The following is a 71,585-nucleotide window of genomic DNA, read 5'->3' on the forward strand; positions in this document are numbered from 1 at the left end:
AAAATACATAATATGAATAGGAACAAGGTAAGAAGGAACACATTGGCATGCTGTGGCCAATGCTGACCTGAGCCGTGGATGTAACTTGGGAAGGACCTGCACGTCCAAAAGAGGAACACATTTGAAGGCCAGCTGTATGGTGAGGCCAAGTAGCTTCTTCTCTGGCCTGCAGGCAGGATTATGAACGAAGAGTATAGTGTGGATAAACAAAAGTGAAAGTAAGAAGCAACCCGTGTTTCTCGACCTTGGCAACTTTTAAGATGTGTGGACTTCACCTCCCAGAAGTTGGGAGGTGAAGTCCACACATCTTAAAAGTTGCCAAGGTTGAGAAACACTGGAAGCAACTGTGACATTAGCACTAAGAACTGGCCTACAACAATAAATAAAAATCCAGTTCAGGTCAGTAATATTCCTGAAAATGAAAGATCACTGAGAGGTATGCTGACTATGGTTTGGTCCTGGCAATCATGAATAACTTGTAAGTGCTTTCAGGAAGGTGATGTGCTTTTACAATGCACGTGGAATCAGCCCGACTACTTTTCATGGAGTTTATTCTAAAGCAGCCTTTCTTAACTCAGGGCCCTCATGCATGCTGGAACTACAACTCCCAGAATTCCTAGCCATCACAGCCACAGGGCATCAAATGCAGACCTCAGACTGTAAGACTAGGAACCTTTTTCTCCATGCCAAGGTGCCCATGAGTGCATAGTGTGACAAAGCTAATTATGACTGCCACATTAAGCAAATACACCAGGTTCAGCCCCATCCTCCCCACACCAGGAAGCTGCCATGAGAGGTTCAAAGCAAATGTGCATCTTATATATGAAATATAATTAACCAATAGAATAGCTTAAAATCTGTTTTTAAAAAGTACCAAATATCCAGATGCACGATTTGCTGGGTATTCTAATCTTCATCAAGAAAGGTTTCAAGATAATAAACAACTCAATAATATAAGAAATATTTGGGAGCCTTACCCCTGGCCTGGACACCAATTTGGCTTTTACAAACACAGAAAGCATTTTTTCCCAACCTGGGGTCATCCTACTTTGCTTAGGCTCAACACATTTGGAGGGCATCAAATTAGCATCAAATTAGCAAAAAATGGACCTCCTGGAACAAGCCTGCACTGGTACTTTGGCACATTTTAGTAACAATTAAAAATGAGTGGAATACTTTTCTATAAGCATTGTGACAAACTCGGTGGTCTGCACTTTTGAAGAAGCTATGAAAGAGAAGGAAAAGTTTGCAAGGGGGAAAAAAAGACACACTGTGACTTGAAAAAATATTTACATAATTTTTCAGACAGTAAATAACTGGTTCTTAAATTTATTATTAAACTTGTACGCCACCCGACTCCCAATGACTGCGGGTGGCTCACAACATGATGACCATCTTGCATAATTTGCCACAGACTGGCTAAATTCTATAGCTAGTCCTTGCATTTCTTAACATTGAAGTAATAGCTGATGTGGCCCTTCCTAAGCATATTGTGGTAACGGTAATTTAATCCCTTGCCCTCAATGAGATTGTAGTCTGAATAGTTCCTGCCTGCCCTGCCATGTGTGTGCGACTTGCAAGGGGAGAAAAACTGCCATTGGCACCAATTACGGCTTTCTCCCTATGGCCCAAAGCAGATAGGTGGGCAAGTGTTCAAGGGGCAACTTGGATCAGGAATTAAGGGTTTCCTCACCCATGCTAAAGGGCTGATGCAGCTTACCTTGCTTCTGGCCCCCCCTGCTGGCTATTGCAAAAGAAAAATCTTCTGTGTAGGAGGAACATGTCAAAAGCTGAGTCTAGATTTTCCAAAATTCTGTAAAGAGCCCAGCTGAAAAGACCGGTCTCCATTGTCCGGAATCCTGCTACCAATAATGGACAGTAACGGCTTCCCCGTTCACTTCTTTCCAAAGGGGGAACAGTCAGAGGTGGCTGGGAAGCACTGGGGGTCTTGCCGAGGTTCCCAGAATTCCAGCAAGCACTCTCTAGAGCAGTGTTTCTCAACCTTAGCAACTTTGAGATACGTGGAATGCAACTCCCAGAATTCCCCAGCCAGTCATGTTGAAGTCCACATATCTTAAAGTTGCTAAGGCTGAGAAACGCTGCTCTAGGCGATCAGCAACACCTTCACAGAAGGAGCTGCGGAAAATGGCACGTTCAGCGCAGGGGAAGGGGGGGGCTCTTGAGAAACAGAACCGTGCGCCGGTTACTACAAAAGGTGGGGGGGCTGCCTTGCAGAATCACAACACGCCCCAAACCCTTTTCTCCAAGGCACAGCAGGTTACTGCGGCGATTCTGCGCCCTGATGTTTCCAGTGAAGCAGTTCTGATGCCAGGTTAAATCAGATGACATGATCAAAAAACGAACAGCTCATGGTGGCAGTAGAGTGAGGGATTAATTGACTCCGTAGGAACGTCCTACCTTCGAGTTCTTGGCGAAGGAAGTAAAAACAAGGTCCAGTCGGTAAGAGCTGTTTCCAAGGGGCCTTAGCATGAAAAGTGGCCTGTTTCTCCAAGGGGTTCTCAGGGCTCCCTGGAGTCTCTCTTGGTTGCCCCCCGACTCAGTCTTGCTTCTCTTCCTTATGCTTCCAAGGGTAAATGAGCTCTCCAATGAACAACTTCTTGCACAGAGAAGCCCAGGAGTCCTTGGGGTAGCAGCTGTATGTTGGCAGCCTGTACATCTGCACCACCCGGCTGTAAGTGAGCGGGTTGATCTGGTAGGTTGAGAAGATGGAGGAAAGACATTCACAGTGAGTAAATCTGGACTCAGGCAAATGATGTCCTGCAAAATCACAACTGCAGCTCCTGCACGTTGATCTGGAGGTGTGGCTGTGTCTTCCCACCTAAAGACGTTCTGCTTTTGGAATCTGACCCCAAACCAGCCTTGAAATTAATCTATTTCTTAACAGTTTGATGATTCAGCTTTCCACTCTTAGAAAAAGAAGCACGAATTACATAATAAAACCAAAACACACGAACCGAAATAGTAACCCAAGTAAATCTCTTATTATAACTCCACAAGGAAGGAAGTGCGGCAGAGACAGGAGCAAGTTTTTTACAGAAGGAGTCCACTGAAAACAGCCCAAAGCGTTTTCCTTCGAGGACATGGCACTCAGCAGGTTAATATTTCTACACAACAGAAGTCAGTTGACTCTGTTAGCAGCGCTATCCCCACACGATATGGTATGTCTTCTGGCCCTGATCCAGCAAGCCACTTCCATATAAGCTTAGCTCAGCATTTGAGAACTGAGCTGCATTCAAATTGAACCCAGTCTAAAATAATGCAGCCAAACCTGTTTTTTTCTTGCCTCCCCTAGCACATGGAGCCTAATAATTAATCCAAAGAAGTGGCTTTCAACTGGCACTTTGGTCAAATTGCACAGAAATCTGGAAGTGACTTCTGTGCGGCTTCACAGGATGCCAGATGAAAGCTTGATCCAATAAGGAGTGTCTCCTCTTTGTCTCTGCATTCATCTGGCGGTTGCCCTTGAAAAAGCAGTGGGACATTTGCACACACATACAGTTCCTTTTAAAGACATCAGGTCTGAAAGCCGAGGCCCGTTTTTCACACCTTCTAGACACTTGCAGATCAGAAAAACTGGTGGAAAGCTTTTAAAGGGAACATCTGTAAAACTTGATGGGCCTACCTACTGCGCACACATCCTTGGTGCCCTCGATGTGTAAGAGGTAAGAGAAGTACCTGCACTGGCGTCAGTAACAGGCACTATGCTGCTTAATCAAATATATTGTATCTTGAGATTAAGGGATTGTTCTAAAGGTTTCACGGATAAGGGAAATGTCAAGAAAGCACGTAAAGCAGTCAGAGGCCGTTCCAGACACAAGTGAGAGCAGCAGTGGGGAAAAGTACTTGACCACAATAGTTTTAGGTGGCACACCTGGATGACTTATTACAGGTAGCCTCTCTGGGAACGATTTAAAATAAATTAACACCTACCAGGAATATGTTGGGGTATAAGAGAGGAGGGGGAAGGGGGAAAAGGCTATGGGCTGTTTTGGAGGTAGGGAAGTTTTATTTTTTTTTTTTGCAAGATTCAGGGTCAGTATGAACCCAGGCAACCAGAAACAGAGAGGGAGGCAATGCTAAGAGATACCGACTTGTGGGCTGGCACCGCTGCCTGGTCCTTGGAGAAGCACCAGTGCCTAACCCTAATTTTAACACTAATGAGTAAGGTTTTTGGAAGGACATCTTTTTGCGGCTTCTCACGAACATGAAGTTGCCTTTGAGAAACGGAATTCCCTCAAAGTATTTTTAGGTCTATGAGAAGGCTATTTTTAATGAACACCTATTTTTGCTGGCTTGCTGCGTCTGCTGGGTCTGGCTACGGCCTCCCGAAGAGGCACTAAGTGAACCGCTACTGGGATCTCTATGGATTCATCGGATCTCCAACAGACACCCTTCTCTGGCTTTGAGCCAAGCACGCACAGTACACTGGGGAGGGTTCCTCTGGTGACATTCACCCAGGCCTCCTCCCTGTGTAGCTTTTATTCCTAGGCAACTGAAGATGCTACTGACATTCGTATTTGTTAGGAGGTCCAAACTCTGCAGTGACTCAGTGACTGACTCAGTGATAAAGCTGTATTAATCCTGGCTGCTCGAATCCAGATGGCCACTAGATGGCCCTAGAGAGAGACAGCCTAGGTCAATTCTTACAGTCCTCCAATTGTGATAGCCCCACTCAGTGGAAACAACACAGCAGCCCCTCCATTCAATCCCAGAAGGACACCAGGAAATAGCAAATGAAGCATGTGTTTATTCTGTGTGTAGATGGGTCGGAGGAGTTGCAAGGTATTCTGAATATGAGGACGCTCCCCCAAAGAGACCTCAAAAAGGTACGCAGATTTACCTGCATTAGAAGGCGAAGAGGCTTGCCAGCTTCCTGCTCCAGAACTCTGAACTTGACCCCAGCTGAAAACACACAAAACGAAAGCAGGTGTGGGAAGGGAACAGTGAGTTTATTGACTGGTCGCTGTGGCGAGATGGGGGAATTCTGTAAAAGGGGCCCAAAAGGCCAAACTTGGGTCTTAAAAAGAGAGAACAACAGAGGAACAAAAATCTAGCTTTCCCATTTACTCTACAGGTTTAAATGTATCCATGTTTGTTTATATGAGTTTATACTCCAAAGTTTGGTTATATGCCACCTTACAGTCAGTTAACTCAACTCACTCAGTGCAAGATTTCAGACACATTTAAGCTATGCTTAGGGGCAATACCCAGGGCCGCAACTGGGGGGGGGCAAGTGGGGCATGTGCCCCAGGTGCTGCGCTGGGGGGGCGCCGAAATGAGCACTGGGGGGGCGCCGAAATGGGTGAGGAATGCATGTTTGCCCCGGGTGACAGAGACCCTGGTTGTGGCCCTGCTCACCTCGCTTGCCAAAATCTGCATTTGCAGCAAATCATAGGCTGTCAGGGGTTCTTTTAACCACCATTTGCTGAGCTAGCCATAATGGCCTGGTTCATATTCCCACATTGAAATTATAAAGGAACTGTCACGCTACGGCTTAGCATTATCTGCAAACCGCTGTGTGCCATTTTATTTGAACCCACAAACTATAGCACACAATTGCCCACAAACCAGGACTAGAATTGTCCAAAGCCAAAGGACTAACAAATTATGGCTTCTTCTAGCCAGCACAGGAAGGGGAAAATCACTCCATGTCAGGGGAGAAAAGGAATCCACACTGAGTTGTCTAAGACCATCATTCAGAAGTCTGTTGAGCGAGTTCTGGATTCTTTTACAATCCACATTTTGAATGTTTTTCCTCTTTTTGCTACTCTAGTGAGCTGGAATTTACAGGACTTAACAGCCTACCAGTAGCAAGTTAATTCTGCATCCAGTTAGTGTATTTGTGTGCCATTGATTCCTGATTTTAAGGGCATATGATCAACATGGACAGGACTCTGGGCAAAATTTTCAACCCCGCAATCAACTTCTTACCACAACAACAGAGCTTACAGGCAAGTCTGTAGCCTCGACAGAGCCGAAGAACAACGGAATAAAAGGGCAGTGAGTTGATGAGGTCCACCAGGAGATGGATTATGCCTTGCACAAGTACCACCAGTAGACGGAGCTATAGGGAAAGATTTGCTTCTGTTAGACCTTGGTGATAGCATTCACTGGCCAATGACATCTCAGGTTGAAACTTGGCAAGTTCTACAATCAGGCAACAGTATAAAGTTTCCATCAGTTCTGTACTGCTGAAACTAGTCTAGTAAGTGACTACCATCTGGGTTTTTCTCTTGCACGCCTAAACCTTGCATCCTGTCATGCAAACAGATGCTGTCAGTAAAGCTGAGTGAGTTAGGGATTAGAATCTGTCTGCAGCCTACCCATAACCTCAATGCCCTACCTACTGGGCATATTAGAAGCAAGGGCGTGTATAATAGGACTCTGCAGCAATTTTGAAAACAAAAAAAGTGTTTTTGATTGCACAGTGATAGGCATGAAGGACATGTCTGCGACTCCTTAACTCAAATCCGTCTTTTCCTGGGATGCAGAGGCCAGCCACACAATCCTAGAAAAAGATGCAATTCCTAACAGGAGATGCAGACAAGTGGCAAATGATTGCTCTTGTGTGCCCCAAAGCATCATTTTGGCTTTGAATTCAAAGACTGCATACCTCTCTCAACCATCTGAACTGACTATTTAATTCTGTTGAAGTATCTTGCTTTTAACAACCCTTCCAACTTTTTACATTGGTCCGAATGCAACCATATAGGGAAAAAAAACCCCTTAGTAATACATTAATTCCAGAAAAAGCAGACTCACCAGAGTAAAAACTAAGTAGTACAATGCAGTTGTGGGCAGCAGAAACAACAAGATGGTGAACAGCAAAGTGCCAATGAATAACTGGAGAAGAACAAAAGACATAATGCCAGCTAATATTATCAGAGATTAACAATAAACAGAAATTTTAGAAATGGTGGTAACACAAAGCTGCACATCTCCGTACACCCAAAAATTAACATTTCCTAATTTATCTTAACCTTGACACAGACCATTATGTTTTTATATAATCTAGATTTAATAATATGTTAAAGGGCTGAGCTTCCTTGATATTAGTATTGGTCATTGGAACTAACAGAGCTTCTTCCTTTTTTCTCTTTTTCTTTCTCTGTTCTCAGTTTGTTTTATTATTTGATTGTATATATGTATGTGTTTATCTAAATCTGATGGCTGCCCAACTCCAGTATTATTGTTGTGTTGCGTTTTTAAATGCTGGTCAAAGACCGTAATAAAGATATTTGAATTTGGATTTGTTTTTTTTTAACTGTTAATTATTAATTTTGTTTGGAAAAGGGGAGAAATGATTCTCTATTAGAGGGGATCAACCCAGAGTTTTCACGCAGGGCACAAATGACCAGGCTCAAGTTATCCCAGTTTGCACACATTATGCAAAGATCCAGCTCTCTGGAGAAGGCTCTGATGCTGGGAAAGATGGAAGAAAAGAGAAGAAGAGGACAACCAGCAGCAAGGTGGAGGGACGCAGTTACAGTGGTGATGGGGGCACTGTTGGAAGACCTGAAAGACCAGGTTAGGGACAGATCCTCCTGGAGAAAATCTATCTGTGTGTTTGCTAAAAGTTGACACCGATCTGCTGGAACATAATCAATCAATCAATGAATCAGTGAGATGGGAAGGAGCTGGTCAGGAAGAAAGATGCCACTGGTTACGTGATTTTAAATTGGTAAGGTATTAAATCTATGAATATTGACAATGGCTATACATTTTCTCTCACACCCTCTGAACATCAGGAAAGACAGAATCTAACCCAAGCTAGGAGAAGAGGGCATTGTAGTAATGCTATGGTTTGGAGTAGGTTTTCTGTTGATGTAGCATCATGTTGTGGAGACAAGAAAACACAGGCATCATTCAGGTAGCCTCAGGAAGATCAAAGCAAAAGTTCATCAGCCGGAAACCATGTTTTCTTCTCGGGAAGAACGTAACACTGGTGACACCTCCTTGCCCAGGGGAACGCCTCTCAGAGAAGAGCATCAGAACCACTTGAGAAAGTTTAAACAACCAGGGAGAAAAGCAGGAGGAGAGAAAATGTCATCTGCCCACCTGCTCTTCTAGTGATCTCTGTCTACAGGCTGACCAAAGAACAGGCTCAGAGGTTTCTCAAGACCTACTCCTCACTCCTTTCCTTTCAGGAAACTTAGCGGAGTCGGGAGCCTAGCTGCTGATCATGCGGTTGCCTTGACATTTAACATGGGGTAAAAAAGCAAAAAAAAAAAAAAAGCACAGCGCTTTGTCGCATATAAATAAATAACCCCCACCATCCTGTTGGAAATGTGTGGGCCCGGCTCCCATCAAAAAGCCCATGAAACGCGGGGGGGGGGGCTTTTAATAGAAACACAAATCAGCAGGTAACTATAGCAACACTGTTGGGTATGGCTGTAATTATTTGGTGTCTTTGACTCAAATTGCTTCCCTCCCTACCGCCAACCCATTATCACGCTGGTGCCATGTAAGTGCTTTGACTTACATGGCACCAGGCACCTGCTGCAGGGGTCTCTTAAGACGGAGCCCCCTTCCGCTATAATTGTCTGAAAATGGGCCAGGAGAGAACGGTGACATTCAGGGCTCGGTAATAAACAGGCTGCATCTGGCAATGAGTGTGCCTGGACTTGTGTGTTCCTGACATTCACCAGCATTCACGGTGTTCAAGATGTTTGATGGTTCCCTACCATGCACAGAGAACGTAATTGTGGCTATTTTGTTCCTTCCTGATACATCAGTAACCCTACAGACTCATTGCTGCTGGGAATAAAAAGCAAATCAAACCCTTTCCAAATGCACCTGGAAGTGTGTTGGTGAACACACCACCGCTGTGCACCGCTATCGCCACCAGCGCTCCGCTCGGGTCCCCAGAGAGCCTCTACCTGGTCTAAGTCATAGGAGCAGGAATCCACCCGTTGCCTCAAGACATTCCACTTCTTGCCACGGAACAGGCGCCACAGAGATGACAAGCCATAAATCTTGAAGCAATACAGCCTAAGTCCAGAGGAGGAAAAAAAGAATCAGGACTGCTCTGAAATAACGCCCCCCCCCCCGACCTCTATCTACAGGCCTTGTTCTAGTGGGGTCCATTCAAATAACAGGGGCTAAGAGCTTCTCCTTTCTACGTGAGGCTGCCCTTGAAGGTGGTCTGGAAACTTCAGTTAGTGCAAGATCCTGCAACAAGCTTAGAAATGAACCTGGGTTTTAAGAGCATCTTATGCCAGTCTGATACCCTGGTGGTTTTGTGCCCAGATTTTGGCTGCACAATTTAGGTTATGTGCTGGGTCAGTGTTTCTCAACCTTGGCAAGTTTAAGATGTGTGGACTTCACCTCCCAGAATTCCCTAGCCAGCCATGCTGGCTGGGTAATTCTGGGAGGTGAAGTCCACACACCTTAAAGGTTGAGAAACACTGCTCTGGGTCCTGCCAAATGGGTGATCAGGGTTAGGACTGCCCACTCCTGAAATAGGCACTTGGGTGGGACAGTGCTTGTAAGAGGAATCTTTAGGAATCTTTAGCCACGAGACACAGCTGCAGTTGGCATAGGATTTATCTATGTATTAAATTTATTTATTTATTAAATTTATTTATTTATTACATTTATACGCCACCCATCTCACTGTATAAGTGACTCTAGGCAGCCTACAATTGAAAAAGAGAGTTAAAAAGTCTTAGAAAAATATACAAAGTTAAAAAGATGGAGAGACCATACTCAACCCACCAACCACCCCCAGGGCTGCATACAACTATTGGATCCCCAAGCTAGTTGGCAGAGCCAGGTCTTGATGCTCTCGTGGAAGGCTAAAAGAGTGCGGGCTAACCTCACCCCAGGAGGCAAGACGTCCCACAGGACAGGGGCAGCAGCAGAAAAGGCTCTCCTCCTGGACCCCGCCAGCTGGAATTCTTTAACTGACAGCAATCGTAACATGCCTCTCCTGCCGGGCTGGGTGGGCCAGGGTGATGTAATTGGGATGAGGATAGCAATAACTTTTCCTACATATGTATCTACTGAAAATGGAAAGTTGTGTGGATTGGCTGCTGGGCTTAGCAAGGGTAATATGAGATCTTTGGGTCAGGGCAATGGGGAGAAAACAGTCTGAGAACTAAATGACATATGGGAAAATTCTCACATGTGTAAAGTGGCCTAACAATGCGATTCCCAGGACTTCCTATGCTTTCCCAAAGAGTGGGTTTGTGTTTTAGTTTGTTTTTGCTACTTAAAAAAAAACTTCTCAAGTGGAAATCAGTCCATAAAGCAGGTTCACTAATGAAAGGATGGGGAATTGGATTCACCAGCAACTATTAGCTTGTTTCTTTGCTGCTGAGGCTAATATTGGCTTTTTCGTATTTTGGCGAGCATAAGCTTGTTGGACAGATGCAAAGGTGACACGGCAGTCTATGTTTGGGACGTTTCAGGTTCTGCTAGAAGATACCTAGGAAATATATTGTCTGGATCTGGATCTGGATCTGGTGATGCTTGTATGTTTGCTTTTGATTTATCAGTAAGTTGAGAATGATATTTTTAATCTGTCTTGTTTTTGTCCACAACCACATAAAACAATTTTGTCCACAACCACATAAAACAATCTCCCATTTTATAGAAGGTGAGCAGACAGAGAAAAGAAAGCCTTTGCCCAGTAGCAGTGAGCCAAGCATACTCACCTGGCTCCATAGACATAAAAACAGTAGATGTGGAATGTCAGGAGGGCAATGATGTCGGAGAGGATGGAAAGGGCCACAGTCAGGCCAAGGCAAGCGGACAAGCCAACATACCACAGGATTTTCTCAATGAATGGAGACATCAGATGGATATAGCCTGAACAGTGGGAGAAAGGAAACAGCAACGCTTAAAAAGAGCACCTTCCCTCTTTAATGAGAGTTGCTACAAATCATCCCAAAAGATTAATTTTCCATCCCCCACCAGGACAAAGATCCAATCTCTCACAAACTGAGAATGGAAATGGCCCCCATAAGGTTATAGCTTGTTGGAAACAAATGAAAGCCGCTACCTGAATACAACTTACTATGCCTGTCTGAGAGTACCTTGGACAGCAAGAAGAACAAATAATTCAGACGATGTAACACCAGGCTGCTTACCGGAAGCACTAACAGTGAAGCTAAAACTTTGAAAGGCAACAGAAAAAGAGACTGAAAGGAGAAGAGTTGGCTAGATACTATCCTTGATGACCCAACTCTGAGCCTATAAGGATGTAAAGAAACAGGCAATCCTGGTGAAATAATGTCCATCAGCTCATCAAAAGTTTGGGATCACTGAACAATGACAACAATAAATAAAACATAGCCTCAAAAGACAAACCTTTTATATCTCAATCAATCAATCTCAATCAACTACATATCTCGCCAACAGTACAAAGAACAAACAAGTGTGAACCCCGTAAGAGAATAGCATGTGCTTGTTGGATATCAAAGACAATTGCAAAGCAACATAGACAAGACTGGGACACACAGCCCATAGGCGTCACGTCCTAGCCTCAGATATTAGGCTCCTAGTTCCAGAGCAGAGCTTCTAGAATCTCTACAAGAGGCTCATCATTCGCAGACACATTCACATGTGCTCAATTCTTGCTTTCTCCAGCCTGGTGCCTGCCAGCCAACCAAGTCAATGGATCAAGGATAATAGGGTTATTTTGTAGTATAAAATATCAGATGGCATCAGCTGGTCCTTCTTCCCTGGCACAAAGGGTTTGGTTACACATCACAGACAAAGCAACAAAAGGGCACTTACTAATCCAGAGGTGGATGTGGTAAAGAAAAAAGCGGCCCAGCACTTGATCCAAAGCTCTGTTCATTTTTAAACCAGCTGGCACACCCATCAGCCACTGAAGGAGGTTCTGGAGCTGCTGGGCAATATGCTGCCAAAAGGGAAGAGGTCATCAGCCACAGTTAGTGCGAAACCGTTTGATCGTGCGTGTAAAGCGTGACCTTCAGAAAAGCTAAAATATCCTGAAAGGTTTTGTTCCCTTTTCCTTCATGGAAGGAAAATGCATTGGAAGCATCACATATGTTTAAATCACCCAGTGATCTTTGCCAGTGAGATTTTGCCTTCCGCATTCATGTATACCGGGCTAGCCACAGTTCAACTGTGAAAGCAGGTTAGGATACTGTTTCTCGGAGTCTGGTTCAACCGAAGCCTCCCTGAGTTTACTCTCACCTGCTGGCTTACAATTTAATACACTGAGTGAACCCAGGTCCTGCTAATTGTGCCTCAAGGATTGGATTATATTTTTCTTAAGCATTCGGTTTTTAATTAATTTCTGTATCAGGTATATAGACCACGCAGAGTCAGCAATGACTAGAGCAGCCTTCAAACCCAGTAATTAAATAAGCGAGCGAGCGAGTAAATATATCAAATCACATCACATTAAGTATTCTGTGTACCCCAAGCCATAAGAAGACCAAAGCACTATTATTACATCCTTGCCACCCTTACTTATCCTTTCCAGACAGGAGTGGTGATGCTTTGGGCAAGCAAGGTAAATAAAGCTCAAATTCCTTCCCACCTACCCTGTGCAACAATCTCAGCTCTTTGAGGTAGCCCAGACAGGAAACCAAAACATGAGTACTAACACTACCTTTACTGTAAGGTTATGGTAAAAGAATCTTGCAAGCCTGAAAGCATTTTCCCCCTCCCTTGCCTTTATCCTTTATCCTCCTCCTCTTCCTCCTCCAACTAGGGAGGGTCCCTTCTGAGATGCTTTCTCCACCTCCATTCTTGCTGAGGGCTGAGATATCTCTTATCTGACCCTTGTCTAGGCTGCAGCTCTTCCTCCTCTCTCCCAGAGATATTCTCACTGCCCATGACAAATGCTGCACCATCAGTATCTACCACACCAACAGTGTAAATTTTAACCCTGAGAAAATCCATGCAGCCACTGGTGAGTGAAAAACGGGCAGGCAGAGAATTCCAACCTGCTTGGATTCATATAGCTAAAGTAAAAACAAACATGACAATCAGCCCTTTTCATGTGGCAATTCTATTTGCACTTTATTTGGAAGTGGGTGTAGATGCTGATGGGTAGCACAGTTACTGTGAAAGCAGCAGATGGTCAGCTGGACTGAGGGAAGAGTGACTTATTTGGTGCCCAGTGACTGGAGGGGCTAAGGAGCATTGATGGGAACGGAAGCAAGAGAGGCAGGGGGGAGGAGAGCCAAGGAATGCAATTTTACACAAGGGACGTAATTTTTTATCCCAGTTTAAAATAAACCAATTCAGTATTTGGCTACAGATCATACACTCTTGTGATTTATGGCCTGAAAGGTCATGTGTATTTTTGCCACACGGCTTTTAGGAGTCAAAAGCCACAAGAATTCATCATAGTAATAGTAATAATATTTTCGGGGGAGATGGGCGGTGATGGAAATTTGAAATATAAATAAATAAATAGCAATTATAATTCCTCTTTCTGATGCCTGGCTGGGATCTAAAACAATTCAGCATCATGGCTGACTTCCATCAGAGATTTTACTTAAGAGATTTTCCTTAAGATAAGTAATAAAGAAACTGTGATGCTTTTATAAAACAGTGAATGACATAAAGCTCTTCGACTGAGGTATTTTTTTTGGCATGAACACTGAAATTCCTGATGGCTGTTGCTCTGCATGTCAATCCACAGTGATATAGAGGTCACACAGCCTTTGGATGCAATCCAGGAGAATTACTTGAGCCTGGATCAGAGGGGAAGAAATCTGAAGTAGTCCAAGCCTTTAGCTACAATTATTAAGTGTATCTGATGTCAAGAGAAGAGGCTCGAGATGGAAAGCCAATGGAGGTTTCCTGTGCACTAGCTAACATGGGGCACAAGTCATTAGAAAGTTCTCCTGCCCATGCTCCACTGAAGCAAAGGGGGTGGGAAGGTGCCTATATCTTTGAACCAGCATCCAAATAATGATTGCTTACTAGATGAGAAAGCTGGTCTGCTCTCTATTGCACTGCAGCTCTTCCACTCAGCATGGTAAGAAGGAAGCTTGAATGACTCATCACCATACCCATGTGGGGTGGACACTGATTATATGCACACATAATGTTAAGCCAGGGGAGAATTTAAACCAAGATTTGCTAAACAAGCTGTAGTGGCCTAGTTCATAGCCACAATGGGTGTCACATTATAACCAAGCCACACAATGGCTCAGCTGGGTGGGTGAACCAGGCCACTGTTTCAGTTTTAAGAGACTTCTCCAAGTATAACGCCACCAGGTTGGGAAAGACAGAGTTAGCATATGATGCACTGAGAAAACTTACATCAGCCACTGGGACAAGGGCACCGGCAAGATAACCAATCCAGTTCTTCTGATACAACCAGGACATGAGAAGGATACCCAGAGCCACATCAGTGAGGAGAGAGACAAAGATATTGGCTTTTCTGCACATATGAGAACATTGTTTGCCATGTCAGGTACAGTTAAATGTCACTCAAAATACAGACACATCCAAACTTTTTTTTAGGATGAGAACCAAGTTTACACACTGCACACACCATTATTTCTTGAATAAGGCACCATCGGCTAGGTTTTCCCGCTACACCATAAACCAGTGTTTCTCAACCCTGGCAACTTGAAGATGTGTGGACTTCAACTCCCAGAATTCCCCAGCCAACTTGGGGAAATCCACACATCTTCAAGCTGTCAAGGTTGAGAAACACTGCTCTAAATATGCAAGTGACATAAAGGGAAAGGCAGAATCCAGGAGTTCTCAAAAGGCATTAGAGATTTCTGCAACCATGCGGAGGGCAAGGGCAGGTGCTGTACAGATATTCCCCACAGCTGTGCCAGTGTTGGCTTGCCAGCCTTGTTTCCTGGGCAACTCCCTCTTGCTAGATAGAAATGGAAGTTGTGTGGGCAGTGATACGGGGGCAGCAGCGGAAAAAAAAAATTCTAGCCCAATGTGACTTTCTCAGGTGTGGCAGCATAAAACATAAACACAATGGAACAGCATGTTTCCAGAAACAATGAGAGCATACCCACACGCACAACTATATTTTGGGAAACAGAATGTTCCATCTCACTTATAAAAAACCTTCTTTCTTCACACATATACAAAGTCAATACCACAGTATCACGATAGTACTTTTTTCTCCCCAGGGAGTTCTTTGCACATAAAGCAATTGGGAAATCGAAGTCCCCACTACATGATCATGTCTTAGGCTTATATACTCCACTCTCTCTCTTGCGCAACCCTAAAGGGGAGGCTGACATTTTTCACATCTACTTTTACACAAACCACAGCCGGAAACAAAGGGCTGCAATTTCTTAAAATGAGCCAGGAGCAAATTTTACTTTTAGATCCCAATTTGCTCTAACCAATTACAGTTTGCTGCATATGGATGCCATTGGGAATTGTGGCTGGTCTAAAGGCGGAAGCAAACATTGTTCACCTCTCTGCAGATGAGCAAATAGAAGGAATGGGATAGGGGGACCTCAAGCCCAAGATTCATGCAATCAAACTAACATAACAGGAAACTATGGTTTCTCATTCAACCTGGATTGGCCTAAAGGTTATCTGGTGAGGAATCCCTGCAAGTTAAGAGTCTTTCAGAGAACACACTCAAGTTATATTGGGTGTTAGGCAAACCAAACACTTCCTTAGAATTGCTCAGTGCAGGGGAAGGTTCCGTATTTCAAGAACAGCTTCCTCAAACACATTTCCTTTGGATATATACATTTTACCTGCAAGATATTGCTTAGTCAGGAAAGAAGGATGAATCAGTACTGGAAGGATGAATCAGTACTGATGGGGAAGAGGACTCTGTATTGCTCTGCAGTTACATTGGATAATTATAAGCTAAAGCTGAAATTATGGGGGTTTGGGCAATTTTCCCCAACCTGGCACCTGCTAGGTATAGTAAATGGATTGTTTTATTTGTATAGCATTTACGCCATAAGAAATTAAAAATTACAGAAACATTGGTCAAGCTGTCTAGGAATTTGAGGAGTCGTAATGAAACACATCTGGAGAGAAGCCAGTTTTGAAACATCTAGAGAGAAGCAAGTTAGAGAAGTCTGGTTTAAGGATTAGGGAGAAATGCATGTTCTTCACTAAGGAAACAAACCAACCTGGGCCACAATATTGTGCAAAGAAAAAATGAAATTTTCAGTTTGTATCAATGAAGCACAATTGGCCTGCTCTGCATATTTTCTTATACAGTTGCAGGGAGGGGAAGGAAGTATAATGGATTAGACCCCTTGATCCAGATCTGTGGCTGCTGTGATCTGTCTCCAGGTTTGCAAATGACTTAAAGGCTACGAGAGCCAGATTTTCTTAAGCTGAAATTGTATTCAACTGTGTGCATCACGAGTCTCCCATCTATCAGTTTACATAAGCCAATGGCGGGTGGGGGAGAAGAAGAGCTCATGTACCTTTTGGGCATTTTTAGAGTAGCTTTTTGGATCTCAGCCAACCCTAATAATAGCAAGTGGGATAAACAATGCATACTGATGCAAATGTAATATCTTTTGATATCTGTCACGCAGGCTACCAGGACACAGAACTTTTATTTATGCAGCAGAATGTTTACCTCATCAGCTGGGTCTGGTCTGGAGCTGCCTTCTTGCTGCTGATGATTTGGAGGTGGTGGAACCGATGCCTCAACTGCTCACAGGTTGAAAGTTTGCTCCAGATGAAAGACAGGGGCCAAAATGTCAGTGCCCTGGGGAAAAGACAAACAAACATGTTCCCCAATGAAACCAACACTGCTCACGAAGGATAACCCTACCTCTCAGAACTTCCTTCTCAGAAAGCAACATATTATTACTTTTGGTGCTAGGCAAAAGCATGTTTATTTCTCCAGGCCAGTGTTTCTCAACCTTGGCCAACTTTAAGATGTGTGGACGTCAACTCCCAGACACTTGGACAATGAACTGGCATAGTTCTAGTAGTTCTGTACTATAATGACATTTCAAAACTAATGCTGCAATTTTAGATGCATCACTGTGGCATCTCCTGAAGGCCAATTTTGAGGGGTTATTTCCCCCCAATGCCATTCAATAAATTATGTCTACAAGTGTGATAGAGCAACTCCTGGAGCTAAAATCAGTGCTTGGAAGTAACAAGTGCTGTGTTTTCATTAACACAGTTTAAAGGACCTAGTATTTAATATCAGGATAGCAGAACAGATATGCTGGATAAAATACTGCGGTCTGTAAAATCAGATTACACAAGTGATATAGAAAGCAATTAGAAGATGGTACTTGCCCCCGAGAATTGAATTGATTGCTGTGGGATATACGCTGCAATAGATAAATTCTATAAGCTTTACATGCAAAGGTATAACCATCCTTTGTTCAAGCCATCCTCCATACAGTATTCTTCAATCCGATTTCAAAGGACAAGAATCCCAACAGTTCATCTGAGTCCAGATATTCCCACTAGGATTTTAGATCTCCTTCCTCTGTCATTATCCATCATTTAGACTACAAAGCCAGGAGCCAGTAGAGTGCCAGGAGTGCTAGCGTCCTTGCCAGTCACACTTTCTACTTGTCACCTGGTCAATGCCACATCTATCATTCAAAGGCATAGGGAATAACTGTGCAGCTGGTGAAAACCAAGGAGACATGGGGGGGGGGCAGCCCCCTGGGACTTTCGAGCTACGTTTCACAAAAGGTTTGCCAGGCTAAAACCCAATTCCTCACAACCCATCTCTTCCTGCCTATCCAAGAAACAAGGGGCATCCTTGTCAAATGCAATGGAGTGACATTTTTTCTCAGCTCAGCTTGCCTGAGTAATACCAGGGGGTGCTGCCAACCTCCCGTGAGCAAAATGAACACTCTGCTCTGGAATTCATTGGCCTGCTGGTGATAACATCCGAGGTGACAGAGGAAAGCACGTGGTGGTGCCCGGCTGAAGCCTTAAGAGGCTCATCTGAGCCAGCAGCAGGAGAGGTGAACTGGGAGACGCACAGAGCCACCGTTTCCTTTCTTCCCTTATTTCGGAATTACAAACGATGGGGCCTTGTAGGAGGAGAGCTGAGTTAGTCTACGGCGGCAAGAAATCAGAAGGAATCCCACAGCACCTTTGCCAACCAACACATTTTATTAAAAGGCATCGGCTTTTGTGAGCTGCAGCAAAACTCCTCCTGACTGTAAATAATGGGACTATACCTCATTACAATAAAACTTCAAAGTATATAGTAGCATGCCTGCGTTCTATTTCGCCAGCGGCTAGAAACGTATGGAAATTTTTTCTTTTTTTTTTAATTGCAGGAGGGTTGCTATCTTTAAACCATCACATCTATTCAAGTCTTTTTTTGATAGAATGGCATCCTGATTGACAAGGAAACATTTATTAAAGAAATGTTCCATCTCTCAGTTGACAAACATACTGAAGAATGTGTCAGGGTTTTTCAAACAAGAGATTGAAGCATGATTTGGAATGGCCACCCAAATTGTTGTTGCCCTGTCCTATATAAACTCAGTAATGGGGTGAAACAGGCCATACTTACTGTAAGAGGCATGAGATGACAGTGTTGGACTGACCTGGGGAGACCCAATTCCAGTCCATTCTCAGCCACCGAAGCTCCCTGGGTGACTTTGGGCCAGGCACTCTCTCTTAGCCTGACCTACCCCACAAGGTTTTTTCTTGGGGAAAAAAACAGGCAGAGAGAATGGTATGTATGCGCTCCCAGATGAAAGGTGGGATGTAAATGTTCTGAATTGGTTGCCATTTTCTTCTAAACCAGTTTGGGGTACGGGTGAAGGTGCTGGCCTAGAAACCAGGAGACTCTGAGTTCTGGGCTTTCCTTAGGCACGAAAGCTGGCTGGGTGACTGTGGGCCAGTCCCCCACTCTCAGCCCAACCCACCTCACAGTGTGTGTGTGTGTACAGGATATAACAACAACAACAACTTCCTTACTTGTTTGATGAATGAGCTTTGAACATTCCTAAATACAGTAACGCATTTGCACGTTCTAATGTGATATCTCCTATACATTGTCTATTGGCCTACAGGGCCTAACTTTTGATGCACCCTGTGTACACACACACACACACACACACACTAAAGTCTATTTCATGCCATCTAGAAGATACATGCTGTAATAACGAAACAGTAGAAAGGAGACAGGTAAAAAGAAAAAGCTAATGGGCGTTAGTAAACAAACAGCATTTTTCAAACATGGGGTTATCTAGCCTCTGAGTACAGCCTCCCCAGATACAATCCCTAGGAAATCGGTAGGAAAAAAAGAAGTTTATTTTGAGGAATGGTTGCTTATACACAATGCATGGCCTCGAGTTCATGTGGCTTGCGTTCCTCTTCTCTCTTCAGCTTGAAGAGATTTCATTTCCTCTTATTTTTCTATTTATGGGTTCAACAGGAGCATTCCACATGCAAAGGCAGTATATAAATCAAGCTGGCGTTAAAATGGTTCCATATTCCATTTAACTCGACATGTGCTGCTTACATAAAATATGGCTGCTGGAGATTATAGCCCTAGTGACTAATTTTTCTGTTCAGTTTGTCAGGATCAGACTAGAACAATTTAGCTTTTAATCTCCCTGTCCCGAGCCTTGGCACTGGGAAGGAGCAGTTAAGGAATGCAATGGATCAGATAATATTTTCAGGTTTTCTTTTTAATGCCTCCATCCTATGAATCAGCAAAAAGTAAACAGTCTTATGCCTAAACTAATTTTTTAAAAACTAGCATTTTTTGGAACCGCTTGGTTCTCTGAATGGCTAATTCCAATTTCCATAGATATCAACACTTTATTTTCATAAAACAATACATCAATCCTATATTAATGGGTGAAGGCTGCAGTCCAAAGTCAGAGAACCATTTATATGGTTTGAATAATGATTTCTGCTTAGACTGTCAGAAAAAATGGCAAGCTTTTCCCTCTAATAAGCCATTACCATGGCTCTCCAAAGCTTGGAAGTGGGTACTTTGTCAACTTTCTACAAAACTGTACGGGGTTTTGTCATTCAGGATTGTGGACTGTGTTTGGCATACACAGCATAGCAGAAGACCAATCCTAACAAGGATCAGAAATACATAAAATATTATTAAAACAGTTAAATAGAAAATTGTTAAAAAATTGCCTTATAGATGTGATCACCCAGTTCATTTAAACAACATACTGTATACCCTAAAATCCTTCCGTATTATTTCTTCTAAAATTAGAAATAACCATTTCACAGCCACCTTATCCAAAAATACTTCACAGTCAGATGCCAGTGTTCATTGCTCATTTTTTAATTCTACATTTAAAATGGACAGAATTCTGAATTAGAGAATGCAGAGCTTTTATATGACTACAGGTAGTCCTTGCTTAATGTCCATTCATTAAGTGACCGTTCAAAGTTACAACAGCACAGAATGAAGGGACTTATGACAGGTCCTCCAAGTTCTGGCCGTCACAGCACCCTCGCAGTCACATGAACGAAATTCCGGCCTGTCCGCATTTACGACTGCCCCCCTGCCGTTGCTGCCCCCCAGCTGACTTTCGTCATCTTTGCCTGCCTCCCCTCCGCTGGGTTCACCATCCTGGCCGCACGCTGAGGAGGCACCATGGAAGCATCCCTCAGGCCGCTACCAATTGGATCCTCCTTTTGCATGCTGGCCTGGGCCTCCTTTCACAAAAGAAGGACCTGGCCAGCGCACAAAAGGAGGCCAGTGCGAAAGAAGGCCCCAGCTGCACCGACGCAAAAGAAGGTGGCATAAAAGAAGGTCCCAGCTGGTAGCGGCACACAGTGCAATGGGTGTGGGCGGTGGGGGCAGCTGGCAGCAGCGGGTAGGCGGGCAGCCAAAAGGGCAAAGATGGGCGGGAAACAGGTAGGATTCACTCCACTGGCAACTGGAATGGCCAGAACCACTGTCACTAAGCAGAACGGTCACATGACATTTCGCTTAACGACCACATCACTTAGCAATGGAGTTGCTGGTACCAATTAGGGTTGTTAAGTGAAGACGACCTGTATGTTCTTAGGAACTCATCATTTCACATTTTTAACTGTTAAATGAATTTGAACAAATTAACCACAATCTCACTCTCCAAATGTAGATCATTCTGTGTCTGAAATGCACAGTCCAGAGGGCTTAGAGAATCTGAAGGCTTTCAGAAAGACACCAAAATTTTTACACAAGTAACCATAAAAGGAGAAATGGACTCAAAAGTGAATTAACAAGAGTACTGATAAAAACAGGAAAGAATGTGAATAGAATGGAGAGTTCTGGAAAACAGAGCAGTATCTCTTCTTAGTTAGCACTTTACGGTAACATCTCGCTGCAGATTCTGTCTATCCAAAAATAGCTCTATCGAGTATGTGATTGCTCATATCCCCTGTACAATTATGTTTATCCTATGTACACATTTTAAGCAATTTCTGATCTGCAAGTTCAACGTAAGGTTAGGAATGTGATGCTATAATGTTTGATGAAGCATACAAAGAACGTTAAAGGACTAATGGTTTAAAACATCACTTTAGAGAAGCCACACTGATTTTTCCTCAGCTTGTTCCAAAGTTTTATATTTGTTTCTAATGAAAAGGACCTATCCAATCATTTTGCAATTCCTCTATCTTGCATATTTCTTGTAAAACTTTCCTGGGTAAAGGCCCCACTGCCTCTGTCCAGCTCCTAAAGATAAAGTTTACAAGCAGTTTCGCACCTTTCACGAATTGTGTTATCTTTTCCTCAGAACGCACCCAAAGAATGAGCAGCGAAGTGATTATCACTTTAACGCACATCCTGATAAACACGTTTGCCACAAAACACGTCTGAGCATGCTCGGCAGGGAAGATCACAGATAAAGTTACTCTTTTAAAAAGAGAAACGTAAAGTAACCCTTCCTAACCAAGAGATGGTGCTAAAGAACAATTGAAGAACATTCTTCTCTCCCTTAAATGCACAATGAAGGTAACTGCCTCCCTCCACATCACTCTTTGAGGCCTGCCTGGTAAAGCTTACAGTACACCTTAAATATAAACTGACATCCTTTTGTAGTGCCCATTATTTTAATTTTACTGGCAAAGCTCAATTACTTCCCACTGAAAAACTGTTGCGGTGGAATGCAGTTTTGACTAAAGAATGAAGATATCATGTATAGAGAGTAGAGAACTGCCTTACTGTTGGTTACAGAATCAGAATCTCCAGCCCAGTGTATCTCAACCTCAGCAACTTTAAGATGTGTGGACTTCAGCTCCCAGAATTCTGGGCATTGAAGTCCACACATCTTAAAGTTGCTGAGGTTGAGAAAAACTCGTTTAGCCCAGTGTGTTGTCCCTGACTTTATCTCAGGAAAAGACCATTAGTTCTCATCATCCATAAGAATCCAATCCAGGATTCCCTATGTGACAGTGAGAATTCTAAGGATGTGAACAGCATTCAGGCCACTTTTTCAGCATTTCAACAATCTAACTTTCAATGAACACTTCACAAATAGCCATTTATGATCTTTGTAGCCATCTGGATTTTTTTAAAAATTTATATTTTATTTTAAACTTTGTTATGATTACTGTTTTTAATGTTTAAAGGCTTAATTTATTGTAAACCGCTCAGAGTCCCTCGTTGGGGGGAGATGGGCTGTAGTACAAATTTGAGGGAGAGGGAGAGGGAGAGGGAGAGGGAGAGGGAGAGGGAGAGGGAGAGGGAGGGAGGGAGGGAGGGAGGGAAAGAAAGAAAGAGAAAGAAAGAAAGAAAGAAAGAAAGAAAGAAAGAAAGAAAGAAAGAAAGAAAGAAAGAAAGAAAGAAAGAAAGAAAGATCAACGGAAAATGCTTTAAACAGGGCTGGTATTAGTCATCTTTATGTATGCAACAAGACTGTAGTTTTTCAAAAGGCCTTCATTCCCTCACATACATTTCAAATACATATGAAAGCTAATGGGCTTTCACTTCAAACAGATAGTAAGAATACCCCTAGCTGTAACCTTTCATGACAGCATTATTCAGTTGGAAACCTGCCTATGGATTCTGTTTTCATAGCCCAAGGGCACACTTGCTAAGGTTTGCTCGTGAATGGTTGAAAAGCTACTCTCCAAATGGAATTAATCAAGCTGCCCTTTGCCAGCTTGGAAACAAAACTTCAATCCCTCTTCCCTTTTGGCAGTACAATGTGATCCCCTTTGACGGCCTACCCAGCTCTAAAGTATAAGCTTACACAAAAAAGCTTTTTAATTTCACATCCGTTCAGAATGACAGGTGGGAGGTTTGCATTTTGCTGCTCTTCCAGGATTTTCCACTCAGAACACTGGGAGAGCTTAGCATTGATGGCAATTCAACAACATTGGGCACTGCAACTGCTAAACTACCACTTCTGAGTCAACAAGCCATTTTACTGCAAAAATCTGTTACGCACGGGGGATTTCTGTGATAGAGGATAGAACATATCAAGCATGACCTGAAGAGCACTGCTTTAAGTCCTCCATAAATATGAAGGCGCCGAGGAATGGCTGGTGAAAAGACTTTTCTTTTCCTTTGAAACTTTTGCTGCCAGAAATGCTGGTGTTTTACCAGCAAGTGAATACGTGCCCACCTCTACTAAGTGTGAACCCTCTGTCACTAGGAAACAGTGCTTTCCATGCTTTGGATTCTATAATTTTCTATCATTTTTCCCATTAATCCCACCTACCTGCTTTTACAGACGCCAGACACAAGTGAAAGGAGAAACGTTATCAGCACACATGCAGGGACAGACGCCTGTTTCAACAGTTCTACGATAATGCTGGCCTCCACGCCTTCAGACTGCCAGTGGGTGAGCTTGATGGGCCCCTCGTCATACCGATCCTTCATGAACAGCAACTGACTTTTTGCAACAGTGTCAAACACAGCAACTAGCTTGGAAGCCTCTGCCATCTTCTGATCAGAAGGAACCACACACTTGTTGAGAGGGTGAAGCTGCGATAGCATCACTTTGCGCTGGTCATAATAAACCACGATGATTTCCTCTACGTCGCTGCCGCTGGATTCCTTCTGGGTGGCAGAGCAGTTCCAAAACTTGCTGCCTTTTCCCCTGCTGAGCTGGATCCAGGGGCCCTGAGAAAAGATCGTCCCCAGGTCTCCAAGGAACCTTTCCAAACTCTGTTTTTCTTTGCTGTTAGTCCAAGAACCCAACACAGACAGTTGGACTTGGGTGGCCTGTTGCATTTTAAAGAGATACTGCTTCACCTGACCAGGAATCAAAGGGAAATGGATTACAGCCAGGATAACAACGGAGTTCTGTTCTGGAATCCATCGTCCAATCAGAAGGCCACTTTCAGCTGAAGCGCAGCAAAGAGGGAAAAAGACTTTAAACACCATGGTATGGAAATCTGAAATTTAGAAGACCTAGAGAAGAAACAGAAAAAAAAAAAAACCAAAAACAAGCTATTTATGGATCCAGGCACTAAATAGGTTAGACAGCCATCTCTCAGATATTGTCCCATTACAGGACAAAGGGAGCTAGATGGTCTCAAATTATTTTTTTCCCAACTATGAAATGTGGGTAGAGCAGGGTTTCTCAACCTGGGCCACTTTAAGATGTGTAGACTGCAATTCCCAGAATTCCCCAGCCCGCCAGGTGAGATAAAGAAACGGATATTTCTTTATATAGCTGGCATGAGAACAATTAAGTTAATTAATCAGACGATTAAACTAACAGTCACATGGACTGCCACGGTGGATTAGATTAATGAATCAGCTCAAAAGCCAGTTTCAAGTTATACTTCAGAATTAGGATTCTCTGAAAGAAGAATTGTGTAATCTATCTAAAAGCAAGCATTTCGTCTGAGATGTTGAATCAAATGCTGATTTTACTCCAAAGACACATAAAGTTGTGATTCTGATGTCACCCTGGAAATAAGAAATACGGGATAATGTGCTTAACGACCCTCATTTTTGCAGTTAAACACAACTAGGTTCTTGATGGTAAGCTTCTAATAGAGATTGCAGCTTGAATTGCCAGCATTTTCTCTTGCTGGGCTCCAATGTCTTTGGTCTGACCTCCCCCCCCCCACAAATAGTAGCTTAAGGTGTTTCATTATCACCAGCTTAATTTCTGCAGTACGGTGCTGGAGAGGAGGCACAGAACAGCAGTCATGAAACTTGTTCTCTAGGCCAGCTTTTGTACCCTCCTGGCTACTGTACCTTTTAGCAGCAATCTAGCACAAGCACACTTCGCAAGTGAAGTTCGTTCCACCACTTACCTCCCTTCTAACAAATGATTTGCTTTTATGTTTCTGCGTCGGGCGAACAATAACAAAGCAAGTAAAAAACTGGTTTTGGCTGTGGCATGCAGGAGATTCTATGAAGGACTGCAGAATTTCCTAGGTGGAAGGCATAAAGGAGGGAAAGTATCACATTATTTGGGTTCCCCATCCCAATGAACCATTCTGTTTTCGCTCTAAAATCCAAAGTGACATCAAAATCTGTGACGTGTGACCTTGGAACGAATAAATTCTTGTCTCTTTAAATAACTTAGAAATAGCAAACATAAACAACATTACAGTAAACAGGAGCTGAGACCAGAGTTTACAACATCCAGCTACCGCTGTCCTTCAGCACCATTCCAAGGTTGTTGTGCAAAACCCTTGGGGCTGTGTCCTCTGTGATAGGCCCAATCAGTGAAATGTAAATGTTGGTTTACAGCAGGTACGCTGGAAAGGAGGTATTCAGGAAAGGAAGCCACTGCTTACTTCCTTTCTGTTAAAATAAAGTACAACTGATCTCTGACATTTTGCCCTGGAAAGGGGGCAATTCATTTGCATTGAAAATGCCTCTATTTACCCAGAAAAAAATCAGCCTGTCAAATGCTGTTGCAGGAGGCAATGTCAGTTTATGGATGAATTCCCAGCCTCTTGAGGCAGAAAAGTGGTGTCTGGTTGATAAATACTCTTTACCGGCATGTGGAGTTTATGAGAAGAGAAGGGCTTCAGTTCCTGGGACGGGCCTAATTCCTCTTCAGCTCTTTCACTTATGTATGTGGGGCAGCTGTCTATGTGGGTAAATGTTGGGGGCAAATTGATCTCCTGGCTTAGGAGGGAGAAACAGCAATAAGGTTCATAGTGTGGTAACCCTCCTGCCAGCAAGCTGTAGGAGTAGCAAGCGTTGAAACACCTTGCACATCCCATTGTTTGGCTGGAGAGATCAACTGGAGCTTCCAGGAAAGCAAGACATTGGGGGGAAAAATAGACATTTGACACATTTGTGCTCTGCAGATTGTTTCCTGCTAAGTCTGCAACAAGGCTATTTTTCTGTAAAACTAATATTGGCAAGTGAGAAGAAGTGCTTAATTCTACCCAAACCTACCCATATCTATTGCAACTGAATTCCCCAGCTTGTTTTTTTTTCCCCCAGCAATAACATATTTGCCAGGGAAACCCTTCCAAGGAGAAAGTGAGCAAGGGAAGAGGTAAAAATTGCATACTGGTTCACTAAGTCTACTGTAGAAATGCCTCTTATTTTACCTTATTAGGAATACAAGGAACTGGGTATCTTACATTTTGCTTGTAATGTATACTTTAAATTTTAAATAAGTAAAAAGCTCAAAGCTCAAGGATGGAGTGCTGACAAAATGCATAGAAAACAAGACAAATCTGGAACAAGAATGCAAACAAATATAAGAGAATAAATAATAGAGCAGAACCCACTAGAAAAACACAGACATGTTTCTTAGCAACCATATACCCCTGGAAAGTTTGAGGAACTGCTTCTCAATGCAGACTTTTCTGGGGTAGCCAGAAATATCTTTTCATAGCCAGGCTAGATTTGATGGTTAGAGATAGAGAGCACTTAAAGTTTAACAACAGCATTCAAACTATAATACATAATGCATTTCCCAAATAATGTGGAGATTATTAATCTGGGAAGTAAATCTCTTCAGGTTGACAGCAACTCAGCTTTAAAGCTCAACAACCGGTTGATTCCTCACACTGATGACCCATATTAAACGTTGCCACTTGCCTATGTTTTCTCGTACATCTCTCCAACAACACGTCATTAAATATTCCACATCACATTGTACCAGACTTAGTGTTCCTTTGTTGTCTTTGAGGTATTGTCCAACAAAATGAAGGGGAGTTTGCATTACCCATCTTCTTGAAATGTTAATTTTTTAAAGTTGTTGAGACAGAAGATATTTGGAAGGCACCAGGTTTGGAAAATGCTGTTAGCCATTCCCTGGCATCTGCTTATATCTCAGAACAACTAACTACAATTCTAGCAGTTATAAATTCCAGTTGCTGGAGTGGAATAATGGAAACAAAACAAGAGCATGGTGCACAACAGCAAAAAGTCATGTGTTTAGCTGTAGATTTTAAAAAATGGTTCCTAATGAAGAATTGTCAACACCTAATCATAATAAAAATTATACCAATAATAAGTGAAGTTTTTAAGAAAGTTAAAGGAAAGCTTTTTAAAAAAGCTATTCTAGAGGATAACGTTTTACCCCTTATTTAGTAGTTGAAGAATGAGCATCTGCAAACAGAGTCCATTTGCACAACCTTCATACATGGAAGGCACTAATAAATAAATAGAGACCTGGCTGTTGATCAGGGTGGCTGAAATGCCCCACCAGATGCTAGATGTCGGTGGGATATGCGGTCTGCTGAATTCACCCCCTTGCTCTTCTTTTCTAGTTTGTTTTTTGTCCTTTTATTCTATTTATTGTAACATGGGCTGCCCAGGGTTGCCAAATTAAAAAAAAAATGCATGGCACATACCTATCCGAAAAAAGCCTTAAAAACAAAAAATTGTCTTGCAGCATAAGCTTTCAAGGACCTCAGTACCTCCCTCTCAGCCTGGGCTCACTACCTTCCTTTTCGGCAAGAGAATAAGCCCTCGACTGGCCGGGTACACGTAACCCCCTGCTCCATCAGCCCTGCTCCCCTCAAAAAACCTCCCCCCAAAGACCCCGCCCCAAATACACTCCCCCAAAGGCCCCACCCGAACATCTTCCCCGAAAGACCCTCCCCCCAAAGACCCCACCCCATTCTGGCTTAGCCCAAAGGGGACCCCAGCCCTTTTGCAACCCGCGAAAGCTTCTGCCCCTTGGAGTCCCTTCCAACGAACAGGCCGCCCTCCTGGCCCAACTGCTGCCTGTCAAGGCGCTTCCAGGACTCAACTCGGGGGCCCTCGGGGGCCCAATTCACACAACCCCCACCCGCGGGTCTGACTCCAGCGTCGGGCGACCCCACCCCCCGGGGGTTTGTACGCCAGGGTGAAAGGCCCAGCATCCTAGAGGGACCCATCCCATCGTGGTTTATTCAGCAAGCTCGGTTTAAACGCGCCGTCGCTTCGCCCGGTGCAGGAACGCAACGCAAAACAAGGGCCACTGAGTCCCCATTTGGCCCCGCTTCAGTGAAGAAACCCCACATCTGTCCTCCAAACTTACCCCCGCTCGCTTTTGCTGCCCCCAGAAACGCGGGAGAGGGAGAAAAGAGCCCGCACCGCTTGACATTCAGCCTACTTCCGGGTGCTACCGGCCGGTTGCTAGGAGACGCGGTCCCCTCCTCAGAGACGTCCGTGCCACCCTCGACTACTAGACTTCCGGCTACCTCCTGCGTTCGCTTAAATTGAGTTCCGCCTCATTGAGCTTCTCGTTTGTTTTTGTTTTTGTTTTTGAATAATTTTATTAAGAATTATATTAAACAGATTAATACAAAAACCTAATACAAAAATACATTAAAGAAAGAAAAAATGACGTACGGTCACTGTAGTGTACATTAAATTCTATCACGGATAAAAAGATTTGACGAAAGTGTCCTTGTTCTTTCTGCATTGTATTGTATTTTGACCTTCTCTTAACATGTGTGTCTAACATACAGTATATGGATAAAAGTCCCCCAATGCCAATTTTTACTGCCATTGACTAACATGATAGTTCTTTCTGAAGCCAAATAGATAATATACCCTAAACCCTCTCCTTGTTTCACAGCTGTGGAATGAAACATTGACTAGATCAGCAGTTCGCAAAGGGTGGTCTGGGGACCTCTGGGGTCCCCAAGACCCTTTCAGGGTCCACAAAGTCAAGTAAATATTTTAAAATGTCTCAGTCTTAATTTCTAATACAGTAAATATTGATAGATATAACCCATATAAACCAAAGCTCTTTGGGGTCCTCAATCATTTTTAAGAATCTAAAGGGCTCCTTAGATCAAAATGTTTGAGAACTGCTGGACTAGATGTTTTCTTACATTCTACCAAATGCAGAACCACTTGAACTGTTGAACATTTTACTATATACATTTCTTACCAGAGCAAACCTAAGGAACAAACTGTGACTTTGTTTTAAAGCAACTTGTTTTTGATTTGGGTGGTCTTTCATTGCTTATTAAATTCATATACATATGAATCACACCCATGCACACAACCATAGAACAGAACTTTTAAAAACTCCATAGAAGTTTACCTATATATATATATAACTTGATGCCAAAGTACAGACACTACAGCCACAAGATTTCACTAACAATCTACATACATATGAAACAAGATTATTTATATCAGGCATGAATTTGGCTTTTGTTTCATACTGACCTGATTAAATGTACAGTAATGTAGAAAGTAGAACATCAGGTAGCACCTTGCAAATTGCCAAATGCTCTCTCTTACTGCAGTAAGAGTACTTCCTCTGAAAAGCAAAATTAACCGTTGCTGTTCACACCCTGGGCGGAACACATATCTTCCTTTCAATGCCATGTCTGCATCTTCCATTTTCCTGATAAGCTTCATGCCATCGCAACTGATCTCTAAGAATTAGTGATGTGTGCCTCCAAAACAGTTTGTGGAAGTTGATTAACTCTACAGAATGGCTCAGCATCTTCCCATTTACAATTCCCTGTGTAATGTCTGTCTTTGGTACAATGACCATATGTCCTTTACTATAAAGGACAGTCCTTTATTCCAGAAAGCTGGCCTTTAGATTTGTTTTTCAAAAACTCACTTTTCTCCTTTATTTTGATCCTGTAATGTTTACTGTACAAATAGTACCACTTAATGCACAGTCTGATTGCAGAAATCCTTTTTAATACTTGCTTCTCATAACTTCATAGCTTCTTATGCTTTTTAGATAGTTTTATTAGAATATGCGTTTTTGTAAAGCTTTTCTTGATTTTGTTCTTGAATTTTCCTTTGTAAAGCAAAGTTATAAACATAAACAATTAAAGTTTTTTATCCTTATGAACCTTTTTCAGATTTGCCCCTTTTTCAGATTTGTCCTTTATTTTTTCCAAGAAAATGTGGTCACCATGCTCTTGGGGAAAAACATGTTAATGCTGTACTTATATCAAAACTTTTCTGGGCATAAGCACTGAAACTTTGGGATAAAGGTTAGGACTCTGGCCGGCTTAGAAGTTGAAAACAGCAAAAAACCAACTGGCATAATAAAATGAAAAACAATTAAAAACGACAATGGAGGGATATTGCTATATCAGATATATTTGGGGAAATGTTATATAATGGCTATTGAATAGTCTGCTCACAAGGCACAATGAACCAACTTAATGCTAAGCCACAACTGGATAGAAGGGCAACCATCACTTTGATGGAAGTGTCTTCAAATCAGCTTTGCATGCAAAGATTTGAGGACTGAGTCTGTCTATTGTTCTGATCACTTTGGGGGAGAGCAGAGAATGCTCTCCTGTGATGCCTTGGCCCCATTTGGGTAACAGGATCTGGACATTTCACTGGGAAAACATGACACAGCCTTGTTGGATGCTGCTTTCTGAGGACAGTCATTCCTATCAGTCATATGGAGATAACCAAAGAACACCTATGGCTTTTCTTACTCTAGATGATAAATTCAAGTTGAAATCTTTTAAGTCAGAAGAGTTATGTTCCTCAAGGATTCTAGTTCTGTTTCAAGATAGGGCCATGCACATTTGGATTTCTTCAGTGGAAGAATATATCTGTAGAAAATCAGAGCTCTGAATAAGCTTCTCCTTGAACGTTGGCACTTCTAGGTTAGATTTTTATTTTCAAATCGCTCTCCCAAAAACACAGAATTTCACATGATGTATTATGTGCTGTATTTATGTATGCTTCTATACTGGCTTAATTCAACAACTCTAAGTGGCTTACAAGACGGCTCTACAATAAATTTTTAAAAATAAAAAAATACAGGTATCATGCAAATCAGTTCCTCGGTAAATATGTATCCATATTAACCTAAATAATAACAGCACCTTCCACTCAGTAGCAGGAAAAACAGCATCATAAGCAACACAGGCCATTCTACCCTGAAAACTCTGCGGATATGCCATGTTTGAACAACTTTCCTGAACATCCTCAGGGAACGGGACATCCCTGCTTCAGGAGAGAAGCAGCTCCAGTAGAAAACAGAGGTACTTGCATCTGAACCCCAACTTGTCTTACCTCCCAAAGGGTGGGGACTGACATCATGTCTCTCTGCTAGAACATAGTGAAGACAGACTTGGAGAGGCTGTCTCAGATACCCAGGTTACAAACCCTACCATGTTTTATAGGGAATGACCAGCACTTTGAACTGCACTTGGAAGCACATCAGCCATCAATGCAGCTTCCACAAGAGAGGTGTTACATGTCTGTGTTGCCAGGTAACATCTGTAATTCATCTAATTTATTTATTCATCAAATTTTGCCACCGCCCATCTCCCCCCAGTTGTCATTCGCTATCAGATGGGTGCTTTGCAGCCATTATAGCTTCCAAATAGTCCTCAGGGGCAGTCTTGTGTAAAGCAAGTTACATGAGTGGCCTTTGATAGGATCTCCAAGGGAAACTGCACCTGGCACACTAGCAGAGGCTGATGGCACCAACAAACCTCATGGTTCCCCAGTAAGAGACCTGTCCACAACAAGGACTAATTGTAATGGTTCCACCCCCCACTACCAGATCTCATCTCATCTACTCTGGAGTAAAGATCAGATCAAGCATGTGGCCTCCTGTGTGTGTTGGGCCCATGATGACCTGGAAAAAGCCCATGGTTGTCATGGCAGCCACAAAATTCCAAGCCATCTCAGACCTCATCCACAGTAAAGGAAGGTTGAAGTGACAACCTGAGTGAGAAGTTGAGGCAGGCACACTGTTCAGCAGCAGAGAAGGCAGTACAGTAACATCACCCCTAGTTTGTCCTTCAAATCCAGCTTTACAAATAAGGCCTCACACATGGAAGAAAGCACCTAATAACTTCCGAGATCTCCTAGAGGATTGCTGCCCTGGTCTTGGAGTCATGGCTGAAGAGCACATCTCAGAGAGGGGAACTCTCCAAACTTGCCCAGCCAGGTTTCATTAATATCTGCAAATTCGTTTTCTTTTGTCCTTAATTTTTCAACCACCCTTCATTCTGTAATCATCTGCCCAGCACCTCCCATCATACCTCCCTTTGCCTATCAGTACCAGAGTACATCTCTCCTTCTTAAAACCCTCTGGCTTCTCTATGCACTACCATCTAGATTCTTCCCAGAGACCAAGTGCCAATACCAACATTTCCCTTCTGCTCCAAGCGCCCCTCAATGAAGCATACTCTACCTCCATTCTTCTCAGGACTGTTATTTGAAACCACTCAGCAGTCCTGGAATCATCACATGTGCTAGCCTGCTATGTTCTTGCATATTCTTCCTCCATCACCTCCCACTGCTGAGTCCCCTCTATTTCTCAACTTCACTTTCACTCAGATATAGGAAGAGGGTCAGAGAGCCCCTCCCCTCATAATCTCACTCCAGGGAGAATGGCTTTCCACTTCCATTCCCTGTCCTTCATTAGCCCAACCGTAACTCCATTCTTCCCAACATCTGCATCCACACACCAAGCACCCCAGAAGCGTACCCAGATTTTCTGACTCACATCCAGTGGCATTATTCCTGTCTGTAAGGAGCTAAACCCCTTTGCCACCCAAACCCTTCAGTCTTGTCTCACATCTGCAACCACCACCAGTCTCCTTACAACTGCTTTCCACCTATCAGCTGGTTGTCTGTCTTGTAATGGCAGAGGTTGTATTCTTCCTCCTCCCTTTCCACCTAGTAACTGGCGTCCCAATGGCAGTGCCCACAAGTACACTCAACCTTGGCAAAGTAGCAGCAATAGACAAAGCATTTGCATCTTTTGCTGTCTCATGATTGCACCCAACAATCTTTCAACGAGGCACAATTCCATAGGCCCTGCCTGCTTTCTCCCCATGCTCTCCAGCTGCCCTGGTGGACCACACTTCTCAGCTAGATTCACTCTTTAACCTTCTCTACCTCCAAAATCATCCTCTTTTCCTTTCCACTCCACACTTCCTAATAACCACCCTTAGAGCCATATCAACTATCACCACAATCTTCCATTCCTGCTAAAAGGTTCTCCTGACCAAAAGTAATCTAAAAGCTAAAAAGTTGGCATACTCTTCCTTCTAGATCAAAATACTCTCTCTCTCATCAGTGCCATGTTAAAAACCCAACGTCCACTTGTAATCCAACCTCATTCTCCCACTGTCTCTTCCGACATTTTTCGTACTACAAAAAAATCCATTAAGAAAGGAAAAATTATAGGAGATTGTCCATTTAGCACCAATTTCAGGGTCTCTCCTTTCAGGGGCCACTTGTTGAGGCTGCTTTCTTTGTTTGGGCTGGGTCTTCTCTATGACAAAGGAATAACTGTAGTTTGATGTACTCTTGGGCAAGTGAATGCAAATTTAATGAGGTAATGTGGTAAAGAAATGGATGCGTTTATAAAAATCATGAAGGACAATGGAGGAGCCTATCCTACCTTCCCATGAGGTGAATAATTTGGACTGTCACCAGGCATACATAGAATGTCAGAACTGTAATGGGGTCTCACGCGATACTTGAAGACTTTGACATCATTGTCCCCACTATCGGTGACAAAAAGTAACCCATCAGTGGAACAGGCAATTCCTGTTGGTCTCAGCAGACTTTTAGAGACCAGGCAGATCGGAGAGCCACTTCTAGGAAATAGGTGCACTTTCTGATGCTGTTCATCTACAACAATGACATTGCCTTCCTTATCAGCACAGATGCCAGCAGGATTGCCAAAACAGTGGCCGTATTTGCTGCTGATGGAAGAGACCAGTTTGTGACTGCTGTCGAAGAGCTTGACTTCGCCACATTCTTCACTCACTGCAAACCCCCCATCAGGTATCATGCACACATAGCGTGGTCCACGTAGGTTGGAGATAGAGTGAGTGCTTTGCATCTTGAAAGCCCGATCCAGGGCAAAGCTATGGACTTTTCCTTCGGTGTAGTCAGCCACCAGTATCCTTCCTGATGCTTCAACTCCAATTCCTCTGGGGGAACAAAACTTCCCAATTCTTAGCCATTCACCCTTGGAGAACTTGGAGCGGTCATTGAAGATGTGGATGGTTCCATTCAGCATGTCTGTGACAGCCACCATCCCAGCTCTGGTGATGGTCACATCCTCAGGTAAAAAAGCCTCCTTCCTCCATTCCACACAGGGGATGGACCGAAACATCTGGCCGGAGCGATTAAGAATGTGGACCCTGGGTGCATTCTCACTAGTAATGTAGACCACCCCATCTGGTGAGCAGTGAATTCCACATACTGCTCCATAATGGCTCCTGTCGGGATTTGGGATCCTCCGAACCAAGTCATCTTGCCGATAATAAAGGAGGTTTTTGATATTGTCAAGGTCATGGCAGATGACCTTGGCTTTCTCTGCCAGTTGGTGAACTTGGTGGTCAGTCACCATGCCCATGCCTGGATGGTTGGTCAGGAGAGGACTAGCTTTCTGAAAAGTGGCATCTGATTTAACTTGTAGGGTATAAACAGTCTTCAGAAGTTTCTCCTTGCGTTGTGCGTCTTCCAAGGTATAATCCATCCTTTCAAAAAAGATCAACACAGTGGTTATCAATCATCATAGTCTGGGAAGGAGGGCTCTGAACTTGCTTCACTGGCAAAGGTTTCAGGGGATATTTCTGAGGACCTCACTGGGAGTGTGTAGGGATCACAGCTTTAGATGCAGAAGATTCCAAGTAAAATACCTCCACTCAGACAGAATATACTTAAAACTAAACCATCTTCCCTCCTCCCCTTCCCAACCTTGGCCTTTCCATGCTTGATAGAATCTGAATCCTAAATTAGCATAGACTTATCCTAAAATCTAAGCGATTCCCACACTGGCAAACAGCCTTTCTTCACCACCCCTTCACCTCCTGCATAACACCCATTGGAGGAAGTAGATAATGATTTTACACAAACATGCTTCACACTAGACAATACAGTTGTGTATGTGATCACCCAGCTGCCCACCTCTTCTTGCAACAGTTTCAAAAACAAAATGGCCCAATTTGAACCAAGCAAGCAAAGGATATTCCCAGTTTCATTTACCTCCGATTCAGGTTGAATAAATAATCTTCTTTTTACTTGAACACAACAGCAGGTTAGAGGGATCTAGAGACAGTCTGTTTCTTGCAATACATTTGTGAAATTAGTCACCTAGGACTTTGTTGTTAGTGATAGGAATTTCCTTTGCTGACCAATACTTGTGTCAATAGGATAGTTTTACCATGTAAACACAAAGACACGTTAAATACAGTACACAACACAAGGCTCCCTTACTGCACTTAGGCAATGTGAGGTGAGAATGGTAAATAGAAACTCCATTAACAGCCTAATATCAGTCTAATATTCTACCCCAGATCTTTAAGGCTCTAACATAGAAACCAGGTTCGCACTCTGTGATTTGTTTTTTAAGTGAGTGTCTTGGGCAAACACAACTGTTGTCGTTCATAAACCAAGGCTTTTGCCTTAGCATGGTAGAAGACCCGTGATTTATTTTTTTAAAAGCCATAGCTAAAAGAAAGGATAGCTGAGTACAAGGTGTGAGGAGCCAGCCTTCTTCTCACAAAACTATTTCTGTCCCCAGAGTTCAGATAGATAAATCTGCAGAAGCTTTACTGGACGGAGAACCAACAAGTATAGTAGTTTGAGTGGGATCCAGGAAACCATGGTTCAAGCTTTTGCCATTATTACCTATTTCAGAAGCTGCCTTGGGCCAGTGAGCATCTTCTCCCCTAACATGATCTTGAGGCAAGGGTCACGTGGTCAGAAGACCACGTTTGTGGTTCAGATGGAAGGATGGGATTTTAAACATTATCAGTGAGTAAGTGATCTAATAAGTGATAATTTGATCCCTGCTGCCTGATAGGTCATAGATCAGGAGCTATCAGGAAGCTAAATTGGGACCTTCTTGTGGACACTAGGAAAGGTATGGGCTTTAGAGGGGCCACGGAGACATTTGGTGGCTTCCAAACAGGCTGTGACAAGTCTTCCTCTCTGGAAAGGTGAATGGGTACCTGAGGCCTCCTTGATATGTTTAGCTCAAAGATTAAAGAAACAATAGCTCCACAAAAGATCAGAGTTGGTTGCTGAGGGAAATTGTTTTCATAAAACAAGGAGGAAACAAAGGAAAAAAAAAATACAGCTCCCCACCTGCTTCTTGCTCTCCAGCTGAGGCAGCTCACTTTACCTGTCAGGTTATTTAATTCCTTTTGCCACAGCAATAAAACTAGGTTTGGAAGGAAGCCCTCAGCTCCACGCCCAGCAGTGAAGTTCCAATTCTGAGTTAGAATTTCACACATCATTTTAAGCCGTAATATGGTTTGGTTGTTTTGGCTTAGTACATAAGCCCACTTTTGCAGTTTGTAAATCCTGGTTGATGGATTAGCAGGTAGGATAAACCAGGCTATTAATGACTTGTGGAACCAGCCATGCTTTGGCACCATGCCACCTTTTAAGTCAGCTTCTTTCAGCTTGGGCTTTCCTGTTGCATTCAGACTGCCTCTCCAATAACCTTACGCTAGTGCAGCTTTTGGCAATGCTGGCTGGGAATTCTTGGTATTGTAGTCCAAAGCACAAGTGGAAGATGCCTTGTTAGAATGTATGGAAGGAGAGTGATTTCCAATTTATAATCAGATGCCTTAGAGGACCTGGTTCAACAAGGCTTCAGGTCATTAACAGTGGTTTACAAACTCTATCTGAACTGTACCTAGGCCAATCTACAAACAAGCAAACCATGTTTTGGGCAGAACAAGCTGTGCAAACTCCCTTAGTGAGTACAATTGGCTGGAGGAAATGGTCTTGTCCCAGATGAAAAGCTCAGTTGAGGAGAGATTAAAGTACCACATGCTATCTATGTTCTTTATCATGGAGTTAGTTGACTTAAAACCAGTAGCTCAAGAAGAGGTATAATCAAGAAACAGTGTTACACCAAGCTGAGCAAGGTACAGTCACAAAAAATGTGAAGACAATATCTATATTCACCATAAGATTCCAGGGATCTGAGCAATACAACTGTTGTTTTCAGGAACGGAACGATCTTCAACAGCGTGTTTTATACTGGAGCCCAGCCCAGTCCACCTGGCATACATTAGCTTAACTCAGGTTGCAGGCTAACTTGGGAACAGCAGCAGCCCCTAAGTACACCATTACTCCCACAGTGCTTTTCCATGTCACCTGATGCCTTTTGAAGTCCACCACTCCTCCCATGGCTTCAGGGATGGTTCAGTGTCTGACGGTTTGGGCCCCTGGCTTGTAAAGATTGCTTCTTCCCCTGCTCTGGGGTCTGGATCTCTGGTTTAGAAGCTCCCAAAACCGCCTCCCCTTATCTTTGTATTTGGAGGATGAGACATCAGAAAGGCCCATGGTCTGACAAAGCCAGCTTTGAGAGTAGTGGGGTAGGCACCACGGATCTGCTAAGAAGCAACCAAAACATGAGGGTTACATGGTTTAAACCTGGCGTGCAAGATTTTTTTTTTAATACCCGTGTGAGTTGGAGTCAACCTGATTGATATTATGATTTGCATGGAGGAGGGTTAACCCTTTATCTCCCAATTATAATTTAGAGGTCCCACACCTCTATTTACAATGGAGTCAGTGGCACCTTTCCTCCTGTTGCAGATGTGGAGCAAGTAGGGAAAGAAATAGAGCATAGGGGATGCAAAGGTTAAGCCTCCCGTCTCTGTTTTTTGTTTTTACCCTTGCATAGTAGAGCTGTCCACAAGATTTGGGGCTTGGCCCCAAATCTGCAGAATGGGACTTCTTGCTCTCCACATGTGTTGGATTATAACTCCATCAGACAGCATAGGCTGTGATGGCATATAAAACCTGAAAATAAATCAGCCAGATGGACTACAAACTTCTAAGCTTTACTGTACATGCAGTTTCTTAATCGAATGAAGGCTTTGTTGCAGTTTCACAGGATGAGCACTAGGTGGGGTTGGCCAGCCAAACAATCAAAGAAGAAATAATTGGCCTAAATATCATTCTCCACTTAGGAGGAGGTTTCCAGAACAAATACCACTTCCTCCTCGTTTGTATTTTAAAATTAGAAAGGTTGCACAAAGCCGAGTGCCGATTAAGCATACCATGCACGAGACACTTTAATTTGGAAACAAGGAGAAAATAGCTCCCTCCCCAGGAAAAGTTGATCAGCAATCCAACAAATGGATTAAGCAGGAGGGTCATTTCCAAACACAGATGCAACCCATAGGTTTTACAAAGGTTTTCTCATACTAGTGCAAAGTCAACACTAATGGGGTTTGCTTGAGGTCAGTCCATATGTTGCCATGTTTAAACCATGGTTGATGCCTTAGCTGTAAATCCAGCCAACTGTACCTTGTTCAAACAAACCTAATTAAAGCCAACTATAGTTTCGCACCATGTCTAGGCCTCTGTAACAAATCATGTTTCCATAGTATTGCAAATCCAGTTTGGAAGGGCTACTGACACCTAGTTTTCTACAGCCTGCTATAGTACATATAGGCTGAGCTAAGGGGACATTGCTTTCATAGCCTTCCTGGATCTCCTGCACTTTCTAAAGAGGTACCTTTCCTCTATCTTCGCTGGTTGCTCCAGGATTTTAGGAGAAAGATGGGTGGTGATTCCATCCCAGGCCCATCCTCCTGGTTTGGGTGGTCTCCTTGCAGGGAGAGCTTTCCTATCAGGACTGCACCATTTCAGTTAACCACTAGGTGGGAGTCAAGAGTTAGAAGTTTCCATATCTCTGAGCTGCCATCTAGCAGCTCTCTGAATTTTTGCAGTTCTTGGCGCAGCAGGACCTGCAGAGTTTTGAATGCAGGTTTGATTCCATTGTTCACTGCAGACTTATGCTTCGCCATGTTGGCTGGGGAGCTTGAGAACTGAGTTTCCATAGAAGCAGAAGGTGGCCACCTAGGCAAAGGCAGAAAGCAAAGGCAGGAGAGGTGACTTTCCTCCCTGCCTCAGGTTGGAGAAAAGCAGGCTCCCATCTTCGCTCACCTGAGACCAACCCAGATGCCTATCACCCCTCCAGAAGGTATAATGGCTGGCTATCAAATGCCTTTAGGTTGACCAAATCACCGTGTAATGGGGCTGGCGCTGGAGAAAGCTGGGTGCCCTCAGGGCCTGATGAGAGCCAGGATAAGGCCTGCAAGTTGTTATACTCCTATCCAATTATTTAAACACAAAGGTAAACGGTTTTGCCTTTTGAACTTGAAGTCCTGTTGGCCTCGCTCACTCCCCTCCACCCCGCAGCCTGTGGCTCTACAGCAACTCTCTCCCCTTTCCCTCATTTTACTCACCTGGCAGCTATATTCTTGCTATTCTCAGTAGCTTTTATTTGTCCCTTTGTTCTAGTTAAGAACTAGCATGCCGGGCCTGGGCAGAACGTTCTTACTGGCTCAGGTGGTTGACCTTGGCCAAGCTGGCTTGAGCTGAAGTCCAGTCTGCATCCCGGAGGACAATGGGGACGGCCAGGGCCGCAACTGGGGGGGGCAAGCAGGGCATGTTCCCCGGGTGCCACGCTGGGGCAGTGCCAAAATGGGCACTGGGGGGCACCAAAATGGGCACGGAATCCATCTTTGTCCCGGGTGACACAGACCCTAGTTGCGGGCCTGGGGACGGTTGCTTCTACAACAACTTCATCTGTCCCCTAAACTAGCAAGTCAACATCCATCAGCCATTTTCCTCTCTCCCAGGGGTGTCCGTGGAGGGGGTGTCAAAAGAGTCAAGAGGGCACCCTCCCTTTAAAAGGACAGGGCTTCGATTGTATGGTGATGACCACCATTGCAAACATGGTGGTGTTTTGACCCACCTACCCCCACGGACACTCCTGCTCTTTCCAGCTCCAGCTTACAGACACCCCTTGCCCCTCTCTGCTATTTTTGGGAGGTCCAGCAGAAAGTTTTAAAGTAATTGAAAAAATGGGGGGTTGAGAGAAAGAGAGAGAGAGAGAGAGAGAGAGAGAGAAAATGACATGAAACTAACACAAGATTGTATTAAAATTTGCAATGACCAGCTCAGAGCAAATGCCCACCTTTTATTGGCAATGAAAAATGAAAGCATGGGTAGCTTCACAGACTTTTTTCATCTGTGGCTTACAGCTTCCTTGCGGTGGCTGGTCACCCCTCCTCATGACCAACCTTGACAGAGTCCTCCAGACAGATGAAGATTCCCTTTGGGACCTGGGACTATATTTATTTCTTATTTATTTGGCAGTAAAAAAACAAGAATTCACACTGCCACATAACATGGAGATTGACTGCTAAGGTTTGCGAAAACATGGTGAGATTCCAAGTTCTCAAAACTAGGGATTGTTCAAGGCTTATACAGGTAGTCCTCGCTTAACAACCACAATTGGGACCAGAATTTTGGCTAAGCAAAGTGGTCATTAAGCGAATCTGACCTGATTTGACCTTTTTTGCAGCAGATGTTAAAGCCGTGGGCATTAAGCAGACCACATGGTCATTAAGCAAATCATGCGGTTCCCCATTGATTTTGCTTGCCAGAAGCTGGGAAGGTCGAAAATGGCGATCACAGGACAATGCAATGGTCATAAATGCAAACCGGTTGCCAAGTGCCCAAATCATGATCATGTGACTGCGGGGACACTGCGATGGTCATAAATGTGAGGACTGGCCATAAGATTTTTTCCAGCACCATCGTAAGTCCGAACTATCATGAAACGAATAGTTATTAAGCAAGGACTACCTGTAGACTGCCTATCTTTGCTCAATGTGTTGTGTGAACTGAGCCTCGGTTGCAAAGAAATTTGTAAGAGTTAGAATCAACACAGTCAGATGTTACCGAAGGGACCACCTGTCTCCCATAACATCTGCAGGGCTGGCGTGCTCTGGGTTTCTTTGATTAAACAATGCCATCTATTGGGACCCCAGAAGCGTGCCTTCCTTCCAGCAGCGCCTGCCCTCTGGAACAAGGTTACCCCTGAGATCCGGATGGACCCCACCTTGCTGGCATTTTGGAGAGCCTTGAAGACCCAGGCCTTGGCGAGGGTGATTGATGCCCTCTTCTGGGCAACATGGTTTGCTTTGGCGGTCATCCAGTTTGTGCTCTCTTTTGTTCATTTTTTAACTGTTGTCTTATTTTATGGTTGTGTTTTTATCTGTGAACTGAGTTGTTGGGAGCTGGGCGGTGTAAAAATGAACAAGTCAATAAATAAACAAGACCCCAATCAATTCTATTCAAACAACATCCATAACCAAGTCAGCTGCAACCTGAGCATGCAATGTATTGAGCTTAGTCAGTTTGCTTGGCTTAGTATGTTCTGTGAATCCAGACCATTTTATTAGCCTGCAGTTCATCAGATTGCACAAACCTGGAAAAAGAGGGTAATTTGGTAATCAGGTTAAGTGTGCTTTGTGAATGTACCCAATTGATGGACTGGAAGATTATATGCTTAGGTGAATTGGGATTGGCCAAGAAGAAGTCAGTAGATTATCTTAACCTTTTATTATAGAGACTCCTTGTTATGTTAGTATTTTATCTAACCCATTTGATTTTACTGTCGTGTTGTATATTTTTAAATTTTGCTGGTCATTGAATGAATAAACATGATTACGTTACTAACCTGGACAGCCTTGCCCTGTGGCCTTTAGCCAGTTAGCTTCGCAGGCAAGGCAGAAGATTCTTAGGACAGGCTTCTGCCCTAATTTACAATCTTCTATTTGAAGGTGCCCTTCCTTTAAATCCTGCTTCAAGAGAATGATCTAAGCACTGCTCTGAGTTTGCAGATCAGCACCAGGGGAGCTGATGGTCATAATGTGGTCCCTATCTTCTTCACTGTGGGGAAGTGTGATCTCCAGAAAACAGTCATCAGGGTCAGATCTGCTTTGTACTTGGATTGAGGGCCATCAGGATAGTATAGGGCTGTAGGTTACACTAAGAAACCAGGAAAAAGACGACAATGGCAACAACTTCTGTATTGTTGCCAATGTGGTCTTGCCTGCGAAGTCACCAAGAATTAGGCCTTACTGGAGGAAGACTTTAATTTAAATGGAAATGCAATGAAAGTAAGGTCATGTATCTGAATGGGAGCCAAAGCACACATGCCCACGGACATATAGGTATAGTTTGTATTGGCATCAGACAGCGTCCTCCTTTCCATTCAACGGTCCTTGAATGTTAGGCAGCTATGAAGCTCACCCAAGCCAAGCTGAGCCTTCGTCAGCACCGCCACCAGAAAAAGAATGAGGCATAAATATAATAAATGCCACTTATCTGAGTACAAAGCAGATCTCTTGGTTGATTGCAAAATCTCTTGCGACAAGCTGCAGGTAATCCAGAGAAAACCATCAGTGGACCAGTCAAGCGCTATTGCTACCCAAAGACCTCCAGGTACTTACAAACACATGAAAAGAGAAAAGGCAGTTGCCACCACCAGCAAGCAAAATTCACCTCTGTTGGTCAATATGGGCTCAATATTATGTGAAGTGGTCTTTTGCACTGATAGATCTTTTCCACCATATTTGATGGGTCAGCTCACCTGGGTTGATTGGCTGAGTGGCTGTCCCAGGAGACGCCAATAGAAATTAAGTTGTAGGGCCTTTGCGGTTTGGAACATCCTTCCCCCAGAGGTGAGACAAGCCCCCTCGCTCCTGGACTTTCGTAAGGAACTAAAAACCTGGTTTTGTCATCAGGCATGGAGCGGGGAGGGGAACAGTCATTCGTGGGGATGGCTAGCGCCCTAGAAGGGCCTTTTACACTCACGGACTGAGATACAACCATCAGGATTTTATTACATATTATATTTTATTGACTGTGTGTGTGTGTGTGTGTGTATATACACATACATACATACACTCATTGTATTTATATGGACATTGAATTGTAAATTTTGTTTTGTTGTAAACCGCCCAGAGTCCATTCTTGTGGGGGGAGATGGGCAGTGATAAAAAAAAAAAAAATTGATAAATAAATAAATAAATAAATCTATACTGCGGCCCTTCCAATATGTGAGGTTTCCAAAGCCTCCAAAAGTCATATCTAGTTTTCTACAAGAATTCTGCAGCTCTCCCTGCCCCCCAAATCCTGCTGTGCTGCCTCGTTGTGGTGGGAGGATGTTCCTGGGAGAAATGGCTAAAGAACACCAGGAGAGTTTGCCAAGTGTATATATTCCCAGTTGGGTCACCCAAGGGGTGAAGGTCATCCCAACTGCCCAGCTAAAGCAAGCAGGCACCAATAATGAGCAACAGCGATATAGGAAGATGCTGGAGGCAGATGATCACTCCAGGGACGATGGGAAAGGCATCAATTCATACTGCATGGGAGAAGGCCATGGTAAACCACTCCTGTATTGTCACCAAGAAAACTACATGGATAGAAAATACAAAATGATGGATGATATAGTGCCAGATATCAAGTTGGATGGCATTCAACATCCTACTGAGGAGAGCTGAGGATTTTTCAGAGTACTAATGCTGTTAATATGGCTAGATTAAAGCCTTCAGGACACAGCACAGTTGGAAGACCTGAAAGATCAGGTTGGGACAGATTGTCATGGAGAAAATCTATCTGGGCGGCCACTAAGAGATGAGACCGACTTGATGGTACACAATCAATCAATCAATCAATCAACAGATGCTCCTCTTTTAGTTCAATTTTCCATCAACAAATGTGCATGGTGTTATGATCTTCTCAGAAACAGAAGGACAGATAGGAAGACCATTCATTCATTCATTCATTCATTCATTCATTCATTCATTCATTCATTCATTCATTCATTCATAGGATTTGTATGGCCGCTTCAATTTAAACCCAAGACATTGATAGGCAACCAGAAACTCACATTCATATCCCCACCTTCAGATGGCAATTTCAATTATCGTGACCAAAAGGGCCAAGGAAAAGCTCAAGTTTTTACTGCCTTTCTGAAGGCAACAGAGTTGGGGCCAACCTTATCTCACCCATTCCAGAGGGCAGGGATCACAATGGAAAAGGCACACTTCCTGGGTCCCGTCAGCTGGCATTGTTTCAGGGAAGGGACCCAAAGCATGCCCACCCTATTGGAGCAGGTGGAACAGGTGGATATCCTTGGGAAGAGGCAGTCCGATAGATAACCCAATCCTGAGCCATGTAGGGCTTTGTAGTTAATAATCACCTTGAATTATACCTGGAAGCCTATAGGAAACCAACGCAGCTCACAAAGCAGTGGTGCCACACCAGCACCTTCTTCCGTTATCTGAAAAATGGAGAGCCAATTGTCCTATTTGTCGAATGGTTATCACTAAGAATATGAACAACAAAAGGAAATATGCCAGCCAGGTAGATGGAAAGGGAGGGGAGGGGAGGAGAAAGAATTAGTGCAAGAAAGAGTGTCCCAACAGAAGAGAATCTCTGTAGCTTAGGGCTGAACTGTGGAGTTCTTGGTGCTCTCTGAGCTCGGTTGCTGGCTTGCAGACGTTTCACCGCTCAACTAGGTAACATCATCAGTGCAAGAGAGTGTGCGGTCTGCTGCCTGTACCTACCCCACACTGAAGAAGAGGCATTCCCGCGAAATGGATGGGGACTTTTGGTAAGAAATGCTCTTTTTCTCTCAACTATCCCGCCCACCCACCGCCTTATTTTCTACCAAGAATATGAAGAAAGCTTTGCCCTAGCAAACTCCGAAATACATTGGGTCCTGAAAGAATTTAGTTGTTGATTTATATGCAATCCAATTCCTTTTCTCCTTGGTTAGAGGACCCTATGTGAGATTCTTGTTTTGGGGTAGACTTAGGCTTAGTCTGGCTAAGTTTAGGTTCTTCCATGGTATCTGGGGAGGGGATCCACAAGAAATTGATGACACCTGGATTCCAGCCATGGTTTTAGTCCTGTGCATCTGATGTACGTTTTAGAAAAAGAATGTTATCCTACCCAATCCAGTCCAATCCGATTCATTCCTTGGGGACTGCAGAGATCATGGTACCCCTCCATAGATCCCATGAAAGAATCTAAGCTTAGCCAGTTTCAAAGGCTCCTGGCTTGATTTTTCCTGCCTTACTTACATATACATGCATTCTCCTTGGAGTAAAACATGTGAAACTGGTAATATCACAACTCTGAAACACATTGCATCTGGCAGGGTGTGGAAGCCACAATTCTGCAAAAGATTTGTTGTAAAAACAGTGAAGGGAAACCTTTTTTAAAGAGAAAACACTGTTAGGGGGCAGGTTTGAGCATGAGTCTTTTGGGGTGGGGTGGATAAAACAAATCTACATTATTATTATTATTAGTAGTAGTAGTAGTAGTAGTAGTAAGGCAGTCATTGCGCTAAAATAAAATACTTGCAAAAACCTACCCTTAAATTATATCAATTGGCTTTAGAGGTACTTGAGTGCCATGGGGAGGACTACAAAATACAGAGAAGAGGAAAGAATAGGAAGTTGAGAGCAAAGATGTTAAGGAAACAGTTGGGGGATTGGAGATAAATGGATAAATGCAAGGCAGTATTTAAATCATAAGAGAATATGCACTGGAGATTACATTATGTGGATGGATCTGTGCAATAAAAATAGTCATGCCTGCGTGTTTGTTACAGCAATTCCCACACCATATGCTCAACCTCTACATGTGTACAACTTCACTAAATGTACCCTAAATATTCACTTTTTTGCCAAAGGAAATGGACATTAAGAGGAAGATTTAGATCAAGGTTCCCCAAAGTGGGAACCTAACTCCCAAGGGTTAGGATTGTTGTTGTTGTTATTATTATTCATAGTACAATTAGTTAAAGTAGTATTTATTAAATTGTTTTCATATAATAAGTGCTTGGGGGTCAATGAACATGAAGCTTCATGTAGGGGTTGATGAGTTGAAGAGTTTGGGGACCCCTGATTTAGATGAGTTTGGACAAAAACATGCAGTGGTGCTACTATGACATCATACTGCTAACAAAATAGAATCCATATTACATCATCACAGGAACATCTCCTGTTAACACATTAGCAAAGAGGCCAGAACATTAACTTGCAGCTGTTTTTAATTTAACTGTCTATATTTTTGTACATGTTTGCAACTGTGGACAATAAATAATACGTGAAAACTCTTATCCCAGCCTTTCCCTCCCTCCTCAGAGCACCATTCCACATTATAAATAAATAACTTCAGGACATACAGGTTCTCCACCAGTGATTGTCATTGGTTTATCCAACAAGTGCAGTGGAATCTTGCCCCGGTGTTGACTGGTTACATCTCAAGGATGGTTAGAGCAAGGAGCGATGGGAATATAATCGGGGCATAACAATATTCAGTCTGATGACAAGGAACCATTGTGGGAGCAAAAGAACACTGCTGTGACAAATGCCTTTATTCTGACCCTAATCTTGTGTGTGTCCATACTCAACTGCACAAGTGTATTACCGCATCCTCAGCAAAGGTGTTGAGTTCAGTGCTGATTAATGTTAGGTTTTGGTACCTGGATTGATACTCCAGTGCTATTAGCCAAGCTGGTTGGACATTTATGCTTCTGGTCAGCAAATATTTTGCAGTGTTCAGAAAAATAACAAAGAGCACAGAAAATCCTTTATTCAAGGAAGCTCTCTTACCATTGTATAACTACAAGGCAAGTGGGTCAACTGGTTCTCCAACTGTCTCCCAGAGTCCTTTCCTTCCTTTCCTGAAATCATCCTTTCCTAGAGAAGGTGGGAAGTGTGACTAGATCCAGTTTAATTGTCCTCCTTTCCCCCAAAGTTTTGGAAGTGTCCTTTAATTTGAGGCAGAGTTTTTGCTTGGAGAGGTCTAGCACCTTCACAAAAAGGCCAGCATGATGGTGCCTGGAGGCAGGGATGATTAAATCAATCTGCAATGTCTAGAAGATGACCTCTTATGTAAAAGCTTGTCAGGAAGGAGAAAACTCTTCATATTTGCTTTTCTAGCTTTAACAAGGCTGCAGGCAAAAAAAAAATGTTGCCCAACATTGTTGGGTACTAAGACAATTTAGATGGTGAGTTCAGAAGGAAGAGTTTAAACCAAAAGAAGAGTTCTAACAGGGCTAGCCATGGGATCCAGCTGAGGATTTACAACTTTAAAAAGATCTTGGGCAACTGTTCAGGGGCTGATTGGATTCTGAAGGACCATGATTTCTCATGCAAATTCTTTGAATGTCACTGCCACTTTCCTGTTTAAAAGGCAACTGGGACTGTAGCTAATCCACAATTTATCTTGCAGCAGTTTTTCATTTTGGCAGGAGGAACCATCGTTGAAGCTGGATTCTTGGAAAAAGCAGTGAGATCCAGATATAGTTCTGCTTGATCCCAAAGAGACTCAGCATTGGAAAATGCTTCTTGGTTGACTGACAAGGGAAGAGATGGATTGGATCTTCTGAAATGCAAAGGCACCTGTCCTCTTAAAAAATGTCACCCCTCTCTTCTCACCAAACTCACCCTGTCCAGGACTATAGAGTGAGGGTGCAATGAGAAATGCCAATGCAGAAATGGACCTTGCCAAGTTGCATGTCATTCATAAAATATGGACAAGAAATGCTTTACAAACCATCTGGATTCCCAAAGTTCAAGACCAGAAAGTTTCCAGATCTGAACATCTGTTTCTTTTGGCTCAAAGGACAAGTGTGAAAAGGAAGTTTTGGAAGGGTCAGTCAAGCACTTTACACCTCACCACTCTCACTAGGCAGATTGCAGGACAAAGAACATGGAATTGCCCGGCACCCTAGTGGAGCATCTTCAGTCACAGAAAGAGGAGGGCCTTGGTTGCCATTAGTTCTTCCATCTGTGCAGAGCAGGACACTGGAATCTGCCTCACATTTGGTAGTATGACTGTAGTACGGTTCCATCACATGCCTGAATTCTAGTGGGACATTGAGGGGAAGCACTTCGGCTTTGATTACAGCTCCCAGGTGGGTCTCAGAAGAGGAATTGCGGAGGTTTTTGGAATGGCTCATCTTGATTAGCAGGTCAATGGTTTTGTTTTGAGTCTCAAGGAAACAATCTGATACCTCCTCTTGACCAGCTTCACCCATCTCCAAATGTCTATCGGTGGAACCCAGATCTTTGCTTTGGACTTTCTCACCCTGGATGCCAACCTTGGACTCTCTCTTATCCTGGTCTCCTTTCTCCAGACTTTTTGATGACCTTTTCACTGAGAGATCTAAAGGACCTTCACTGACCTTGTTTGCCTTCTCCAGTGCCTGGTGGATATGGAAAAGTTCCTGCCGGATTTTGACTAACTGGTCCCTGAGATGCTTCTGTTCAGGAGCGTCCTCTTTTGCCAAATGTGAGAGCTTCTTCTCTACCTCCTGATACTCTTCTAAGGTTTTTGACAAGTCCCCAATGAGCACTGTAGTCATCTCCTGGTCTCTTGGACCAACAGTTATGGCTTGTTCATTGCTTGCCTTTAAAAAGGGATGGTCTGAAGCTGTCATCATATCAGAGCTCCCAGTTTTCTCCTGGCCTTCAGAGGGGTTGTCATGAAGTTCTACCTGCCAGTGATCCATCGACTTTGAAGGTTGCATGGGTGTAACTTGCAAACCACTGCTGGTAGAAGGGTAAAAAGCAGACAGAACGAAACTATTAATAAAATAGAACAAAATATCAAAGGAAGGGGTGTGCATGAGCCATTATCTAACTAGTTTAGGAGCTCTCTTTGCTTTTCTCAAATTGTACCATATGGAGTACAGGTAGTCCTTGCTTAATGACCATTCGTTTAGTGATGATTCAGACTTACGACAGTGCTGGAAAAGCCAACTTGTGACCGGTCCTCACACGACCATCGCAGCATCCGCACGGTCACATGATCACGAGTCAGGCACTTGGCAACTGGTTTGCATTTACAACCGCTGCAGCATCCTCTGGTCACGTGATCACCATTTTCTACCTTTCCAGCCGGTTTCCAGCAAGCAAAATTAACATGGTTAATGGTTAATTACTGTGGTGGTTTGCTTAATGACTGAAGCGATTCGCTTAACAACCACTGCAAAAAGGTCGTAACATCGGGTCTGATTCGCTTAATGACCACTTCGCTTATCAATCAAAATTCTGGTCCCAATTGTGGTTGTTAAGCGAGGACTACCTGTAGAGCAGAGGAAAACCTGCGATCAATACAGGCTAGTGATTACACACCATACAAGGCCACCACTTATATTCTGAACTCCCCATACTAAACAGATCAAACCAGAAACCATCTCATCATCGTTCCAACAAGATTCCATAAGATCCCTAAAAGCCAAGGGATTAGTTAGTACAGCAGAAGAAGACCCAGAGCTGGGGCAGGACGAGGGAGGAAGAGAGATGTGGCTTCACCATTATCCATGAAATTCATTGGCTGCTCTTAGTGCCATTACCAATTTATTCATTTATTTATCCCATTTTTTCCGCCGCCCATCTCAGCAACGACTCTGGGTGGTTTACAAGCGAATTTAGAACAGTAAAAAATTAAATATCCATTAAAAGAGACACATCATGAAATGCACATATACAAATATGCTAAAAACTCCAAAATACAAAAATATTAATTAATTAATCCATTTCCTGGGTTCACATGAAACCTGGAGCCATAAAACCACCAAGAAGGCTAGTTTTTTACCATTCACTAATCTGACCAAACGTCTTAACCAAAATGAAATTTAACTCAGCTTCAAATGTTAGGAAATGTAGCCACAAAGGATCTCACTAGCCTGGTAAAATACGCTGTATAAATTCAGCCAGTGGGTGACCCTGACATAAACAGTGTGGTTGTGTTCACACATGGCACCCAATCCTTGTGCTTTGTAAACCAGAGTCAATAACTTAGCTAGCTGAGTGCTGGACTTTATAAAACTCTTCCTCCCTGGTATTCCAGAACTGAAGGTTTGTCAACAATCCCCAATGGGTAACAACAGAGCCATGCCAGTTTTGTTCTGTCTCGCTTCTATCTAATTCCACCTTTGTTTCTCTGTTTCCTGTGGTCCCTGCACTGAGGGTCTAGGGTCAGCAGCTGATGCCCCCCAAAACCTTGTTCGTTTGCTTTTTCATAAAAAGCTGAAGATCCTACCCGTGCATCAGAGGAACGTGTTGAGAGGTGCCTCCTCCTTTTACATCCACAGCACAGGTGGGGAAAAACATCACAACGCCATAGAGGAAAAGTCAGTCCACAATTCAGCCCCATCTCCTTGTTTCCTGGAGAGTGGACTACCAAAACGTCAGTTCGAATTTGGGTGGTGCGATCTTGGATTGGTTTTTGAGCTGGGGGCGCATTAAGTGTAAAATGGGTCGGGATGGCCCTTCCCATCCTTAAAACCCCAAAGAACGCCAACACTTGGGAGATAGGGAAGCTGAATGGTGGACCTCTATCCCCGAAAGGTTGCCCATCCCAGCTAGAAAAGATGCTTTATGCAGTGGGTATGAATGGAGAAAGCAGAGCACATCATACCTGGCTTGGTAGATCTCTTTTTCAGGTGTTGCCATATCAGAGCTTATAAAATCAAGGCCACTCTTTGCAAATCTCCTCTTCAGGCTACTTGTGGTGACTCCACCACTGTCCAAACAAGCTGCTCCTGGGAGCTCTGCCTTCTTGATGCTGTTGGGGAGAACAGCAGCTCCCTCTTTCATACCCGCGAGACCCTGGTAAGCATCAGGCGATGACTTCCTGCAGAGGTGACCAGTTGCCAGCAATGAGTAGCTTTCCCTTTCATGGACCAGCCATTTCTTCTCTTCCTCCTGGAGTTGCAACCTTTTGTGGCTTTGCTCAGGAAGAGGCTCTTCACGGAAACCTTTCACCCAAGGAAGGCCTGTCTTCAGCACTGGGACTTTCAGCACGCCTCCCTTTGGGGGGTCTGTGGAGGTCTGGGCCTGGAGGGGAGCAGGTATGGCTGTGATGGGCAGTTGCTGAGCTTCAGGCTTGGTGGAAGCCACCTTGCTTTCTGCTGATGTGAAGGAATGCTCGAAGAGCAATGGATAGTAGAAACGTGGGAGGAAAGTGGACCTCTCGGGGTTCTGCAAGGGCTGGAAATGAGCAGAATGGGGGTGCATCAGCTGTGCTGTGGAAGCCAGGAAAGGGAATTGGGCCAAGTGGGAATGCGAAGTGGTACCACTGGTCACCGAAGGACCAAAATAGGAGAAGAGATTGGGGGCCAGTGGATAGTTGATCCCCAGCAGAGAGAGGTTGAGGCCCTGGGGTTCATGGAAGTCACCGTAAGCCGGAGGAGGGTAACAAGGGATGACATTGCCATCTGTACACGGAGTCAGAACCCCAGTGGTGTTTCTCCTTTGCCCATTGGCAACGAGCTTCCATTGTTCCATGAAGAGCCCGCTGCTTGCCGAGCATTTGGAGGGCACTTTGCAATGCTTTGGTTTGGCATCCAACTCCACCGAGGCCAGCTCCTTTCCTTTGGACACGTGTTTCTTTAAGGAGAACACGTCCGTGATGATGAACTCAGGTGTGGGGTCTTTGGAGGCCTTGTCTTGCTTGTTCTTAAACTGAAAGAGCAGGGTGTTCCCATCAGGTTCAGTAGACTCCCCAGCAGATGGGGTCTCCTTGACCATCTCCTTCTTCTCACCTGGGCCTACTTCCTGAAAGAACCTAGACAACTCTTCTTCTTCCTCCTCCTCCTCCTCCTCCTCCTCCTCCTCCTCTTCTTGGAATTGGCTGGTTTCATCACTCATCCTTTCTGAGGAGGCCACATCTTCCATCCCTGGAGGCTTACCTTCTCCGCCACCTCTGTCTGCTGCCTGTTTGGGGTCAGTGGCTCCCAGCACCATAGGGTCATAGGCCTCAGTCTCCTCCCGCCTCCCACGAACCCGAGAAGCCTCCGTGGTTTGCAACAGCCGGAGTTCTGGGTGGAGAAGTCCGCCTTTCTTGTAAGGCCAGTCCGACTCGATGAGCAGAGACAAGGAATTCTTACAGAGGCTGTACTTCATGTGGTTGTAAAGATGCGACTTCTCCATGCAAGTGAACGGGCACTGGAAACACTTGTAATTGTAGGGTTTTCCCCAGGGACGGGGAATGTAATGGGGCTTCTTGGGTTTGCGTTCCTTGTGCTTGTAGACTGGGGCCAGCTTACAGCCTGCTTCATCCTTTGACATGGCTGCTCCCAATAAACCCAAACTCCAGGGATCAGTTGCTGAGCACGAGGCATGCACACCTTCTCCCCGGCTTGCTGGATCTGCAGCTCGCTCTGAAAGGGGAGAAATCAAAATTGTGCATTTACAGCAGGATAGCGCATTTGCTCCAAACTGCAGGCATACCAGACCACATGTTGTGTCTGTATAGTAGTCTAGACCAGTGTTTCTCAACCTTGGCCACTGTAAGATGTGTGGACTTCAACTCCCAGAATTCCCCAGCCAGCCTTGGGGAATTCTGGGAGTTGAAGTCCACACATCTTACAGTTGCCAGGGTTGAGAAACACTGGTCTAGATCATGCTGCTGAAGCCCCAACCCTCCCCAAAGTCAATAAAATGGAGCAAAAATTTCAATCCTACTATGTAACTCTCTGCGGCCAGAAGGGAATGTGCAGTTACTGATTCAGATTACAGTAATCATCTTTTGCCACCTGCAAAATCAGGTGGGAGCTGACACCCCTTGACTGTTGCCACTCACTGACTGATTCAAAGACATCAACAGACAGTCACTAGAGGACTCTCCTGTGTGCATACTGCCAAGAGGATTGACGCTCCCCCCTTCACCATGTGCAGCCGTTTTAAATTTAGAATTTTAACACCACTAATTTTCCAGACTCTGATTTTTAGCTTTTGTTAGATTACAGTTTTAGCTTTAAAGGATATTAGGATGCTAGCGTCAGGATTACAGCTTTTGTATTTATATTATTCTATTAGATTATATATTCAGATTACATTAATATTTTTTATTGTACAGAGGTGCTGTTTTAACCGTTGGTTGTGAGCCGCCCAGAATTCGGTACAAGACGGGCAACTCTATAAATGTTTAAATAAATAAATAAATAAATATTCGTATCTAGAATGTCACCTGAGATTATGATCTCTGACATGTTCCTTTCTTTTTATTTATGGCTTGCTTGACTGCCTCTGTTTTATACAGGTCATTGACTGAAATAAAAGATTGACTGACTGGCTATATACTCACAACATGGTTGATCCAGTTAGTTGCTATTCTGGGGAAAATACTTATCACTGTGTACCAGAAGCACTTGGTTAGTGACCTCCTGGGATTTCACAAAGATGGCAGGGGCATTGTTGTTTATTCTCCTTCCTTCCTTCCTTCCTTCCTTCCTTCCTTCCTTCCTTCCTTCCTTCCTTCCTTCCTTCCTTCCTTCCTTCCTCCCTCCCTCCCTCCCTCCCTCCCTCCCTCCCTCCCTCCCTCCCTCCCTTCCTTCCTTCCTTCCTTCCTTCCCCCTAGTTCTGTAGGGCCAGCCTAGGACTTTGTCTCAGAAGGAAGAGAGTTTTTGTTAACTCTCTCATTCATGTTGACCTGACATAGATGATTTCCGGGGAGGTATTTTAGCCCCAAATTTTCCTGGGACTGTTTTGGGCTAGAATGATCCTCTTCTAACTCAGTGGTTGGCTGGGTATGTATTTACTTATTTAGAGGTTTTGTAAACAGCTTTACTCTAAAGGGCTCTAAGTGGCATACAAAATAAAAGCAACAGTGATGAAAGGGTGGAAGGTCCCCTGTGCAAGCACCGAGTCATGTCTGACCCTTTGGGGAGACCCTGCTTTCGCGACGTTTCGTGGCAGACTATAGTGGGGTGGTCTGCCATTGCCTTCCCCAGTCGTCCCCTTCCCCAGCAAGCCGGGTGCTCATTTCACCGACCTCGGAAGGGTGGAAGGCTGAGTTGACCTGAGCCGGCCACCCGAGAATCCAGCTTCCACTGGAATTGAACTCAGGTCGCGGGGAGAGTTTCGGTTGCAATACTGCCACCTACCACTCTGTGCCACACGAGGCTTTAAAAGCAACAGTAGAAATACAATAATACAATAAAAAAATAAACCACCCAGAGTTGCTGGGAGTCGGGTAGCATTAATACATTATTATTATTATTATTATTATTATTATTATTATTATTATTATTATTATTATTATTATTTTAAAAGAGCCACAAGATATCTCCAGATTTGATGCTCATCACATACCAGCCTTTTGCACAACACAATCACTTTGCTCATGACCCAGTTTGCATCCTGTGCAAATAGTGCCCTTGTTATACAATTCCCTTGACAAATGAAGTTATTTCTCTAGATTCCCAATTATTTGGGGGGGGGGCATTAATTCTATTATGTGTTGAGGAATAGATCTTTTGAAAGAACAGCTCATTAGTAGTTCCCATGCTTGGCTGTCAAAGATCCCAGGATGAACCTTTTACATCTTGAGTCAAAGCTGGGATAGATTCACCTCTGATGGATGATACCTTTTGCTCTTTTTTGTCTTTTTCTTGTTTCCTATTGTCTCCTTTTTAAGTTCTAAACATGATGCAAAAGATACAACAACACAGTTAAATGTTAAGGCTTTTCCTAATGTATATAAAGTTTTATACAACAGCTTCTCCCTTGCAGTTGTCTTATATAATCTATCTCTAGAAGCAGCTCTTTCATGAGTCACAACTAACAGGTCTTCATCCACTGAGTAACTGAGGCCCTAAATTTATCTTTCCATTGTTGACAGTTTAGAGTGGGGAGAAGAAAGGTGTGGAGAGTTCATTTCCATTGTCCAGTGATCCACTTCAGGTAATAGGTATGTAGTTAAAAAAATATGGATGTTTGCAAATATTAAAGTTGGAATCATGTGTGTGATACCTTCTTCCCAGAACATAACAACTGTAGGACAGCACAAAAGGATATCGTTTAATGAAACATTATTCATGTTGCATTTCCATTTCGCCTAGGTTTCACAGGTGAGGACAGCCAAAGGGGCCCATCCTTGTCTAGAATTTGTATGTTAGCTTCTTGTACGTCAACCACCTCAGATGGGCAGGAAATTGCAAAGATAATCTTTGAGCAATCACAGCAGATCAGGTAGGAGTGGTGGCAGTGACAGCAGCCACAGCTATTCCATAACTTGGGCAGATTTTGGAAGGCTAATCTGGGTGAGATCTCTACTGAAGCACCAGCTGCACCTGGCTTGTCTTCTGCTCTTGCCTCATTCCACCAGGTTGCAGAGAAGAAGGGAAGTGTCCTTGCTGGAAGACCACCGTCCCCTCTCTCTCCTTCAGTTGCTACCTGATGGCAACCATTCCACCATGCTCCTCAAACACTTCCAATACCAGAGAACATAATGTTCTCTGAACTTGGTTGCACACATTTCTGTTACCACTCACGGCGCACTGATGATGTTACTTAGCTAGTAACAAAATGTCCGGAGGAAGACAACCAAGCTCTGAGAACACCAAGTATTCAACCATTCCTATCGCAGCCACTTGGGCAAAAACTGTCTTTAAAAGCAGCATCTGATCTCCCTCTTTCTCTCCTCCTTTCCCCCCTCTTCCACATGCGCAGCTCCCTTTTTATTGTAACCCTGAAGGCAGGAGCTATCCAATGATTGTTCTTGGGAGTTGCCCTAGGCATCCTTTGAATTAAACAGCAGGGTAAACGGCCATTAAAGGCAACAAAGGAATGAAGAATGCCCATTAAAGGCAACAAAGGAATGAAGAATGCCATATAATGAACTTTCCTCCACAGACGTGGAAGGTGAACAGCTCCCCATTTTGCACACAGCTTCAGCTTATCTTGGACACTTGCTAAATGTCTGCAAGGCAAGCGCATTTCCTTAGTCTCGCTCTGGGAAAATCTCCCAGTCCACCACATCAATTTCAATCAGTTTTTCTTTTCGGCAAAGCTGTTGAGTTCAGTTTGTCAAATGCAAGCATTGTTTAAATGTATGTATGTATGTATGTATGTATGTATGTATGTATGTGTAAATTTTAGAGCACATTTTTCTAAAATATTATTTTTCTTTTTAAAAAATATTTGGCTAATGTACTCTTTGCAAATGATTAATGCATTTCACCTATTATTTTCATGAATGGACATTTTGCATTTTCTATGGAGGTCTGTAGCAAGAATAATAGCAGGCTTTCCCCTAACATTTATAATCTCCTTTAAGCCAAGTTCATCTCCTATAACTTTGTGGATGCATGCATTTTTCTTGGCAGAATATGGAAATCTCTTCTGGGATATTTTTTCAGCTTTTCAGTCTAACCTGCAATGCTGGGAGTCCCTCGTGGTCTCCCATCCAAGTGCTAACAAGGCCCAGCCCTGTTCAGCTTCTGAGTGCAGACAAGGTCAGCCGGATGCTGCTATCACAGATACACTGCACAATTTCAAAAGTATGCATTTCCAATGACAACTATTTTTGCTTTATGATTGATTGGGACCTGCAGAATTAGCTAAGTTTATACAGGTAGTCCTTGCTTAACAACCACAATTGGGACTGGAATTTAGGTCACTAAGTGATGCAGTTGTTAAGCAAATCCAGACCTGATTTTACAATCATTTTTGCAGCAGTTGTTAAGCAAACCATGTGGTCATTAAGTGAACCATCTGGTTGTTAAACAAATCACATGGTTCCCTATTGACTAAGCTAATCAGAAGCCAGTTGGGAAGGTCAAAAATGGTGATCACGTGGCCATGGGGTGCTGCACCCATCATAAAACACCCAGAGTCCCTCTTTTGAGGGAGATGGGCAGTGACAAAATTTGAAGTAAATAAATGCACGATGGTTGCCAAGCGCCCAAATCGCGATCATGTGACTGCAGGGACACTGAAATGGTCATAAGTGTGAGAAACGGGCATAAGCCAGTCTTTTCAACACTGTCGAAACTCTGGACAGTCACTAAATGACCAGTTGTTAAGTGAGGACTTAAGTATACTTAATTTATACTTAAGTATAAATTAAAGTAATTCTCCTCCATCTTCGTTGGGCAGAGTAAATTCATCTAGGAATGGAGCCGGAGCCTTCAGCAAGATGCAGTGGGAAAGATGGAAAGCAAGGAAGACGGGGGTGTTACAAGTCTTCCTTTTCCAGGATAAAATGTGGAAGACCTTGATCCTTATCACGCTGATCACAGCATGCTGGAGCACACCAAACAAGGATTAAGGGGCCAAACACAGGCCCAGGAGCAGGCTTCCCATCTTCAAGCGCCTCTCCTTTGCCCTGCGCAGTTTGGGAAGCAAAATCTTGGAGGTTCTGCCCCAAAACAGGTGTTGGGAAGCCTGCTCAGTAAGTCACTCCCCCACAAGCAGATAGTCTGCGGCTGCAGCGTTCCTCCACCTGCCACAACACATTATTTCCAGTGGGTGAAGGAGACAGAACGTTTTGGGGACGTGTCCGGGGGCCAATACCACGGCAGTGCCTTTGCACCTGTGCTGGGGAATTGCAGGATCCCTTTGCCAGGAGCGGCCTCAGGACAGGAGCCAAATGTGGGGCAGAGAGGGAGGAAGCCGAAGCAGAGATCAATGAAGAGGGAAGAACTGCAGCGAGATTATTACACACACGAAGGTGGAAAGACTCAGAAAGGCCCACGATGGAGGAATGGCGGGTGAAGATGACAGAATTTGCCGAGATGGCAAAATTCACTTCTTTGATTAGGGAATTTGTCAGTGACTGGAAACCCTTTATGGACTTTTTGCTGAGAGTGGGAAAAATGAACTTGTGATTTATGGGTTTGATGATTAGAAGAGTATGGAAAGAAGAGAGCCACGATGTAACCTTAGATTAGTGTTTCTCAACCTTGGCAATTTTAAGATGTGTGGACTTCAATTCCCAGAATTCTCCAACCAGCCTTGCTGGCTGGGGAGTTCTGGGAGTTGAAGTCCACACATCTTAAAATTGCCAAGGTTGAGAAACATTGCCTTAAAGACAGGGGATAAAATATAAATTAATTTATAACTACTGTAAAGAAGATCAGAAGCCATTACTTCACATCTTTTTTCCTTGTCTTCTTTCTTTTATTTATTTCTTATTTACTTATCACTTTTCTTTACTTTTCCTTTACTTTTCCTTTAAATTTGTATTGCTTTTATTCTGTAAAAAATTCTTTAATAAAAATTAATTTAAAAAAAAAGAGGGAAGAAAGAGGGGGAAATTAAGTAGGGAAGTAGCTGAAGGGGAGAGGAAGGAATTCAGCGCCCTGAATTCCCCAGCTAGCATGCATGGACTTCAACTCCCAGAATTCCCCAGCCAGTATACTGGCTGGGGAATTCTGGGAGTTAAAATCCATACATCTTAACATTGCCAAGATTAAGAAATGCTGCTCTAGAGGACCCCAGAATTTTTTTTGTCTAGCCCTTACTGGACACTAGATGTCGCCAGATCTTCAGCCAAGGCCTCTCCTACTCCTCAAACCTCAACATCAGCAGCTTTCTTTAAGATTACCACAACATTTTCCAGTCCCGCTGCTTTGGCAGCAAGGATGGGCAACTCCAGAGGTTTCTGGACTACGGCTTCCATCACAGGTTGTATTGGCTAGAATTTATGGGATTTGGAGACCATCAAGATTCGGAGGGCCTCATGGTTTGGTCTTCAATAGGAGAATTAAAGGCGTCTGCTTAAGTAAACCCCCTCCAAAAAGTTTGGAATACAAATGTTGAAAATCGGCCTTTATTGCAGGAATCCACCTAGCAGCCCTTTTAGGCAATGGGCTGCAAATTTCCTTGACTGATGTAGGCCATAGAGTTGAGAGGAATCTTGGAGGTCTTCTAGTCCAACCTCCTGTCCAGGGTAGGAATCGTCAGACTGTTCTAGAAAAATGCAATTAATATAAAGATTCCCATATATCTCATAATACAGGTCTTCTGCCCCATGCAAAATCACAGTCTAGTGGAATTTAATGAACTCGAGTGCAAGCACTCTGCTCCACAGGTTTTTAAAACAGTATAAAGGCTCTTTTGCAAAGAAGGCAGGCTCTTCCACAATGTCTCCGACTTAACATTTGATAACCCCACGAGGTAGACCACCAGGAAATCAGCTCCACAGGAAGGCTAAAACCACTTTTATTGAGGTGGGCTATAATCACAGAACCTTGCAAGTCTGATTGTGCAGGACCTCCTTCCCCCTGCTTATCCCCCAGGGAATCAGGGAGGTGTCTGCAGGAGTCACTTCCAAATGTTATCTCATTGCTCTGGACTTAAAAAACATTTTACCCCCATTCTCCTGGCACTGGAGCTTGCATATCTCTGTCAAGGTCATCTTCCTTACTCTCTACACCACAGGTGTGTGATTCACACAACTGTATTGTGCATGCACATATTAAAACATAGTTAAAGATTGAAGCCAAGGACTAATGGGGATGCAATCACGCAAGATCTGGAATTGCTGCAAGCTCTATACAGTCACTTTGAATGACTGGCAAGAGTGATCGGTCGCTCTGCAGCCCCTGAGTGAAGAAAAGTGGAACAGGTAGATGGAGGACGAATGGCAAAAGGTTTGGGGGTGAGAGAAAGAAGAGAGACAGCAGAAAATATCAGAAGACAATAAAAAGAGGAAGAAAAAAGGGTTAAAAGGAAAGATAGCTGGAAATGGATGGGTGGCGCAGAAAAAACCCACCATGCTCATCTTTAGAAATCATCACCATCTCTATAGGAATGCAAGTCTTGTACTTTTAAAAAAGACTGGAAACCTTTTATGGACTTTTTGCTGAAAGCGGAAAAAAAATGAAATGGTGATTTTGGATTTGCTGATTAGAAAGGGTTGAATGTGGTATAGAAGGGAAGTACGTAATGTAATTTTAAAGAGGGAGGAGGGATAATAAATGTGTTTGTAACTGCTGTAAAGAAGACTGGAAGTCGTTTCTTTCATTCTTTTTCTTTTTCTATCTGTATTGTTTTCTGCACTTGTTCTTTTATCTTTTTTCTTAACCTTTTTAATTTTCATGTTTATCATTTAATTCTGTAAAAATTTCTAATTAAAAAAAAAAAAGGAATGCAAGCCTTCTCACCAAGTGTTGTGGGCACTGGCCAGCTGAATCCTGTGGCTGTTGTTCACGTGGACTTTTTCTTCAGATTCTCGGTTTTCAAAGCAAGCTGAGGCTGGAAGCTCTTCAGATGAAGGATGCTTTCAATGACAGCCCCATCCTTTATAAAGGAGACATGTGGCTAACCTACCAGGGAAGGCAAGAAGATAAGAAAGGTCCTATTGGATCACACTAAATATCTCTGGCAAAGGAGTATGGAAGTTGTAATCCAAAGCAACAGAAAAGCATCAAGTTGCACAGTCCAGATCACCTCCCAAAAGCCAAATGGAAAAGTTATCACTGAGACCCAAGGCCACAGGTGGTTTCCACTTCTGAGTTCCTAAAACAAAGATGTGAAAAAAATCCTCCTGTGTCCACCCCCACCCCCCCAACAACTACATTCATTTGGATAAAAGAGAACTGGCTCTTCAAACCTCTTTTTCTGAAGGAGAAGAGAAGTAGGTGAAACTTGCATGGATTGGATGTGATATACTTGCACTTATTTTAGCACAGTAGCCAAGAGATACGTGTGAACGCCCTGACACTCATTGCACATCCCTCTTCCCGAAACTTCTATTAAATGCCAAGGAAAGACACCAGGGATGAGCTACTCTTTGCAGGGAGGGGGGTTGGAGAGAGAGAAGCATGAATAGCCATGGAGCTTTCAGAGAAACAGGAAGATGAGGAAGGGAAAACAACTCTTCTCTGCATCCCCTGCCAGAACAGAATAAGGGCAAAGCAAACCAACTTTCACCAAGAAAAAATTGCAAGGCACTCCACAAGCCACCGAAGGCAGAAACGCTGAAGCCCTGGTCGTAGTAGAAGCAAACTTCTGAGAAATGGTAATGCTGAATCCAACCTGGTGCTCTCCTGAAACAAATCCAACACGGCAGCTTGAAGATGGCAGGTGGGGGTGGGAGCAGGCATTTATATGCCCCGGAATTACTGCAGCAGATTTCCAGCCTCTCACATCGTGCAGCTTCGTGAGCAGGAGAACTCTCTACCATAAAGAGATACAGCCAGATTCTTTCCAGTCCTTTTGTTGTTGTTGTTTTGACACAACATGCAGTGACCCATCTGATATTGAAGAATAGCTAAACAATGTATTTTGGGGCAATGCAGAGAGTCAGGAAGATGACCTTGATGGAGATATGCAGGAACCATGTCTCCATCAAGGCCATCTTCTTGACTCTCTACATGGCTTTACCTGGGCAAAACGGGCTGACACGTTTTTAAGTCCAGGTCAACATGCATCTGTCAATTGAACAGCTACGGTAAGTTAAAGGAACGAGAGTTGGTAAACATATCTCGAGAGCCAGCTGGACCTATTTGAAAAATAGGTCCTAAAAGTTTATGAGAAAGCCTGGAAAAGAAGCATTACCTAGAGAAATGTCTACTTGTGGGGTGGTTATCTTGGTGGTTATCGAAGAAGAGGAGGAGGAAACTAAAACTGTACAGCCTCCATGTTCAGAGTTTTCTGGATACCAGATCAGGGGGGAACAAAGAACAGTGGGAGGGACATTGTTTTCACATCTTGCTTGTTAACTTACAGAAGCATCTGGCTTGCTAAGAATAACAGGCCTCATATAAAAAAGTGGAGAGGCTCTGATTGAAAAATAAGTCCTCAAAGTTCATGAGAACGTCTGGAAAAGAAGCATTACCTAGAGGAATGTCTATTTGTGGGGTGGGAATTGAACCGACTGGCTTAAAACGCCACTTTGGTGCCAAAACAGAATTGGAATCTGTGGACTTCTTGGTCTATTCTCCAGCCCCTTCACCCCACCCCACCCCCAATGGTAATACATTTTATTCTGTTTATTTCAAAACATGGCAAAGCAGACCTGTTGCCTTGGGTGACCTTTCTGCCTGTCCAAAAACTTTGTTCTGATGGCATCAGTGAGAAGCTGTCACAACCCACAGCCTGTATGAACTGATGTGACCGAGAACTCAAGCCCAGCTCTTTCTCTGGCTTCAGTGATTTCTGCACTGAGAACCCAGGCTGTGTCAGGATCTGCCCTGCAGTTTCTAAAAACTGCTTTTTCCCCCTCGATGAAAGAGGGATCTGTTTGGCCACCTTCTTGGAATGTTTGGGGATTTTTTTAAATTTATTTTTTCCCCCCAGATTTTGAGCTGGTTTTACTGTTGGAGGGAAGATAGGGCACCTTGCAGCATTGCTGTGTTGGGTTAGTTATCTTTACCACCGGGGCTGTCTTGCGGGGGGGGGGGGGGTTTCAAAAAGGTCAAGGTGACAGCTACAGCCTCTCAATCAGAGCCTCTCCACTTTTTTATATGAGGCCTGTTATTCTTAGCAAGCCAGATGCTTCTGTAAGTTAACAAGCAAGATGTGAAAACAACGTTCCCCCCTGATCTGGTATCCAGAAAACTCTGAACATGGAGGCTGTACAGTTTTAGTTGTTTCTTCTTCCTCTTCCTCTTCCTCTTCCTCTTCCTCTTCTTCTTCCTCCCCCTCCCCCTCCTCCCCCTCTTCTTCTTCTTGAGAGGGATCTTGAATGTTTCTTTTTAAATACTATTAATAAGGTCAGGAATTATTTGCTGATGCTCTTCTATTCTCTATGGTTTCAGAGTAGCAAAGGAATGGAGTTTTTTTCCCCTGTTGACCTTCATGTGTCCAGATGGCTTTGCTGCAGCCCACACAGGGCTACCCGAGTGGTAACAGCTTGGTGCAATAAGTGACTTTTCAGCCAGTCCAGGAAGAAGCGCTTGCTGAGCCCAACCTTCACACAGAATAGTTTGGGAGAAAAGATGCTCAAGGAGAAAACCGGTGGGACTGTGGCCAGATGATACCATCAGGACAAGGATGGCGTCAGCTGTTGGCCTGGGGAGAGGAGGAGGAGGAGGGTCAGCGTATGCAGAGATGAAAGCTTACGACAGGTAGATAACTTGAGGGGTGAAGGTGTTAGACTTGGCATGGGGTATAAGGAGCTATGGAGATGACCTTGGAGAAGGAATTAGAAGCTGTTGGTGCAGAAAAAACATGCTTTAAGCCCAAGAGAGGGAGGAGAGTATTACAAAGAGACTCAAGACTAGCAACATTCTGTTATTATAGCCTATTTCAATAAAGTATAGTTCTAGTCTTTTGTGGAGTCAGTTTCCTGATCTGCTCTACTTTGTGGGGCTAACATCAATCCTGCAATTCTCCCATTTCTTCTCTTCCCTCCCTCTTATACCCCAGGGAGTTGGGCAGAGAAGCTCGTCTTAGACTCTTTGCAATACTCCCCCATTTCTCTGGACTTAGCACATGTTTCTTCTGCACCTGATGTTTTCCCAACAGCCTCTGGATTCCTTCTCCAAGATCATCTCCCTGACTCCCTGCATGGTGAGACTCAGGTTCAAATCTACTCTCCACCAGGGAAGTTCTCTAGGTGACTTTGAAACAGTTTCTCAGATCAACACATGGGATTTTTTTGATGGGGAGATCCACATGAAAGCTGCCTTTGGTTTCTGGAGAAAGTTGAGATATAAATCAGATGATGATGATGATGATGATGATGATGGATGTTACTAAGCCCAGCACATGGGAAAGACAGAAGCCTGACCATGGAATATCACCAGATGCTCCTTTGCAGACCATGCAATAAACATTATGAAGTGTGAACCAGCTTTTTGGATTCATTCAAGATTTTAAGCATCTGCTTCTGTTTTTGACAGCCTACCTAGAGCTTGGGATGAATTTCTACCAATATTTCTTTCAGCACTGAACCATCTTTCCCAAAGTCTTCAAAACATCTACTATAACCAGAATCAAGAAGTGCTGAGAGAGAGAGAGAGAGAGCGCATGCAAGAGTACCAAGTTGGCCATGGGAGAAGACAAGAATCGACCAAGATGACGCTTTTATTAGGTCAGCCCAAGGTATCTACCTGTTGTAAACTTCCAAGTTCCTCAGAAGCCCTTCGCAGGTGAAATGGTTGAAAGCTAAGGAGGAAAAAGAGTACGTTCATCTCGGGGGGTGGGGGGAAGAGGAGGTAGGTGGATGATCTTTCATACTCTAACTGGAGAAATAAAACAGCTCAGAAATAAAACATTCCTCAAAGAAGGAATAGTGTCAATCCAAAACAGCTTTCTCCTTTCCAGTGACTCAGACTGCACTCAGGTGTTTGTAGCATGACGCCAACTTGTCCCCTTACCCTAAACTGGGGTGGACTCCTCCTTATTTGCTAACAGGAAATATCTCCACTCCCCAGTTGTTTCAAGGGGAACCTTTCCTGCTCTTCCCTGGGGCAAGTGTTTTCGTCCAAGGACAAGGGCGATTATCTTGGTGAAATATCAGAATTTACATTCCTCAAGACTCCAGTTGAGCCAGGAACCTGTGCCAAGAGATCTGTTGCCAAAATGGGTGATTTTGATCAGATAGTCACTGGTTCCCAACCTCCTACCCTAGGAGTTTGGGTGGAGATTTCCACTGTCTCAATCCAGTTGGAAGTAGAGACCAAGGGAGAAGTAGAATCCTATGAATAACCCTTGGTAGAACTTGCAACTCTCATTTTCTCTCTTTCCAACCCCATGGAATGTTGGGAAGAAACTATGTAACGGGGGCTCAGGATTCTCTTCATTTCTCCCATCAGCATAACTTTTAAGTTACAACTGAACAGAATGGGACCAAGTTTGATGTGGTAGGAGAAAATGGCAAAAGAAAGATTGGGTTGAAAAATGGGCCAGATCCAGTTGGGGGCTGTGGAGGAAAAAAATCCTGAAATATTCCCCCAATACATCTTTCTGGGGAGGCAGTTGAGCGGTTGCTTAGAAAGTTGGTGACCCACATGCCATCCCACCTCATGTAACTCAGAGCAGAGCATGTCCAGCCTACTTTGTGCTTCTGTGTGCATGCACACACACACACACAAGCATAACAGACACATGCACTCAACATGTTTCTTTGTGACACCCAGACTCCTCTTATACCAGATTATCACCATTGCTGGTGAATGAGTTGGAAAAAATTCCAGAAGCCATTTCTCTCTTTCCCAACCTTGTTGTTGTTGTTAGGAATACAGGAGGGATGGGCAACCTGTAGCTTTAGGGCTTGATCTGATATCCAGCTGTCTGCTCTGTGACCATCAAGATCTCCAACTGAACACACTGCTAAACAATGAAAAACTGTACCCTACGCCTTGAGTCAGAGAATACCATTTCAAAAAGGCAAATCCCTTCCTCCCCGTGCCAGAAATAGAAAAAATGAAAAATACAGTATATTTAACTCCAGCTGATGGAGTTAAGTCAGTAAACCATGGTTCAGTTAACCATGGATTCGCATATCGTATGATCATGATTCCAGAGGACAAGTCATAATTACTAGGTTCTGCTAAAAACATACAAGGACAGTTTGGAACATACCCCATTTTTCTTCAGGAACTGCTTCTACCTGTCTGGGTTCATTCATAACATTTTAATCTGGTTTACAGGTTAAACCCATTTTGTGGGTTCTTATACCATACTGAACCCTAAAATAACCAGCTGCCTTCACAGAGTTCATGAAGCCACACATTAAAAAACTATGACCAAAATGAATATCAGCCAAGCTTAGAATGGTCTTTGCCTGAGCTGAGTGACCATGTTGCGTGAACCAACTAGCTAGCTAATATTGGGGTGGCTTATTAGCAACCTTGTCATGCAGATACCCCAATAAATTTTGCATCGATGCTGGCCACATAACTTGCCTTAACAACAGCAACAACAAGCTAAAACAGCTGCACGATTTGCTTGACGTTCACCATTCCCATTGGAGAGCAGGTTTTTGAGACAGGCTAAATGCTGAAGCTTAACGGAGCCAGTTCGCTGCTGGGTTGATGATTCATTTCATCCTACAAGTGGTCCACCACCCGAGTGATGCCTCCATGCTAGAAGACTAGGATAAGGTTTTTTTTATAGTAGCAATAACAATAAAATAAAACGCACAACAATCGGGCACGTAGGACCCTCTTCCCTAACAGCTCCTGAGGATATACTGACCTCTCTCCCACAACAACTTTCTACTCAACTCCAAGGACCCCCAACCCTAACCCATCACTGCCCAAGCCTATTTAAGCAGCGTTATATATTTAATCTTGCATTTGACAGCTGGCGCCATTTAAACGATTTCGGGTTAATTCATAACCCATCCGCACGTCTGTGCCAGAGACCCTGGGGCCAGAGTGCAGAGGCCTGTAACTTCTGGGGTGGTGGGATGGAGAGCTTCCTTGATAATGGAATTCAGGATAATGTACGATTTCAAACGAGTTTTCCTCCTGGAAAGCTGAAGAGTTTTAGCTCTCTGTCCTGGCCTGAAAGATCAGTTCATCCTTCCTCCACCCAGTGGGGTTCTCCTTTGGCACAATGCTGTTGATGCTTTGATCAGAGAGAGGTTCCATTCCAATAACTCCTTAACGGACGGCTTGGCTGTAATTGCCTTGGCCTGTTGGCCGGGTCACTTTCGAAGGTGTTTGGAGGGCAGAATTATTTTTTGTTTGTTTAAAGGAAGACTCACTGGGACTGTTGTGCAAAAGGAGGGGGGGGGGGAGGAAATTCTGGGAAATGAAGGCAGAAAAGAATGACCAAGAATGGAGAAATAAGCAAAGGGGGAGAAGATTCAAAACTGATTATCACCTTTGCAGTGGCCAAATTCTGTGTCGCCGCAATGAAAATAAGGCATAACTGGTTACAGAAATAATTGCTTCTATTTTATCACTTTAGGTTTAACACATACTAGCTATCTTGTTTTTTAGATGGTATATATTCTATTTCATAGTCTGTAATTATTTCGTTTTTAGATTTTTTTTCATTGCACCTTTATGACTTTTATAAATAACTCAAGGTGAGGAGGTAAAGGTTTCCCTTGACATTAAGTCCAGTCGTGTCCGACTCTAGGGGGACACGAATAGCTCATCTCTGTTTCAAAGCCGAAGAGCCGGCGTTTGTCCATAGACACTTCCTCCGTGGTCATGTGGCCGGCATGACTACACGGAACGCCGTTACCTGCCCGCCGGAGCGGTACCTATTAATCGACTCACATTGGCATGTTTTCGAACTGCTAGGTTGGCAGGAGCTGGGACTAGCAACGGGAGCTCACCCCATCATGCGGATTCGAACCGCCGACCTTCCGATCGGCAAGCTCAGCAGCTCAGCGGTTTAACCTGCAGCGCCACCGCATTCCTTCAAGGTGAGGAACATACCTAATATTCTTTCCTCCTCCTATTTTTCCTATAACAACCACCCTGTAAGGTGGGTTGGGCTGAGAGGGAGGGACTGGCCCAAAGCCACCCATTACTCTTGCACAGGTAATTAATGCACCATTATAGCAGTGTATGTCACATTTTTATGTGTTATTTAATCTTGGTTATGCTAGTATTTTATCTCATCCAGTTAGTTTTACTTTGGTGTTGTATTATTATTATTATTATTGCTGGCCATTGACCAAATGCACTATTAAAAAAAAGCAAAAGGGAATGAAATAATGAATGAACTGCAGTTGCCAAGCTGGAGATAGAATGGATTTGGGCAGCCCTGATAATATTTTGTGTGTAAGTATACAGAAACTGTCATCTTACAACACACAAAACCACAAATCAACCAACTCCATTCGAGCCTAGCAAGCAGCACAAATCCAGCTGGACATCGGATATACTGTTTGGCGTGCAACATGATCCCAGAAAATTGGGTTAATTGAGCAAACCACTGTTTATTATTTATTGATCGTTATTTATTTCACTATGCATTTACTGTATTTATAGCTACTTAATGAAAGGGAAAGGACAGGGTGGCGCTGGGGGTTAAACCGCTGAGCTGCTGAGCTTGCCGATTGGAAGGTCGGCAGTTCAAATCAGCGTGACGGGGTGAGCTCCCGTTGCCAGTCCCAGCTCCTGCCAACCTAGCAGTTCGAAAACATGCCAATGTGAGTCGATTAATAGGCACCGCTTCGGCAGGCAGGTAACAGCATTCCGTTTAGTCATGACCATGGAAGTGTCTTCGGACAAACGCCGGCTCTTCAGCTTTGAAACGGAGATGAGCACCCCCCCCCTAGAGTCGGACACGACTGGACTTAAGGTCAAGGGAAACCTTTACCTTTACCTAATGAAAGGGAAAGATATCCTGTGAACGCAGGAAGAGGGAATTGTGTGTGGGTTAAGGCAGCTGGCTGTTTCTGCACTGAACCCGGACCCCTTGTGGCTGGGGCTCAGATGGGAAGGCAGTTTTGGGTCTTGCTTTATCAAGGGCAGGTCTTTATTGGCAATCCAAGTTAGCACTGATATTCTTGAATCATGAGCCCTCAGGAAACTATTCTCTGCTTCTGTGTTACAAATAGCCATTTCCAGTGGGGAAAACAGCACAAAGCAGGTTGGGGGGAACTATTTTCCTTTGCTGTATTCCCAGTCTGGATCAGACGAGGCTGGGTCCCTCCAGGAGAGCCCTCTCAAGGTTTATGTATTAAAAGAAAAACCACAAACTTACAGATGTTCCTAAATGCCAGGGCCGTCACACATAAAACACAGGGGAGCCTTGGTCCACCATCACAGCCACAATTGTGACATTGTAAAACCATTGTCTGTAGACCCCCCTACTAAATACAGTGACAGGACAAACTGCCCCTGGTTTGTTCTCAGTCTTCTAAGCGGCCATCAACAGCTGGCAAAACTGACATTGGGCCACAAGGCAACCAGGCATCCAGAAAGGTGCCTTTTTGCATTTGGGGATCCAAGAAGGGACAGGGAAAGAAAAAGAAGGAAAGAGGGAAAGGAAGGGGAAGGGGAAGGGGAAGGAAAGGAAAGGAAAGGAAAGGAAAGAGAAAAAGAGAAAGAGAAAGAAGAAGAAGGCAAGAGGGAAGGGAAGGGAAGGGAAGGGAAGGGAAGGAAGGACAGAAGGGAAAGGGAAAGGGAAAAAAAGAAGGAAAGAGGGAAAGGAAACAAGGAAGGAAAAAGAAGGAAAGATGGGAGGACAGAAAGGAAGGGGAAGGGGAAGGGGAAGGGAAAGAAGGAAAGAGGGAAAGGAAACAAGGAAAGAAAAAGAAGGAAAGATGGGAGGACCAAAAGGGAGGGGAAGGGAAAGGGAAAGAAAAAGAAGGAAAGGGAAAGAGGGGGAGGAAGGAGGGAAGGAAAAAAAGGAGGAAGGACATAAGGGGAGGAGAAGGGGAAGAAGGATGGAAGGAAAAGGAAGGAAAAGGAAAAAGAAAAAGAAGGAAGCTGGCTTCTCAAAGTGGTTTAAGCCTGGCATGTGACGACTTGGAGTCATGCAAAATGCAGCTCCTGAAATTAACAAGTTGTGTAATCCAGTTGCGGCAGGCTGCTCCTTAGCTGCTTCTGAAAGATGTGCGTTCCCTGGTCCACACGAGTGATATTATATTAATATGGTCTGAAGCTCTGAGCCAATTGGGGGAGGCTTTTAAAAATGCACACCAAGACATACCCACGCAGCTCTGAGCTCGAGTGATGCAGCTGCTTTGTTCATCTTGCAAAGGAATTCCCAGCTTGGAATTTATAGATTGGCCCCTAACTAAACCACCTCCAGGGCCTCGGGAAACAAAGCAGGCTTTGGTGGGCCGTTCTTTTTTTTCCTCTCTCTCTAAATTCTGAGACAAGACAGCCTTTGCCTAGGAGGGCTGAGCCATGAAAAATGTATGGGAGGATCCGAGGAAGGGAAAGATGCTCGGAACGAGCTATCGATCAAAAAAACTCCGAAAGCACACAGCTGTGCTGGCTAATCCACCCTTGCATCGTGCCTGTTTTACAGCTGCTGCAGAAGTGGACTACGGTGAGTTTGTTCTTCCAAGCCAGGGGTTCTCCACCAGGGTTCCGTGGCACCCTCGGTTTCTGCGAGAGGTCACCAGGGGTTCCCTGGGAGATCACAATTTATTTAAAAAATTATTTCAAATTCAGGCAACTTCACATTCAAGAGGCAAGTTTCAGTCTTTCTTTTTAGTTGAAGAACATTGTTAATGCACTTATATCGCCCTACCCATAAAACAAATAGAATAATTTGTAACTTCAGGCCTATCTTTGAGCCTGAATGGGCAGGGGTTCCTTCCCCGAGGTCTGAAAAACATTTCCAGGGTTCCTCCAGGATCAAAAGGTGGAGAAAGGCTGCTGTAAATAGAAGGAGGTTGAATGTTTCTGCTTGCCTCTTCCCCCATCTCATAAATGGAGATACAGGGGCAATGTGCTTCAGCAGCTGTAGAGCACAAAATAACAGCCTGGCCTGAGTGACACTTCAAAATACTCACACAAAGTCCATTCTCTACCCAGGTTATCACAATGGCAGTGGATGGATTGATGCTATTCCAGTAAATTACGGATTCCAGAAAAGGACAATTGTGTATTAGTTTTGTGCTGATTGCAAACTGTAAAGGTGTGAGCATCTAAGGAAATGAGCATGCTCCATAAATGTGTCTTCATCGTTATACACATTTGACACAAGTGTCTGCACTGTTGTACACCCTTTCCCACTCACACCGGTCTACACAAGACCCCATGAAAACAGCAGAGCCCTGGAAAAGCAGAGCATGGATAAAACTCCAAAAACAGCATGGAAGGTAAAGCGAGGCTCAATGGCATCATGATTTATTGAAGGCAAGAGGGAAAAACTCCTCTACATATTAAATCTTGGGGCAACAGGGGTTCCCAAAATCCATTTGCATCTTCAGCAGTGTCATCAGCAAGTTTTATTTTGTTTGCAATGTGTTCTGGAGCAAAAGAAACCCAATGCATCCAGTAAAGGGGGGTCCCCATCCTATGGAATAACTGGCTGTCATGTCAAACTGCTCTCACTATCAGGAATTTTTTTCCATCGGAAATGCTTTTTATTTTTTTCTGTTTTTGGACTTCTGCAAGACTTGAGAGCCTCCCCCCCCCTCCAAGATTTCTGGTTCTTCCCTCTGCTCTTTGGATGGAGCAGATAAGCATCAATGGCTAACTATCTAACTATAGGAAATGATGGCTGTATTTTGGAGGTCAAACCTCACCCAAAAGTCTTGGGGCACCTTAAAAATGGATTTATTATATCGTCCACTTCTACGGAGCATGCTGATTTCATTAGATGTTCACCCCTGACAGTCTGCAATTGGTACTAAAGTGTTGGGTGTTTTTGCTGCAAGCACTAATACACAATTGTCCTGTTCTGGAATCTGTAATTATTTGGAATAGTACCAATCCATCCACTGCCATTGCAATAAGCTGGGGGAAGAATGGACTTTTCTGGATGTCTTAAAAAGTATATATTCTGTAACCAGAATACTGGAAAAAGAACAAGATTTATATGGTCATTCACAATGATACCCCATAGAAGGGGGTGCGGATAAATGCAGCTTCTCTATCTTAATTTCAGAAGTTTGTTATACTAAAGTAAAATGCTGAGACTAAAAACAGAACCCTAGCACAATACCGACAATGTATATAATTATTATTAAAACTTCTAAAAGAGAACATAAAAACTATTATTTTTTTATTCCATTCAATCATGTCTGATTCTCAGTCTGCCTGGACAAGTCCCAAAAACCTTCTTGGCAAGGTTTTTCAGAAGTGGTTTGCCATTGCCTCCTTCCAAGGGCTGAGAGAGAGGGACTGGCC

General features: G+C 43.7%; 3 protein-coding genes across 3 annotated transcripts; all 3 read right to left on the minus strand.

Annotated features, from left to right (window-relative positions):
* Positions 1–534: 534 nt before the first annotated feature.
* On the minus strand, positions 535–28,417 carry PIGQ (phosphatidylinositol glycan anchor biosynthesis class Q). The gene is made up of 11 exons (XM_063314725.1): positions 28,329–28,417; positions 23,592–24,286; positions 16,550–16,681; positions 14,278–14,398; positions 11,764–11,890; positions 10,680–10,833; positions 8,901–9,012; positions 6,784–6,864; positions 5,971–6,085; positions 4,862–4,923; positions 535–2,710 (listed from the first exon to the last, which is right to left on the minus strand). The coding sequence occupies exons 2-11, from the start codon at positions 24,257–24,259 to the stop codon at positions 2,558–2,560; spliced, it is 1,725 nt and encodes a 574-aa protein (XP_063170795.1). The 5' UTR covers positions 24,260–24,286; positions 28,329–28,417; the 3' UTR covers positions 535–2,557.
* Positions 28,418–33,650: 5,233 nt separating this feature from the next.
* On the minus strand, positions 33,651–34,106 carry NHLRC4 (NHL repeat containing 4). Its single transcript, XM_063314801.1, has one exon. The coding sequence runs from the start codon at positions 34,104–34,106 to the stop codon at positions 33,651–33,653; it is 456 nt and encodes a 151-aa protein (XP_063170871.1).
* Positions 34,107–47,702: 13,596 nt separating this feature from the next.
* On the minus strand, positions 47,703–52,202 carry PRR35 (proline rich 35). The gene is made up of 3 exons (XM_063315086.1): positions 51,762–52,202; positions 50,546–51,677; positions 47,703–48,672 (listed from the first exon to the last, which is right to left on the minus strand). The coding sequence occupies exons 1-3, from the start codon at positions 52,195–52,197 to the stop codon at positions 47,787–47,789; spliced, it is 2,454 nt and encodes an 817-aa protein (XP_063171156.1). The 5' UTR covers positions 52,198–52,202; the 3' UTR covers positions 47,703–47,786.
* Positions 52,203–71,585: the final 19,383 nt, after the last annotated feature.

Source organism: Candoia aspera, chromosome 14 (genome assembly GCF_035149785.1).
Source record: "Candoia aspera isolate rCanAsp1 chromosome 14, rCanAsp1.hap2, whole genome shotgun sequence".
Classification (NCBI taxonomy): domain Eukaryota; kingdom Metazoa; phylum Chordata; class Lepidosauria; order Squamata; family Boidae; genus Candoia; species Candoia aspera.

Bases quoted from the DNA above. Each gene is read 5' to 3' on its own strand.
- PRR35 (XM_063315086.1), bottom strand. From the start codon at position 52,197: ATGTCAAAGGATGAAGCAGGCTGTAAGCTGGCCCCAGTCTACAAGCAC. The intron at 51,678-51,761 runs GCCAATTCCAAG...TTCAGGAAGTAG, and splicing joins AAGGATGAGTGATGAAACCA to GCCCAGGTGAGAAGAAGGAG. The intron at 48,673-50,545 runs GTATGATGTGCT...CCCTTCTACCAG, and splicing joins AAAGAGATCTACCAAGCCAG to CAGTGGTTTGCAAGTTACAC.
- NHLRC4 (XM_063314801.1), bottom strand. From the start codon at position 34,106: ATGCAAAGCACTCACTCTATCTCCAACCTACGTGGACCACGCTATGTG.
- PIGQ (XM_063314725.1), bottom strand. From the start codon at position 24,259: ATGGTGTTTAAAGTCTTTTTCCCTCTTTGCTGCGCTTCAGCTGAAAGT. The intron at 6,086-6,783 runs GTGAGTCTGCTT...CTTTCCCTATAG, and splicing joins ACTACTTAGTTTTTACTCTG to CTCCGTCTACTGGTGGTACT. The intron at 4,924-5,970 runs GTAAGCTCTGTT...GTGTGTTTTCAG, and splicing joins TCGAGGCTACAGACTTGCCT to CTGGGGTCAAGTTCAGAGTT.